Genomic DNA, 69,786 nt, shown 5'->3' on the forward strand with positions numbered 1-69,786 from the left:
AGCAGGGAACCCCGGAGCAGCATGCCCCGATTCCGCCCTGGAGCAGGGAACCCCGGAGCAGCGTGCCCTTATTCTACCCTGGAAGAACTATCGCCTGAGAGAGAAGGTGAGACAGTCCATATCCAGTCAATCTTAGGTTTGGTCACACACTGCTCCTTTAATGGACTAAGAAGAAGAGCCCAGCTCCCCAGTTTCCCACCTGGGAACCTTCCTAGGTGCAGGTCTTCTCTGACAATGCTACTGCTGGGGACCTCTTGCTGACCCAGGCATGCTGCGTGAATTGAAGCTGTGTGGAGCTTTGCAGAGCCAGAAGTCACATTTTCAGAGCCATGTTCTCTGTAGCCTCTGTACCTACACCTGCCGAGATTTCCCAGTGCAACTAGCTTGCACGCACAGAATGGGTCATTGTGTGTGCACAAACTGGTGTTTTGCACATGTACTTCCAGCCTTTGCACACGTGAATATAAGTTGTGTGTGTGTGTGCATAACAGAGTCCCTCCCAAATCATGCACCCTGGGGAAAGGAGGGCTGCCAAAAAACTAGCCCTTAATTCTCTTTCCTGGACAAGCCCTCCATCCCAAACTACTGGGAGTGCCGTGGGGTTGAACTAGGCAATGTTTGTGTTGCAGAGCCTAGACGGGCCCCTCCCTGTTCAGGGGAATTGCAGTTCTGGGATCCCTGTGTGTCCCACACTGAAGGGGTCCCCAAAAATCAAAAATGGAAAAAAGAAACCCATAAAACCAGGGCAGCAAACGCGCTTTCAGTCGGGCCTTGCGTTCCCACGTCTGCAGCGGGAGGGTGAATGTTCTGAAACACAAGATGTTAAATTAGAGATTTCAAGCGGCTTCTGGTTTCTGCATTCCCTCCATCTCTGGCGCGCGCGTTCCATAAATAAAGGGCTGGCTAGTGCTGAGCACGTGGGTCTCCTTTAGTCTGATGCCGAGACAGTGCCCCTGGGTTGCCAGTGGGGTGGGGCCCCCGCTGCACTGCATTTCAAAGCTGTTTTGCTATAGTCTCTGCCCACACTGTCGGAAGTTGCTGACAGTTCCCCCAAAACCTCAGCTCCCTCCTCCTGAGCTCCGTAAAAGCAGCCTCTGTGGGAAGATCCACTTGCACTTGGAGACAGGGGTTTGGCATCCTGGCACAGAAGTCAGTGGGCGTCCTATGAGCTCGCAATCCCCTGCATCAGGCTCGGGCTGGTTTGTGTGCACGAAGACGGCGGTTTTGCATCATGGCCCAAGTGCATTGCTGTGTACCCTTCTGTGCTTTGGAGTGTGAATCTTGGAGTGTGTAAATCTTGAGGGTGAATCTTGGTGCACGCACCTAGGGACTGGCAGTGGGAATTCTGACACGAGCACACTGGTGTGTTTACCCACGCACCAGTCCAGCTCAGGAGCGTGACCGCAGCTGGAAAGGAGATGAACAATACATTATCCCTTTTGAACCAACAGGGACATTTAGGGAGGTAACGTAATTGGGGGAGGCGGGGGTGGGATTTTGGCTAGGCTGATACTCTGGCTCTTTCAGCCAGGGCCAGGGGATTTTTACTGACCTTAGGGTCTCATCCAGTGGCCAAGCGGCCCCTCCCACAGTGCTGGGGACCCGGCATGATACTGACTCCAGTCATAGGTGCCAACGCCATGGGTGCTCTGGGGCTGGAGCACCCACAGGGAAAAATTGGTGGGTGCTCTGCACCCACCAGCAGCCAAGTTCCCTGCCCCCGCTCCAGCTCACTTCACCTCTGCCTCCCCCCAGAGCTTGCCGCGGCAAAACAGCTGTTTTGCGGTGCAGCAAGCTGGGGGAGGGAGGGGGGAGGGGCGGGAACACGGTCCACTCAGGGGAAGAAGCGAGGCCGGGGCGGGGATTTGGGGAAGGAGTCCAATAGGGTCAGGGAGGGGGCGGAGTTGGGGTGGGGACTTTGGGGAGGGGGTTGGAATGGGGGCGGGGCAGGGGTGGAGTCGGGGCGGGGCAGGGCTGGGGGAGGGGTCAAGCACCCACCGGCACCAGGAGAAGTTGGCACCTCTGACTCCCGTGGAAGGACACCTCATGCTGAGTGACTGACACCAGGTCCAGCACTGACCAGTCCAGGCTCTCTGCAGCATTGGCTTGGAGCATCCTGACCCTCGGAAGAGCAGATTGCTTCAGTGGTCTCTGCTTCCACTGTAGGACTCCGTCTCCTTTGCTTTCATACCCAAGTCACTTGGAGCCAGGTGGTAGGCTGCTCTTGTGGGGGTTGATATACTCAAAGCTTCTGGCTTACCAGGGTGGAATTTGTTTTCAGTGGGAGCAAGTCACTTTATGACCTTACCATCATGCCACAGAGCCTCTCTTTGCCCCTGCACTCCCCCAGCTTCCAGCCCCGGCTCTCCCTGCTTAGTAAAGCTGGTGACTGCTCTTCACTAGGGCTTCCACAAAGGCCGCTCATGGAGGCTTCCATTCAGGATGTCCCCCTGGCCTTTCCTGTCCCTCTACAGCAGTGGTTCTCAACTCGCGGGCCACTTGCAACCCCATCAGCCATAGGTTCCGACTCCGCGGGTGCTCAAGGGCTGGAGCACCCATGGAAAAAAATTAGCGGGTGCTTAGCACCCACCGGCAGCCAGCTCCCCTCCGCCGGCAGCCCCACTGATCACTTCTCCCCCACCCGCCCAGGACCTCACGCCTCAGGTGCCGGGAGGGAGGGGAAGGAGCGGGGACAGGGCACACTCTGGGGAGGAAAGAGATGGGTCAGGAAGAGGCGGGGTGGAGTGCGGCCTGGGGGGAAGAGGAGAAGGGGGGGGCGGGGGGAGGGGAAGAGCGAGGGCGGGAAGAGGTGGGGTGGGGGGCGAGGCCTGGGGCGGGGCACCCCCTGGGTAGAGAGGAAGTTGGTGCGGGTGCAATCATCACACAGCTGCGGCCCAGGTGGCATCCTCAGAGCCGTACCGGTAGGATGAATATTGTGTGGGGGCAGCCCACATAACACGGAGAGAGCTGCAGCTGGGGCCCACAATGGTAAACAGGTTGAGAGCCACTGTTCTACAGTGTCTGATTTCCAGCCCTTCCTGTCACTCTTGGATCAGGCCAAGGGTCCAGCCAGCAACGTAGAGATTAAAGGTTCCTTAGCCCATCACTAGTCACCTTCTTAATCCAACCATTACTACATCTTGATGGCAGATGATGCCCAAGAACCTGCATCAAGCTGCCTCTAGCCTGCCCGCAGTCCATCCTGCATAAGCAGTCGGTGCTGGCAATGACAGAGGAGTGGTGAGGTGAAGACAATCCAGCAAATCCCCTGGGCGTAGAGTCAGAGCCAGAGGGGTACGTGTGAGTGAGATGATGTCAGTGATCCGACTGCAGCAGCAAACGCTGCACTTGGGTCACCTTGGTAGCACTGCGCCTCGTAGCCCTCCAGGCGCTGATGCGTGAGGCTGGTTGTATTAAATACACATGGTGCAGGAGCTGGGGTCGAGTTTCCCCGACAGCCTTTGGGCGGGGCGGGGTTTGGAGCTCCCCAGGGTCCAGTACTGAAACCGGCCCTGCTCCCTGGGGCTGTCATTTCATCAAATCCCTCAGGAGCTGTGGTGGGGTGGACTAGGCCCAAAGGTCCCCTCCTGGAGGCCTCAGGGCCCTGCCACACTCATTCCACAGAGGAGTAGAAGAGACGTCCTCCAAGCGGCCTAGCGTGGTTGCGGGGTAGCAGGCAATGCGAGAGGTTGCAGGGAGCAGCCAATCAGGGCCATATAAAGAGAGCTGCAGACTAAAGCAACAGTCAGTTGCTGCCTGGAGCTGGAGGAGAGAGGGTCATGTTCCTGGCTGGCTGAAAGAAAGAGCAGCAGGACCATTGATAACTCAGTGTGGGCAAGGACTGCGAGAGCTAAGAAGGCGCTCCTGGCTGGCTGCTGGGACTGAGCCCAAGATGGTTGCCAGCAGGGAGCAAAGCAGGAGCTCATGGCTGGCTGCTGGGAGTGAGTAAGGACTGAGCTCAGGGAGGGCTCCAAGAAGACAGGGAGGAAGCCCTTGGGGGTATGGCCCCATATCAGGGCTGGGATGAGTTAAAGACTGTATACCCCAGAAGGGGTTTGCTCTGTTTCACATTCAGACACCGCATGTGACTCGGCTGGAGGCCTGAGTCACTGAAAAACCACCTGAGAAACCACTGATGGGTCACCATAAACTGAGACTGCAGACACACCTGACCAGAAGGGGGTGCTTGCGAGAGGTGGGTGCCACGCCCCTTCACAGAGGCTACGCTTGGTCAGTGTTGAATGGTGTGGCCTTCAGTAGAACCTATAGTGAAGTAGGAAGTTGTCTTGGTTTCTTGAGTGAGTAGGTAGCATGTTCCCCGAGTAGCCCTGAACCAGTAGTCCCATGTGGTGTAAGAGGGCTCTGGGGGTGACACCTTTCTGATGAGATGGATCCTAACCACTCGTGGCCACTGATGATCCTATGGTGTTTTTCTAGATCATGGGGTGTTTGCTCTGATGTTGTGGCCAAATTTCCACTCATGCAAACACCCATGAGCTTTCGGGGTGCCTGAAATCTGAAAAAAGGTCCAGATCTGAATTTAGCAAATGGCCCTTCTTTATAATGGGGATCACAATAGCAACTTCCTTTATCAAGTGCTTTGAGATCTACTGATGAAAGTAAGAGCTAGGTACTATTATTATTTATAAGGGATCAAACCCAAACTTGAGATTTGAGATGTGCGCACGCAAATACGCCTGCACAGAAAAACTTGGGAGTGGTCAGAATCTGAACATTTGCAACAAACCTCTCTGGGGTTTGCAGTCTTACTTGTGTGGGTTTTTGTGATTTATTGGCCTGGTTCAGTTCTGCTGTAGCAGGGGAATTGCTGCTGCTATCAGCCTGTTTTCTGTACTATCTGGCTCAGTGCAGAGCCCTTTGCTGATGTTCAGGGCTCGTCTGCACACCAGGAGGCTTGAGGAGAAAAGAGGAGACTGGCCAAAGACACACAGAGCAAACCTGGGGGCCTTGGATGGGTCTTTCTTTGGGGCTCCCATTCCTGGGCTTTGATGCTCACTAGTGTCTCGCACTCCCTGCTGCGAGTGTGAACAGGATGCAGTGCCAAGTCCAGCGCAGAGCCCCCTTTCCCCCGCTCCAGCAAGCAGAGGCTGAGAAGCTGATCCAAGCTTTGTGCGCCTGTTTCCATTCTCCTCCAGGACTGTTTTCCAAGTTAAGATCCCCCCCCCCCCTTTCCGACGCTCCCTGCTCTCCGACCCCCACTCACCCTGGGGGACTTCTCATGGCCCCAACACCGCGCGGGGAAAGGGGTGTGTAACTTGGGCCATTCCAGCTCCCCTCTCTGTCGGGGCTGTGCCAGTCTTTTCCCACTTCCCTTCCCCCAGCTCTGTAACCAGCTGGGAGGAGGAGGAGGAGGAGGAGACTAAGTTCTCTTATGCCTCTCTCCTAGGTCACCACCACCACAGCAATCGGATCTGTTTGGGCTGGCTGTGCAGACCCTGGTTCCTCCACAATTCGGCTTCCCGGCCAGCTCGGTCCCGCTGCAAAGGGGGGCGCGACACTCTGAAAGGAGGTGAGTGACGCTTGGGCTCAGTGGGAGCCTTTCAGGGCTTATTAGGTGGTCCCCCCCCCATGCCTCTTTGGGACAGGGACGGCTGCTTCCTATCTGTGGGTACAATACTGAGGACAATAGCTTCTGATCCCGGCTGGGGCCTCTGGGTGACACCCGCCCTAAAGCAGGGGTGCTGAGAGCCATTGAACCAAACTGTAAACCCTGGCTATGATGGGAACCCCTTCCAGCGGGGGCTGCAGCAGCCCCAAAGGCGGGGTCGGCGGGGCTGCCCCAGGGGATCAGCCCTTCGCCCGGGACAAGTTTCCCGGGCAGCCCCTGGGCTGGCCCGCAGCCTGGTGCAGGAGCTCCATGCGGTGCAGGGGCGGGGAAGGAGGGTGAAGGGCAAACTGGGAACTGGTCCCGGCTGCAGAGTTAAGCAGAACTTTCCCCCGGGGGCGGGCAGCAGCGTGGAGGGGGGCAGGAAGGGACCTGGTTGCAGGCAGCTGGAGGGAGGCTTTCCCCAGGGGTGGGGCCCGCGGGCTTCTCCTGCCACTTCGGGACGACCCAGTTCGGTGGGGGGGGCCCTGTGGTTACACTCGCCAGCGGGGGCTGGGGAAGGGGGGGGGGCTGCAGAGGAATTTGAAGCTCTCCCAGGGGGAGTCACCATGGTGATTTGAGGATTGGCGAGCCCGGCGGGCCAATGGGGAAGGGGCTGTGAGCGAACTGCGCGGAGAAGGGGCCCGGGCCAATGGGCGCAGCGCGGGGGCGGGCGGCGCGATGGGACGGGGTGGGGGGGCTCCGGCTCCGGCTCCCATTGACGGCGGCGGCGCGAGTCTCATTCACCCGGGCGGGGGCGAGCTCCGGGCTCGGGCAGCGCCGGGCTCGGAGAGGGGGCGCCCGGGCTCGATCTCGCACTCGCCCGGCGCAGCGGGGAGCTGGGGGGGGGCTGTGTGTGTGTGTCCGCCGCCAGCTGCTGCTTGGGGGCCCTTGGCTACGTGTTCACCAGCTGGGGGGGGGGGTGTGTGGTCTCCTTTGGGTCGCTGTGTTTAGCATGTGGGTTCTGGGGGGCGCCCCTGGCTTGTGCTACACCGGCCACCGGACTAGATCTGGGGGACCTCGGGTTGCCAGGCGGCCGGTTTACCACCCGAACGCCCCCTCGAAAAGGGACCCTGGCGGCTCCGGTCGGCACCGCCCCCCCGGGCCGTTAAAAGTCTGCTCCCTGCCCGCCCTAGCTCCGCGTGGCTCCCGGAAGTGGCTACCAGGTCCCTGTGGCCCCTCGGTGCATGGGCGGCCAAGGAGGCTCTGTGCGTTGGCCCCGCCCCGAGGGCTGGCTCCGCAGCTCCCATTGGCCGGGGACCGCGACCAATGGGAGCTGTGGGGGTGGCGTCTGTGGGCGCAAGGGCAGTGAGTGGGGGCGGGACCTCAGAGCAGGGGTGGGGCCTCGGGGCAGGGGTGTTCCGTTTTGTGCAATTAGAAAGTTGCCAACCCTAGGTGGACTCTTCTGGCCTTAACCCGAAAAAGATGTTTGAAGAACACAAACCGGCAGTTTTCCCCTCCCCGCCTCCTCAAAATGAACAAAATGTTGGTCACTGTTGAAGGAAAAAGTTAAAATTCAACTAAACCCCTGAATGTAGATCTTTTCAACTCCCGAAGAAAGAATGCGTGAGTGTGTTTATACTCGTAATTTATACTTTAATGTTGGGGGAATACCCACCTCTGTCTGTTCCATCCACACAGTGTCACGCTGTCTAGATGGTGGGGGGAGAGAGTGCCTCCATTTCCCCTTCTGGTAAAATGGGGATAATGATACTGACCTCCTCGGTAAAGCACTTTGAGATCTAGGGATGAAAACCACTGGTATAAGAGCTAGGCATTATTATGATAGATGAAAAAAGTAAATTGTAGGTGGAACAGGTAGCACTGCCTATAGTTAAGGTTGCCTGACACATTCCATTATAAGACCCTGTTTTCAGTCACACAAATTTTTCCTCAACTATAACCATTCAGGCTGAGATTTTCCATACCAGTTGCCTGCTTCGGACTGAATTTTTTTGGAAAGTTTCAACAAAAAAAATGCAGCTGTTTCTGAGAGTGAAGTTAGAGAAAAATACATGATTAACTAATGGCTAAACAATTATCGCTTTCCTTGAGAAGCCCTAAGTCCCTCCACCCCCCCCCCATGTTTTATGGCAAGAACTTGAAATTTGGCAGGGTGAGTTCACCCTCGTGCCAGGGATGTGCCTGTTGCTTTCCCTGTGAAAACTGGCCCAAATTTGGCCAAGTTATAAGCCTCTGAAAAATCTCAGTTCATGTACACCCAATGGAGACTTGGTAGTTTGGCAGCTAAATTCTCTGTGCATTCCATTTGCACTGAGCAGGCTCTAGCCCAGGGCCACTGGGGGTGAGCCGTCAGTGGCAATCGTGGCACCATACCTGTGTGTTCTTTCAAAGCTCCCATTGCTAGCTCCCAGACAGTGGGGAGGAGAAAGAGGAAGCTGCCTGGCTGGAATGCAGAGAACATAAAGAGAGACGAAGGGGGGTGAGGGTAGGGAGAAGTGGGGGGAAGAGGCATGCTGTGGTAGGGAGGGAGCAAGCAGAGAGGTTGTGGGGGTGGCTAGAGTAAGGGGGCAGAGATGGGTGGGTGGGGTATATGCTATGGGATGGCACAAGAATGTGGGACTAGGAAAGAAAGGTCTATAACCACTAGAGAACATTTCCCTCCAGAACCTGGAATTGAACCCTGGATTCCGAGGCTCACCATTCCTCTTCTATCAGCAAATAGCTGTGACACCCGGTGGCAAAAGCTGTGATTTTTCTCACCGCCCCTGCCCCCCCCCCCCGAGCGGCTGGTCCACTTAGAGAATAACAGCCTACTACTGCTACTGGTTCAAGTGGTAGCAGGCTGTGCTGTGGCTCTAAAGGTGTGACTCCTGCTGATAGTTCCACGTGAGGGAATTTGTTTTTTCAGTTTGCTTTTTTTTTTTTTAAACCTAGGAAATTACATGCACAAAACTACATTAACAGAACGTTAAGGTTGCAACGTCCAGCTAATTAATAATTAATTAAGAAATTAAGAATTCTGTCTTTAGTGCAGGGTATGGATGGTGTGCACTAAACAGGTCCTGCGGCCACTCTTAGAAGGATGATAAAAAGGAATATTGAATAGCTACCCCTACAGTGAGCATCATCCATTCTGGGCACTAAATGAAGCAGAGGTACTGTGGAAGAGTAGCATGAGATCCCGTAATTCAAAGCTGCAGCCTGATGCATGCACACAAGGCTCTGGGCAGCCTTAATTCTGTCATTTCCTAACTTTTGAGTGCTTGACTTTGCGACATGAATGTTCTTTTTGTATTGGGTTTGGTAGGTACTAGACATACTGGGATTAAATGGGAAGTTGAGCACGAGAGAACGTGTGTAAAGAATTTTTCATAAGAGTGAGATTCTGTGCTGTCCCGCCAAGAAGCACAGCAAAGAACTGACAGCCCAGTGAGAGAGGGGGCTAAGGTATCATTAACCCACCTTTGCACCATCCCAATTCTAGGCTACTTCAGGGGTTGAAAAGGGCCCCGGTTGAACTTCCCCTGGAATCTCTTCTGCATGTCTTTCACAAAGTACTCCTGGGGGAATTCTGCATCACTGCGGTTCTGCAGAATTCAAGGCCCTTGCAGATTTCTTTGCTTCCCTGCAGAAAAATGACTTCTGATGGGGAAGCAAAGGGAAGTTGTAAGAGCGGTCATGCACCCCCTCCCCGGCAGTGCAGGCAGGTTGGTTTGGGCACCCAGAGCAACCAGTAGAGACCACCTGAGGATGGGGGTGGAGGGCTGGCGAGTCATGCATGTGACAGAGGAGAGAGCCTCTGTCCCTCTCGCTTGCTATTGTGGCCCGCTTGGCGTGGAGGGGCAGGACTTTGGGGTGTTTCTGAGGAAGCAGGTGTGGGGCTGGCTCTGTTCCCTCAGGCAGAGCAGAATATGTAACAGCCTGCCTGATGAGTGAATTGTTCCCATTGTTCTTGCTGAATTCCCCCAGGAGTATAAAACAGGTGTAAAACATTTTAAGGCTCCTTACATTGCCAGATTGGTGTAAAGTATGGCCTTATAAAACTTATGGTGCTTTAGTGATTAGAACTGGTCTACATTTTTGGACTGAAAAGAATTCCTGTCAAAATTGCTCCGTGAACTGTTTGCTACTGACCTTTCCGGAGGTGGTCTGTAGCCAATATAAATTGTGAGTTTGAGTCCCCAGCCCTCACTTGCCCCTCAGTTGCCTATGATGCAACACAGCAGATGGCTGCATATATTTGACTATTAACTAGAAGTAAAGGGTCAATACTAGCTTCATTACTAGTAGACAAAGGGGGTCGGTGATTTCCTCCAATGCCCCCCACTCCCATTCGCCATCCATTGTATTGTAGTTTAAATAAATTACTAAAATAATTGAAACCAACTTGATGATATTGCATTATTTTGACAAAAAATACAGAATTTTAAAATATGGTGTGCAGAATTTTAAACTTTTTGGTGCAGAATTCCACCAGGAGTAACAAGGGGCTTGCAGGGGGTCCTTGGAAGACCACTTGACAGGTAACTTCCACAGTGGGAGAATCCTCCCCCTGTGCATTCAGCAGCCTTTTAGCCCACTTCAGCCCTTACATGTGGCATACAGAGTTCGGAGCAGGGCTGAGGATTTTGCCCTATGTCTGTCCCATCTCTGCCGCGCTTTCTGCCTGCATATTTCTATCACCATGTTAAATTCATCTAATCTATTTTTAGAGATGAGCTCAAACCAACACAGCACCCCCTGAAGATTAGGAAAATTTGGATCTTAACACTGAAAATGAGCCCCTAGATAATTCCCTCTTTGGGTCTCGTGCCGCATCTTCCTCTTGTCTTGGAAAGCACCCAGCAAATTGTGCGTTTTACTGCAATATGAATGATAAATGCTCCTGCTTGCAACGTCTAGTAACAGTGTGGAAAAACCTCTCATAAGCTCCTTATTTAATTAGAAAAGAAGAACGAAAGAAGGAAAGGGAAACATCTGGAAACATGTCATGTTTATAGCATCCTGAGTGGGCACAGAGGCAGGAAGTCAGAGCCAAGAATGGGCTCCATTTGGCAGTGAGTTGTACGGTATGCAGCGGTGTTTTGGAGCCAGATAGGTTGCTCAGAATGGCTCCAAGCTAGTCTTGGGGTTGCCAGGTGTGTGTCGTGCTCTGCACTCCATGCAAATCCCCGTGTGCGGAAACACACGGAGTAGGCCTGTGAAATGCACTCTCTGGGGGACCTGGGAGCCAGCCCTAGACATGTCCGCTCCTAAGCGGGGGGGAATGGCATTAAACGTGAGAGCCAGGTGGCTCTGCCAGCTCTTTTCTGTTTGCAAGCTACAGTGGTTGGTCTTTATCGATTTGCTGCAGGTAGTGGAAAAGGCTCCTTATTGAGTTTGTATTTTCCAGCCTCGGTTTGTCTAGCGGGGGGTTGCTAGTAGAATTTGGTACTTGGGCATAACGCTGGGCAGAACGAGACGTATTGTAGGAAGGCTGACCGTGAGCTTCCTCTTGGCACCTCTGCCAGCGCTCCTCAGATCTGACTGCAGCGCTCTCTACGTTACTAGGCTTTGAATCCTAGTCAGTTTTGCCAATGAACCTGAATCCAGACCCACAGCACCCCCAGCTATTCGAGGCCTTGATCCCCTTACTGCTCTGCCAATGCGCCTCAGCTCTGACCTGCTGCAGGCTCTGCATTACTCGGCTTGGAATATGTACATACATTAGTTGTTCCCACTCAAGAAAGAGCTTGGAGTCATTGTGGAGCGTTCTCTGAAAACATCCACTCAATGTGCAGCGGCCGTCAAAAAAGCGAACAGAACGTTGGGAATCATTAAGAAAGGGACAGATAATAAGACAGAAAATATCCTATTGTCTCTATATATAAATCCATGGTACGGCCACATCTTGAATACTGCGTGCAGATGTGGTTGCCCCGTCTCAAAAAAGATACACTGGAATTGGAAAAGGTTCAGAAAAGGGCAACAAAAACGCTGAGGGGTATGGAACAGCTCCCATATGAAGAGGGTTTAATAAGACTGGGACTTTTCAGCTTGGAAAAGAGACGACTAAGGGGAGATGATAGAGGTCTATAAAATCGTGACTGGTATGGAGAAGGTAAATAAGGAAGTGTTATTTACTCCTTCTCATAACACCAGAACTAGGGGTCACTAAATGAAATGAATAGGCAGCAGGCTTAAAACAAAAGGAAGTATTTCTTCACACAAGGCACAGTCAACCTCGGCTATTCAAGGTCTTGATCCTCACACCGCTCTGCCAATGCACCGTCGCTCTGATCTGCATTACCAGTCTTTGATTCCCGTACCGCTCTGCCAATGCACCTGAATTGTGACTTGCAGCCCTTCTCTCCCACCGCTATTCCAGTCCTAGAGCCCCAGACAGCTCTTCTGATGCACCTTTGCTCTGGCCTGCGTTGCCCCGGCTGTGGCAGCTCTCACATAGCTCTGTCAATGCACTCGGTCCTGACCCAAAGCACCGTTTTCCAGGCCAGTCACAGTTCTGCCAATTAACCTCAGCTCTGACCCACACCACCTCTTCCTGTTCCAATCTGGGACTGGCCTCACATAGGGTTGTATTTTGCCCTTCTAGAGAACTTACTTCTTCGAAGCACTATGCAGCGAGTAACCAGTTAATTGCCACAGCAGATCTGAGAAGTATTATCCCCCCATTTTACAGATGGGCAAACTGAGGGGCCTGGAGGTAAAGTGACTTGCCAAAGGTGACACAGGGAGTGATGCCAGAGCTAGATTTGGAGCTCTCGGGTACATGGTTCCATGCTGCAACCACTAAACGCTATCAGCTTCTTGTGGCCAACCCTGCTCTGAGTGAAGGAGAGTTTGTGATGTGAACAGATGGGAGCTGGGCTGGGCTGAGCCCTACCAAACTCCATCCACTTGCATCTCTTATGGATGTCCCTGAGCTTCCATGACATTTAGGGGTGTTAGGACTAGAACCAAGATCCAACATAGGATCTCCGTCCAGCTGTCCAGAGGTGGCAGGCTAGTGCACCAACCCACTATACCAAATCATCTAATTTCATGCTGCAGGGAGTAAACTAATGCCCCGGGCCAGAGAGTCCTGAAGGAAAATTTCCTCCTGGGTTCAGCATTGCACAATTGGTTGGGTGCGTTATGCTGTAGGATGTTTTATCAGCTTCCTCTTCCTAACTCTAGCCCTTCTCCCAGCCCCTGCTGGAGGAAGGGTACCGGACTGTGTGGACCAGTGGTCTGACTTGGTACCCCCAGTCGTACGGTACCAGCACTTCATTCACACAGAACAAGTGGCTGAGATGTCTGGGAGCAGTCTCCCAACTCCTCAGTGAGGATCCTCTGACCCCTCATGTGCCATATGCCTGGAGACCCGGTACCAATCCTGATTTCTCTCCCGTGGGGGTGGGGTTGTTGTCCTAATGGGGTGTGCCTGTTTCCTTTCAGTAACCCGACTAGGATCCTGTTCTTCTTCATTCTCTGCCCCTGCAGACACAAGGATTCAGGAAACAAAGGGTTAATGACCTTGGACACCGACAGAATCTGAGGCTGTAAATGGAGCTGGATGCGGATGATTCTTGCTCGCGTGCACAGAACTAAACTGATCAGCGGGGACTAGACATACTGAATAGCCCCTTACTCCACAGGTTGCCCCATTGAAACCAATGAGACCCCTTACATGAGTAAGTGCTCGCCAATGTCAGCAAGGGCTCCACAGACTGGCCCCGGCTATGCAGCCAGACGGGAATTCTCCCCTCCTTGGGCTGAGTGGCAGAACCCGTATTGGAGAGACCGGCTGGGGCACTGGGCAGGGTGGACCAGCGTTCTGCGGGGTTGCAGAGAATCCTTTCTCACACGCCTACCTAGTGTGTCTTGCTCAGGGTAAACCAGCCATCCAAGGGGGGGTCGGGAAGGAATTTTTTCCCAGCTCAGATTGGCAGGGACTGTGGGGGATGGAGTCACCTTCCTCTGCGGCATGGGGCACGATTCTCCTGCTGGGATCATCCGGGCATAGCCGACTTAATCAATCCCCTGCTGACGCAGGGGCCTTGGGTATTGCTGGCACCTTGGTCCTGCCTGCTCTCTGCTTGTGGCCCACTGCAGTTTAGTCTCCTGAGGTCTGAAATGCTTTCGTCTAACCAAAGTCCTTGGGCTCAGTCTGGGGGTGTCTGGGTGAAACTCAATGGCCTGTGATGTGCAGGTCAGACTAGGTGATCCCTTCTGGCCTTAAACTCTATGCAACGCTGTGTGTCCTTCAGGCCCGTCGCCAGCCATTCTGGGCCCCGGGACCAGGGCTGTTCTTTTGGGGTGGGGTGGGGTCCAGGGCGGAAGTGACAAATCCGTCACTTCTGGGACAGACCCATCACTTCCGGGACCAACCCCGCTGGCCAATCGCACCGGCCCAGGGGTCCCCCAAAGCATGGGGCCCAGAGCGGTCGCACGCACCTAGGAGCCCTGCGCCCTGCCCAGGTGATTTAAAAGGGCCTGGGGCTCCCGGCTGCTCTGGGCCCTTTTAAATCGCCTAGGCCCCTGGGCACTTGCCCCCTTTGCCCACCCCATGGGCAGGCCTGGTCTCCTTCTGTAGGGTGGAGCAGGGCCCTCTAGCAGGTGCAGGCTGGTGTTTATTGGGGGATGAGCATAGCTAGATCTCAATGCCCTATCCCCTCATCTGGCATTCGTATGGAGGACTGAGACCTGTAGCTGGCTGCTGTGTCCATCTGCTTCTGGGCTGCCCTGTGCAGTTAAGCAGCTTTAAGTGATTAGGGACTGTGACAGCTGTGGGCTGACTGTCCTCGGGACCCTGTACTTATCCAATTAAGACTCTCCAGCACCCTCCCATTGAGGTTTCCTGAAGCGGTTTACCAGCTTAGCAGAGCCACCGGCCACAGTGCTGTGGTCACAGGTTCTTGGACTGAGAAGTCCGTTCAGCTCCTGGGGCAGCAGGCATCCGCCCTGAAGTGGCACAGTCAGGCTCTGAAGGAAGGCTTTGGCGCAGCAGGGCAGACTGTGCAGAACGGGCAAGGACAGCGGGGGGTGGAGGCATTGAAGGGGTCGGCGCTGTCGGAGCGTTCTTGCAGGGGTCGCTGCCCATGGCAGGTGACCTGTCTTCTGGCTCAGCTCTGGGATGGCAGAGCCAGTGTGCATGGCTTTTTCTATTTTGGTAGTCTTCCCCCTATGCTGCAAAAGTAGTCCCTCAAAATGGGGACAAAAATACAGTGTTAAAGTGCTTTCTTTACTTTGCCCTTGTGCTTTTGGGTCAGGCACTCTACCCACAGTGGCAAGCTCTGCCCGTGATACCAGCGTAGCTGGATGTTTCTTCAGCATTGGCAGGGAGATCGGTTAGAGCAGTGGTTCTCAAACTAGGGCCTCCGCTTGTGCAGGGAAAGCCTGTGGCGGGCCAGGCCGGTTTGTTTACCTGCCGCGTCCGCGGGTTTGGCTGATCATGGCTCCCCCTGGCTGCAGTTCGCCGCTCCAGGCCAATGGGGGCTGCGGGAAGGGCGGCCAGCACATCCCTCGGCCCGCGCCACTTCCTGCCGCCCCCATTGGCCTGGAGCGGCGAACCACGGCCAGCGGGAACCGCGATCGGCCGAACCCGCAGCCCAGCCCGCCAGGGGCTTTTCCTGAACAAGTGCCGGACCGGCTTTGAGAACCACTGGGTTAGAGGACTGATGGTTAGGTTGTGCTGGGACGGTTTCAGGGATACACCTCAATGGGCCAATCGCACCTCTCAGAGCTGTTGTTTCACGCTGCCTGTCTGCAGACTCAGGCAAACGGGGCTCGGTCAGGCCACAGTTGGAAGCTTTCCTCTGTGTCCATAAAAGCTAGGAATGTGATAATGCTTTTTAAAGAACGAACACGCCAGTTCTGCAGAAAGTGGTGGGGCCCACAGGGCCGTGCTGGTGGGAGTAAGCACTGCGTGCCTACTCTGTCTCCTCTCTGCTTCCGCTCCGTTCAGAAGAGGGCTCTCGCACGCCTGCAGGGCGAAAGGAAAAGGAATGGGATCTCCCTCTTCCTGCGGTTTGCGTTCACAGGGGAAAGAGGAGGATCAGGCCAGGGGATGCCATCCCACTCTTGTACTGTCTCTGTATCTAACCCATCACTTCTCTTCTGCATGGGGGATGCTGGCTGGCTACAGGAGGCCACGCTTCAGGAAGACAAACCAGACCAAAGGATTCATTCTTCATGTCCATTGGGCCTTGAGCTTCCTCCATCTCCCCAGTCCACCAGGGAGCCAGATTCTCAGCTAGTGTAAAGCTTTTCGAGTCTGTGGAGCTACACAGCTCCTATGCCAGCTGAGCACTTTGCTCTGTGATCTAAGTGCAGAGGATGGGACAAGCTTCCTGCTCTGTAGCTCGGAAGTTGTCTTTGGCGATCAGCCTTTGGGAGTGATGGGGAGCACCTGTGTGCGCGCTGGGGAATCACAGAATCTCAGGGTTGGAAGGGACCTCAGATGGTCATCTAGTCCAACCCCCTGCTCAAAGCAGGGCCAATCCCCAATTTTTGCCCCAGATCCCTAAATGGCCCCCACAAGGATTGAACTCACACCCCTATGGTTAGCAGGCCAATGCTCAAACCACTGAGCTATCCCTCCCCCCCAGCTGTGCTGGGTTGGGGAAAGAGTGTAAAGAGGGCTTTATAGCGGGGAGGAAGGAGAGAGCAACAGCAGACCTCTGTTCTCTCCTCTTCCCTTCCCTCTGGGTGGGAGCGGTGGGGGGCTTGTGTTGTGTTGTGGCACTTGGCTGAAGCAATGTGGAAATGTCAGAAGAGCCCAGTGGAAAATTGGCACAACCCCCTTTCCCTCCCAGGCCAGGCGCCCCCCTCCTCCATGTCTGCATGCTGTCTGGCTGCTCGTGGCAATGTCCTTTCATGTGGGCAAAACTACTTGGAAATGGGCAGATCTGCAACTAATTAGTGTGAATTGCGGGTAGCTCGCTTCCCCCTCCGCGCAGGGATGGAGCCCAGAGCCAGGAGGAAGAGCCAGAGCCAGCCAGACTGCCCGCCCTCCTCCCCCCAGCCCCACTCCAGCTTTAGTGATGGGATTAACGGCTCTAGTGGAAACATTGGGAGAGCGCCCTTGCCTCTTCCCCAAGTCGAGTATCAAGGAGGAAACTATGTTGTGGTTTTGGGCTTTGATCCACTGCAGAACCATTCCAAGAGAGGCTTCCAATGGGCTTCCTCCCCCCCCCCCAATTCATCCCCTTGTATACACACATGTGTGCCCCACACACACACATCTTCTGCCTCTCTCCCCTCCCTTCTCTCCCCAGGGTTGTACATTGTTACTGCAGTGCAACAGAGAAGCTGCCCCATTCCGGGGCTTTCCATCTCATCCCTTTATGTTTTTTTCCGCAACCATGAGAGCTAGAACCTTTCTCTCTTTTTTTATAAATGGAAAGCTGAGATTCCCAAGGACTCCAGAAGCTGGGGCTTTAAAAATTAGCTCCCCGAGAGTTGGCAACAGCAATGTATCCTGCCAGGGGACGTTGTGAATTATTGCTATTTATTATGGTTGTGCCTGTAGGCTTCAAGCAGGGATCCAGGGCCCGTGGAACTAGGCCCTTTCCCGACATATAATGAAGTGACAGTCCCTGCCCCAAAGAGCTTCCAATCTAAATAGGCCCTGACTATACAGTAAGTGCACCGTCGGTGTTAATTTCCAGCTGTGAAGTGAAGCTTGCAGGTGTTAGAACATCTGGCTTGCTCTCTGTTGTGGGAATCCCAGCTCCTCTGATGGTCCTGCTAATCTTTGCTGTAACCCTCTCTAGTAGCTTCAGCTTGTTCCAACATGCTCATCTCTTTTTCTTGTCCACCAAGCCAAAAAGTGGTTCACCACCTACTGTACGGCACCGGCAGATTTCCCAGAGAGAGTCGCTTTCTTCCAGGACGGAACAAGTTGCTCTGTTAGAATCAGGAAAATTGTGTTGGGGAGATATTCAGTGGCCCCAATGGAACATAGGTGCCTAATGCCCATTGACTTTCAATAGGAATAAGGTGCCTAACTACCTTTGGAAATCTTTCCCATTATCCCTAAAACTCCGCTGTCTCCCAGTCTCAGCTTCACTGCAGAGCTTCTACCTCGAACCTTCTCCAGCTCCCTCTCCCGCCTGGCTTCCTCCTGGAGTACTCGTCTGCTCCCCTCCGCCATGCAACGCATGCTCACTTACATGCCCTCATGAGACAGGTTGCGTTGTCTCGGGGGGATTCACGAGACCTGGGTTCTTTTCCTGACCCTGCCACTGACTCCCTGCCTCACCCTGGGCCCGTTTTTTTGCCTTTCTCTGCCTCAGTTTCCCCCACTGTACAATTAGGATAATATGCCATAGACACACGCATGTTCCTCCTGCGCCCTCCATTGTTTGACTACAGTCCTAAGCATTAATCTACAGCAGACGCTCATCCCTTCATAGGGCATTACCACAAACTCCCATCTGCTGCTGGCATGTTGGATTTAGTTAGCGAGCTGAATGTTTGCGCTGACGTGGGGCAGGAAACGGGATGTTTGATTTAAACCCCGTGTCCTCTCCCTGCACAAGCTGCACGGTATCTTCACGTCACCCTCGGCTGTCATTTCCCCCCTTCTGTGCCTCTATTTCCTCCCCATTACGATAGGGATCATAATGCCCAATGCATCAGCGGGTAGGGAAACGTGGTTCCTTATCATCTGTAATGGGCTTTGCGCTCCTCAGGGTGGGATGAGGCTGTACATGTTTCCGAGATCATTATTTCCCGCTTCGTCATCAATCACAGAGCAGGCCCCAAGAGACCGAACTCCTGGGTTCTCTTCCTAGTTTGGGGGATGTGTGAGGCTCTTGGCCTACATTCTGTGAGATGCACTCAGACGCTGCAGTGACAGGTGCCATATGTGCTGGCTCTCCTGGCTCTGCCACTCACCTGCTGGGTTGTCCAGGGCAAATCATCCTCACCCTCTGCTTCCCCAGCTGTAGAATAGGGATAAAGATGTAGCATCAACTTGTGTGAGCTATCTGGGCAACACCAAGGATGATGGGGCAATCCAGAGATCCGATAATTAGGACGCACTAGGCAGATAATCTCCCTAGACCTTGTGGGGCTTGGTGACCTTAGCTGTCCCTCAGGGGATGTGCAAAGCGCTTTGAGATCCTTGAATGACAAGGCAAGAGCCAGGCAATGTACCTGTTATAAATAAGGAAAAGCCTTATCCTTGTGCCCTTGCCTTTGGGCTTTCATCCCGTTCTCCCACTGAAGGCAGAAGCCCCATTGATCTCAGGGGGAGCAGGACAGGACCTTGGGGGAGAAGCTGAGCAGAGAACCCCCAAGCTCATTGCACGAGTCATAGGTGAGGGCATAGAGTTAGTTTGGGGATGGTTGCTGTGGGAGTGGCCAGATGCCCGGCTTTAATGGGGTGGGGAGAGCGGGGGTCAGAGGTTAGGAGAGTTTATCTGGGTTTGTTCTTTGGACAAAGGCAGACCGTGCTGTGACAGCTGTTCTGGAGAGCTGGGGAGAGGGAGGAGTTAATGAATTAATTAGTAACTTACTGAAGCGTTTGAAGTGGGTGAGAAGGGGAGAGGGGGTAGGCTGGAGCAGAGCTCCTGCAGGTAAGTTGCGGGTTCCTCTCCCTGGACGAGGCACTGTGGCCAGCATTTGGGGTGTCCTGCAGGTGGTGTCTCACCCCTCAAACAGCTCGCCAGCCCCCAGCCCGGGACTGGGACCGGCTCTGCGGTGTGAGCACAGTCAGGTGCTCGGTGTGCCTGGCCGCTGGGCTGGCAGGGGAGTGCAGCCCACTCTGCCTAGGGATGACAGAGATCAGAGGGCCTGCCAGGGGCAGCGAGGGAGGGAGGTGGAGACAGATGAACCTTTGGCTGTTCTGAGCATTACTGTGTAACCGCCAGCTAGAGCAGCTTGGGGCATGTCAGCAATAGCCTGGTTTGTAAATGCTTGGTGAGGGATCCACACTGGAGCACCGGTATCCAGATGCTGTGAGCAGGCGTATCCATCCCCTGGGCCACTAGTGGCAGGATTTGCACTCAGCCCCCGAGTCTGGATCTAGCGTCTGGATCCGTGTGCCCAACATCTGAGTGTCGAAGATCCACTCGTGCCAGAAGTCGCTCTCCCAGCCTCTGAACCCACAGGCTAGTAAGCCCAGATTGGCTCCCCTCAGCATTCCCTGCGTGAGTGCCCTGGCGAGCCACGTTCCCTGCTCTGAGGAGATCCCTGGCTTTGATGTTCCTCGGGCACATTCCTGTTAGGGAGAATATGGCTTCATTTTTATTGCAATTCCCTCCGCAGCCATCTGCTGCCATCTCCACTCTCTGAATGAGGCCTATTCGCCCTCCGGCTGCCCCTTCCTTGCTCTATTACCTCTAGTGATTTATGCCCTCAGACTTAACAAGGGCACCCTTCCCTAGCAGCCCCTCCCATGGCATCCTGGGGGCGGTGGAAGACGGGGAGGGGGAGAGAGGGAGCGGGGGGCAGGGTGAAAGCCACATACAAGAGCCTGGTTCAGCTGAACTCTGTAAAAGAACTTTATGGCCAAGGCGTGAGCAAAGAGATGGTGAAAGTAGAAAGGGGCGGGGAAGGGGGCTCAGATGCCATGGTGATGGGGCAGTATGCAGAATAGAAGGGGGTGAGAGAGGGGAATAGAGGGGAAGAGCAAACTGGGGAGAAAGGCAGGGAGGTAAAGGAAAGAAGATGCTGGGGAAAGCCGATGGTCATTAGTCATCTGGCGCCGGAACTGGATGCTGCAGGTAAGGGAGCACAGACGTACAGCACAGACCATCGGCATCGACCCTCAGGTGGTGTGAACCTGTTGACTTCGCTTCCCTCTGTAGACTTCACTGGGGCCAATCCAATTTACACTGGCTGAGGATCTGGCCTGTTCCTGCTGGCCTTGGGATGGAGGCACGAAGTCAAGCATGGGAGAAGGAGACGCTGGGAGCAGCGAGGAGAGGGGCGCAGCTGGGACCTGGGGCGTGGGAGGTGACAAAGGGGGACCTGAGAGAAGAGCCCTGACGGCTTTCCAAAGCGCAGGAAGAGGAAGGGAAGCCAGTGCAGAGATTCCGCGGGCTGACCTGGGGAAAGCGGATCTGGTCAGCCGTGGTTTGGACAGATCGCCGGGAGCCAGGGCGGGCGGAGGGGAAGAAGCGGTTGTGTTGGAGGTGAGGTGCTGCCAGGGCATGGAAACAAGTTGTAGAGGTGGGGCTAGCAAAGGAGTGAGTTAGTGTTGAGGGAAATGCCATGGACGCCCATTGCAGTCAATGGCAAGATTCCCACCGACTCCCCTGGGGCCAGGATTTGGCCCAGAAGATGCTGTAGGACAAGCTGAGGGCATGTGCGCAGCCAGCCTCCTGTGACCAGAGGGACCCTGGCGGATGGAGCCGGGCTGCGATGCTCTGACTCTGCCTGTCCTCGTGTTGCCGCAGCAATGGCCCGGTGGCCTGTGCCGCGAGCTACGGGGAGGGATGAGGAGCCAGGGACTCTGCAGCAAACTCCAGCGTGTTGGTCTCCGGGCCTGGCTGTAAACGCGAAGCAAGATTCCTGCAGGCAGCGGGAAGCAGCTGTGGTTTTCTCAGTAAGTAGGGGTGAGGAGCCCGTGGAAGTGGCTTCAAGGATCAGAGAGGGGTCATGTGCCCGGAGCTGCAGCCAAGTTCGGCGGCGATTGTCTCTGGCTGGCTAGGAGCCTGGAACTGCTCCTTGCTTCTGTCTGGCACCTGGAGACTAGGCCCCGGTCATGTGCTCTGCCTGGGGATGTGCCTTGAAGCCACTCGAGCTAGTGCAGAGCGCCGCTGCCCACGTGGGAAGCACTGTCCTGCTGCAAGTATGTAGACCAGTGCTCTGTGACCTGCTCTGGCTGTTGGCTTCTGGGTGGCTTCAAGATGTTGGCTCCGACCTGTAGAGCGCTGAGAGGCTTAGGTCTCCCTGCTTGAGAGGCTGCCCGTTACCCCAGCACGCTGAGATCAGCTGGGGTGCCGACACTAGGATTCTCCATGAAGACCCCTTCCCTTTGGAACGCTCTCCCCTCCCCTGTTCCGGTCTGGAAGAGCTCGGTCCTGGTGGCCTGGAGGGTCTTTGGGTCACAAAGTGCTGTCCAGGGAGGGCAAGGAGCTTCCTCTGCTCCCTTCAGCTGCCCTTACGGTGTGTGGGGTTGCTGCTGGATTTCCTCAATGGCATGTGTAACTGGCGGCTGGGGGGGGCCTGGAATATAAGGGAGGCTGCCCTGGGGGTTTGAGAGAGCTACATAAATACTACATCTCTCTCAGTGCCCAGGGCGGGTGAGCCTGGATCCCTCCCCTCGCCTGAATGGCACAGAAGCTTGCTCCTGGCCATCTCTTCTCAGCCAGGGGGATGGTTGTGCTGGACTGGGGCCTAGAGGGGCAGCGGTGGTGGTTACGGGAAGAGCAGAGAGCGTGTGGCCCCGGGGGCTCTGAGGACTCTGCTCCCTATAAAGGGTGGGCCAGGGCTGGGATGCTGTGGAGATGGAGCGCTCCGGCCTAAGGGCACTGTGGTGGGGGGCAGCACTTGGCATTGCTGAACAGTGACTTCCTTGGGGTCCCGTCCTGTGCTGTTCGGCGGGCACATTGGGGCGGGGGACATAGTAAGGGGATCAAATATGGCTAATGGGTGGCATCCTCAGGGCTTGGCCAAGGACTCAGTGGGATGGGTGGCCATCCCACATGGACCACACATCTTGGGCTTTGCTGGGGAGTCGCACAGAGTGGAGAACTGGGCGTGAGGAGCAGCATAAGGGTACACTCGTTGCAGGAAGGGCAGGTTTGCGCAACAGCTGTGCCCCCCATGAGGAATCTGGGTGGGGGCAGCGCACTGCGATGGAGCCATGAGGAGAGACCCAAGTTCTCTGGAGCAGGCTGCTGGGTTTTCCCATGGCATCCCCAGCTTTTCAGTGGGTGAGCTGGGTGGAGCGGTCCGGGTGAAGGGCACTTATTGGCTGGGGATGAGCAGGCCGAGCAGGGGTGAGGCCCATTGACTGTTGTAGTGGGAATTAGCATCCTTGTTTCCCTTCATAGCGGGCTCACAAAGCCACCACAATCCCCATCACTTACCCCTAGGTTTGCAGTGCAGAAATGGCCCCCTCGGGCGGGTGAGGATGACCTGCACGAGAGCAGTCGCTCAGCGCACAGGTGGCTTCTCCCCAGGCAGACCCCAGCCTCCCCATCGCAGCAGGACACCCCCCTAAGGAGACACCCTTCCACAACCCTCCGGTGGGCGCAAACCTGTGATCACGCTCCGGTGACCTTCCTGCTGCACCGGCGCGCTGCAAAGGGATCGTGGCACCCTGCGCGGTCGCTGTATGGCCCTGGGGTGGGACCGTTTATGGCCTCTGGGCCCTTTGAAGCCATGAGCTTTTCAACTTACACCTGGGCAGCCACCAGAGATGGGGAGCAGGAGACACGGCATCTTGGTAAAGGGGTGCAGGCCTACGTCAGGGGGTTGGCGCGGAGAGCTCCTGTCCCTGCGGTGCCAGGGAAAAGGGGGCTGCTTTCATCCGTGGCCCGGTCACAGTGAAACAGAGCAATGCCAGACTATGGCTGGGGTCGGCTGGGAGAGGTGAAGAGGGAGGGAAGGCAAGAGAGTTCATGATCAGCGCCCTGGCTGAGCCCCACCGACCCCTGCCCTGCCTCACTCATGCATGTTGAACTGCGTCCCCCCACACCAGGTCAGGGGAGATTCCGGCATTTGGCTGGAGTGATGCTTCCAAACTGGCCGTGAATCCAGCCTCCCTCCCCCACTTCCATTTCCAAAGGCCCCTCCGTTCGCTGCGGTTAGCCTGTCCCCCTTCCCCATCACACATGCATACACGCACCGGTCCTGGGGCCCAGCCACAGAGAGAGAGAGAAGCACAGATCTCTGCTTGGTGGGGGCCCCCTGCAGCAATCCACTTTCCAGCATGTTAGCTAGGCTTTCGCCCCCAGATGGGCTAGGCTACCCAACCCTCCAGAGACACGTCACGGCCAGCCAGCTGCAGCCCACCTTGCCTTAAAGAGCAAGGTCTCTGTCCCTGCCTCACCCCTGCCAGCAGAGATGCTGTAAGGCTGCCTCTAATGACAGGCTTGCTAGACCCAAACTGCACCTTGGTGTTGCCAATTCCTCCTGTACATGTGTGCTTCTCTCGCTTGCTCTATTTATATCCGTCTGCCTTCACTCGCCCAGCCCGCTGTGTGCGCGCGTGTGCACGCCCTGAGAATTCTTCGCCGAAGTGCTCCTTTCCCTGCGCCCCCTGGAGCTCGATCCAGCTCCCGGCCTGGGCCCCCAGTCCTGGCTGCACAGTGGAATGTAGTACGACTCCACTTGAACACACGTGCCGCTGGAAGCTCTGCGAAGGCGTTTCTAAGAAACTTTTGCAGCTCGGTGGCCAAGCTCTGGCAGATGGGTGCAAACTGTGAGATTCCAGCTAGGGTCAGAAAAGGGACTGTGCAGAAAAGACACCTCTTTACGCAGCAGCTTAACAAGAAGGAGGCCAAGAGGCGACTTGATGGTGATCTATAAAAATCCATGATATTAGGGAGCAGATAAAGGCAAAACACGATCCCACGGCTGGAAGAGAGACAAATTCAAATTGGAAATCTTTTGCAATGTAGTGAGAGAGCTCGCCAAGGTGTGGGGCAGATGCTCCATCACTTGAGTCTTTAAATCAAGGTGGGATGCTTTTCGACAAGACATGTTCTAGCTTAACCACAAGTTGCTGGAGAGAAGAATAATTCCCTCCATTGCAGGAATCGCTGGGGGAAATTCTCTGGCCTGTGTAATGCAGGAGGTCAGACTAGAATAGATCATCAAAATGATCCCTTCCCGCCTTGAAATCTACGACTGATCATCTCCCTTTGTGTCTACTCTATTGACATAAACTTTTACTCTTCTTAGCCTGGGAAGGTGAGTAAGGTTCTATTCTGGTTTGCACATCAGTAGAATTGCAGGCTCAGTTCTGACTGGAGAATCTTTACTGTTGATGGTGGAAGGGGTAGAAAGGAGACAGCTGGGTGTCTAGATTCCAGGCAGAGTGGGCAGGGTTGGCACATTTTAACGTGTACACCGGAAATTACTGAGAGAGCAAATGTTAATACTGTCACGTTGTCCTGTATAGAATCATAGAAACATAGGGTGAAGAGCCTTCAAGAGGTCATCTAGGCCAGCCCTGGGGCTGAAGCAGCATAAAGTTTACCTAGACCGTGGTATCATCCCTATGGAAATTGCTGCAGGAGACCTTTGGGGTGAAGAGTGTGAGACAAAACCAAATTCCATTCCATACTATTAGAACCCCAGGAGAGTTTAGATCAACGCGTTCACCAGGGGGCTCCCAATTTGGGGGGCCTCTCTTCGGTGTCCAGCTGGAGACCCCTGGGGGCTGGTGTTCAGCGGAGCTGAGTCCCCACAACTCCCACTGGCTTCCACCAGAGTTGTGGTTGCTCAGAACCTCCTCGCAATGATGCCCTAGTTATCTCATTTTGGATATCCAAATTTAGTAGCCGCTTGAAAATGTGGTTTTCAAATATGACCAGCAATCAGGAATGCCCTGTTTGAGATTCCCAAAAGGGGCATAATTTCAGAAAGGGCCGAGCACCCACCCTCTGGAAATCAGCCTCCTTCAAGATGTCTCAAGTTGGGGCTCCAAAAACCTGAGGCAACCAGAATCACCAGTTACTTCTGGCCTGGGGTCTTAGTGAACAGCTAGCCGGGATCAGACCCGAAGCAGTGACTAGCTGCTGATTTAGTTGGGGATGGGTCCTGCTCTGAGCCGGGGGTTGGACTAGATGCCTCCTGAGGTCCCTTCCAACCCTAATAATACAGAAGCAGCAAAGCACCAGTGTGTCCCTTCCCAGTTGTCCTCTCTTCCATGATGCCCAGTTTGGTGCTAGGTGGCGTCTTGCCCTTCCCCTCAATAGGCCCCCGTTTCAGTCAATCCAAAGCTAGGCATTGGGGATGTTGCTTCCGGAGCTTGAGGTGTGAGATGAGAAGTGCAGAGTCCTGGGTTGGGTTGAGGAACAAGCAGCTGTTTGTACGTCTCATCTTTCTCCTCCTCCTTTCAGGGCTCCAGGATCATCTCGTCGCCTGAGAAACTAGCCCAGCAAGAAAAGTGTCTCCCACGCAAGAAAGCAAGCTCATGACGGGCCTCAGCTGCCTCTCAGTGAGGAGATAGCAGGCCGTTTCCCTTCCGCTGGGGTGCCGTCTGCTGTGCCTCTCAGGGGCTAGGCAGCAGAGGCTGGATCATGTCTGCCCTTCTTCGTCTGAGGCACCTTTTGGAGGGGGTCTGGCTGCTCAGCCCGTCATGCCTGGCCTGTTTCTGACCTGGGATAGATAGGGCTCCCCTTGATCCAACGCTGTAACTGCTCCCCATTGCATGTCTGTGCACAGCGAGTCTGGGTCCCCACCGCTTGCCCAGCGGCAGTAGATGAGAGAGAATTTGCTGTAACCCAAAATCTGAGAGGTGGGCTTGCCCTTAGGCCGCCATGAGTCAAAGCACCAGCTCGCGCCTGGCAGACTCCCCTCAGCTCTCCAGGGCCAGCCTCCTCAACATCCTCGGCAGCCCCCAGCCCGAGACGATGAGCCTGCCGGACTCCATGCCCCCCACCCCGAAGAGTGGCACGCCCTCGCCGGGGCCGCCCCAGCTCCCCCTGCTGGGCGCCGTGTGTCTGGACGGGGACTGGGAGAGCCGGGAGGAGCTCCGGCTGCGGGAGCTGGAAGAGGCGCGGGCCCGGGCGGCCCAGATGGAGAAGACCATGCGCTGGTGGTCGGACTGCACCGCCAACTGGCGGGAGAAGTGGAGCAAGGTGCGGGCGGAGCGCAACAAGGCCCGGGAGGAGGTGCGCCAGCTGCGGCAGAAGCTGGAGACCCTGACCAAGGAGCTGACCAGCCTCAAGCGGGAGCGGCAGGAGGTGCTGAACGAGAACGAGCAGCTCGGCAAGGAGGTGGCGCGGCTGAAAGGGGAGGGCGAGGAGGAGCGGGAGAAGGAGCTGGACAACAGGGTGGCCTCAGAGAAGGAGAACGAGGGCTCCCAGGAACAGGAACCCGTGCGGGATGTGGGCTCCGATAAGCTGAGTAAAAACAAGGTGAGGGGGGAGAAGGGAACAGGTTTCCATCACCCCCCAACGCATGCAGGGCACCTTCATGTGCAAATGGATGCGCTCGCAGGTTGACCCAGCATGATCCAGTGGACAAGGCACTGGACTGGGAACCAGAGCTCTGTTGTGGGCTCAGGCCCTGGCCAGCTGGGTGGTCTTGGACAAGTCCGTGCCATACTCCGTGCCTCAGTTTCCCCATCTGTGACTAGGAGGGTCTGTATGATCAGCTTGTGGGTAAAGCACCCTGAGATCTGTGGACAGAGCCGTGTACAAGCTTTGCCTTGCCAGCGATGGGGGTGTGGAACACAGCATCACCAGTTAGTTAACCAGCCCCTTCTCCTTGGCTACTAACCCCCCGCCCCCCAAACAGCTTCCACAGGCCTTCAGAGTGACGTTCGCTCTCAGAACTGGGCATGTTTGTTTTCAAAGCAGGCTAGACTCATGCGCGCCCTGGTGGTTCTGTCCCCTGTTTCCCCTCCCAGTCTCCCCCTTGCTCAGCCCTGTGCTAGGACCCTCTCCTCCCTGGCTAGCTGGGGGGCTCTGGGGTGGGACCAGCAGGGATTTTACAAGCTGTAACATTTCCAGTCGAGGAACAAATGTATTTTCATTGTGGTCATCAGGGACCAGCCCTGTCCCTGCTAGAGGAGCTGGTGGTTTGATGTCTGTGCCCCACGTCTACGCTAAGAAGACCCACCTGAGATTCTCCTCTCTACCCAGCTGGCCAGAGAGACCAAATTCAGGATCCTCACCGGCTGGGGATTATCCTGAGTCCACTCACACGTGGCGAGGAAATCTGTGTTGGACTAGGTCTCCTAATGGTTTTACCCGGAGCCTGCTCCAGGTTCGTCTGCACCATGGCAGGTGCACCTAGCATTTTTCATAGCACCTGGCACCGTGCTGTCTCAGCCCTGAAACATAAACCCTATTCCAGGTGGGGGTAGAAATGAAGTTCTCCCAGAGGCAATGCTGTGCCCCGAGTCCCTTCCGAAATGAGCAAGACCTCCAGTCCGGGTTTTCCTTCTGCCAGGGGCTGTATCGCTGAGCCCGTCCCCGGGGGTGGGGGGCAGACACCTGATCCAAACTATCCCCCTTCATCCACATAACCCACTCGCCCATAAGGGAGGCCACTCCAAGCTGGAGGCTGACACAAACGGCCACAGTATCTTGAGATCTGGAAGGGCAGCCAGAGGAGAAACCCCAGGCTGGAGTTTTGTGCCTCTGCAAAACAGATCCTGGCTGTTCTTCTCTTCCACCCTTGGGCAGACAGAGAGCACGTGGCCAGTTAGGGGTAGGACAGCTCAGCATGCTCCCTTGCTTTGAGTTTAGATTAATCCCACCATCCTGCTTAGTCTACCAGACACCCCCGCCTCCCCGCCCACCCCGGTTCCTTCCTCCTCCAGAGACCAGGGAGGGATCTACAAAAATGGATCAGGTCAGCTGTCCAGCTGTGTGTCCTGCTTGTCAGATTGCTGTCTCCTCTTTTGTGCTGCAGCCTCGGGCTGTGATACTGATAGCGGATGGCAAATCTCCAGTTGCTGTCCCCTGCCAGGAATGCGTGGGTTGCCGGGTTTCATCTGCCAACGTTTGGAAGCTATTCATAGTGGTATCCGGGGTAAAAAACAAAATCATTACCACTCCTCTGAAATGCACTCAGTTGGGATTGTTTCCTGCTGAAGCAGAGTGAAAAATAATAGATATTTTGCTCAAGAAAATTAATAGGGATTGTCCCTCTTCAAAGGGCCAGATGGCCTGGATCAAAAGAGATGCACTTGCAGGGTGCTGTGAATTAGACGCAAAGGCCTGTTTGAATGGATCGTTGAGCTGATGATTGCACAGCCGCAAAAATCAACATTCAACGATACAGTTCCCACAGCAACTGTAACTTGCCCCGGCGTTCCCCCTCCAATTCTGTATGGGGTGGGGTGTTCATTTGAATGCCTTTCTGGATCTGAGTGATGTGACAAGAGATGCAAAGGGTGTGGCGACCGTAACTTAGAATCGCCTGACACCTGGGTATGTAAAATCTCAAGCGTGACGTGTGGTTAACGTAGGTTTTTGCATTTAATTTCCTTATGTTCAAACAGTGTGAAGCCAATACGTTGATTGGACTCTGTACAGTCAAACAGTGCAGGATCCAAAAATATGCATTTTAGGCAATGTGGCCTAGTGCAGTGGTTTTCAAACTGCGGGTCGTGACCCAGAACTGGGTCACAGAATGGAAGGCACTGGGTCACGGCGGCTCTGGTCAGCAACACCGACCGGGCCATTAAAAGTCCCGTCGGCAGTGCTGCCTGGCGAAGGCAGGCTAGTCCCTGCCTGTTCTGACACCACGCTGCGCCCTGGAAGTGGCCAGCAGCCGGTCCGGCTCCTAGGTGGTGGGGCCAGAGGGCTCCGCGCGCTGCCCCCGCCCTGAGCACCGGCTCTGCGCTCCTAGGAGCTGGGAGGTGGGCAGATGCAGTGCCTGCGGGCGAGAGCCACACAGAGCCGCTTGCGTGCCTCCGCCTAGGAGCCAGACCTGCTGCTGGCCGCTTCCAGGGCGCAGAGCGGTCCGCGGTGCCAGGACAGGTGGGAAGCCTGCCTCTGCTCCCCAGCTGCGCCGCTGACTGGGAGCCACCAGAGGTAACCTCATGCCCCCAACCCTGTGCCCCAATCCCCTGCCCCAGACCTGAGACCCTCCCCTCAAATCCAGAGCCCCTTCCTGCACCCGAAACCCCTCATCCCCAGCCCCACCCCAGAGCCTGCATGCCCAGCCCAGAGCCCTGACCCCCTTCCGCACCCTGACCCCCGGCCCCAGCTCCACTGGGTCGCGGGCATCAACAATTTTCTTCAACTGGGTCGCCAGAAATTTTTTTTGAAAACTACTAGCCCTAGGGGTTAGAGCACTGGGCTGGGACTCAGGAGACCAGGGTTCTACTCTCTGCTTGGCCACTTCGGGCAAGTCATTTCCCCTTCCTGTGCCCCAGTTTTCCCAGCTGTAAAATGGGGATAATGAAGCTAACCTCCTTTGTAAAGCGCTTGGAGCTCTACAGACGGGCTTAGGCAGGGCTGGCGTCGTTAAAGAAATGCCCGTGTTTGGGCACTTTCCATTCAGGTTTCCCAGGCGCTGGGGCTGTGAGCTCAAGGAGCAGGGGTGCTCCATAGAGTGTGCAGGGCTGGAGGCCAGCGGAGTGGCTGCCAGAGCTGCTTGGGTGTCTATCATGCCCCCGGGAAAGGAATGGATGGTGCCTGCAGCCTGGGGCCCTTACGATGCCATTATTAAGATGGGTTGAGGCGAGATTCAAGGGGGACTTTAGAATAGGGGCAGCTTGCGAGGAGAAGCTGGTACAAGAGCTCAGACTAGATGATCATAAACAGTCCCTTCTGAGGCTGGGGACAGGAGAATGTGGGGCCAGAAGGGAAGCTCGGGGTGCAGGGAAGCGGGGGAGGTAGGGGGTGGGGTGCGAAGGCAAGGCTGAGCAGGATGTGGGGGGCCGGAAGGGAGGTTGGGGGGGTTGCGGAGGATTGGGGTGGGAGATGGAGGAGATAAGATGGCCACTCCCCCAGGCTGGGGGGAGCAGTGGGGAAAAGGCGTCCCTTCGAGCAGCCCAGGGGAAGACAGTGTTCCAGGATTACAAGTGCTCAAAATATAAATGTTGAGAGTTTGGTGCCCTGCAGCGGGAGCTGTTGTGAAGGCACAAGAAGCTCCTCTGATTTTCAGGGCTTGGGGCAGAGGACACAGACCTGCCCTGCAGCTGAGCCCAGTCTTCATGCATGACCCCAAAGCAAAGAGAGGGTCCTGGGGCAGCAGGAGGCAGTCGAGGGAGGCATGGGGGGAAAAGTTGCTGCTGGGTCCAGCAGCCTGGTTCCCGTCACAACACGTCCCTGGCTCCCGCTGCCTTGGGACGTCTCGACTCGGGATCTGGGCAGAGGAGAAGCCTGGGGGGCAGGAGAGAGGGGGAGACAGGGAGTTGGTGCTGCTGGGTCTGGGGAAGGGGACAAGCCATGGGGGAGTCAGGACAGTAATAGGAAACGGATGGCAGTTCCCCTAGCTTGGGTGAGGAGAGGGTAAATGAGCAGGCAGGGAGAGGTGTGAATTGTGCGTTGACTTCTCAGTCTGATATTACCTGACACACGTAGCCGGCGGAGTAGAGGGGAATTAAACAGTCAAAAGACAGCCTGAAGAAACATGGTTTGATGATAATATAAAAGTCTAATGATTTGTGGGGCCAATCTCATGATTCGTGGGGATCTGACTCCTGGGTTTTGTTCCCTTGAGATTGGCAACACCGTGTACGGTGTTCGTAACTTATTACAGAGCAGCTCCACATCCGACCCAGCCTGCTCTCTTAAACGCACCCTGTGGAGTTTGTTCCCGTGATAAACCAATAGAAGCCAGAAGGTTCAAGCTGACATCGGCATGTCCACACACACAGCTGCCCCGTTTTAACAACATATAAAATCACCCCTTGGGTATCTCGGGACAGCTTTGTGCATAGACCAGGCCTTTGCCCCTTAGCTGAAGGCTACATGCGTGCCACGTCTGAAGTATTCGTTCCAAACCTTGCGGGTTACCCGAGCACAGAAAATGCTTCTGAGATGTTTCTTGATTGCTGAAGAACTCTCGTGTTTCATGGTCAGATACTTTAAAAACTGTTTTTTTAACCTTTCTAAGAAGAAAAGAAGTCCATCTCTTGGCAGGGGAAGCATGACAAAATGTCAGCCCAAAAGATTTGGGGGGAGGTGGGGGGGAAAGGGTTATAGGCCACTACGTATAGCAGGCAAGGATGAAAGTGTTTCCTCGTGGTGTGGCCCAGTTGCTGGAGTGTAGGAGCAGGAACTCCTGAGTGCTGACCCCCTCCTTGGACACTTGACTCCCTCACTGGCCTTGGGTAAGTCCCAGAGGTGACATCTGTGGACCCCAGCTGTAAACCAGGGATGGGACTTACCTGGCCCGGGTGGTTGGGAGGATTCATGCGATCACTGGTGCTTTGAAGAAATGGAGCCAGATCCTCAGCTGGTGTAAACTGATGTCGCTCAACTGACTTCAGTGGAGCCGCCCCCATTTCCACCTGCTGAGGATCTGGCCCCCAAAGCACTATTTATATCCCTGGTATTAGCACAGCCCACATGTCCCCCTGCAGCCTGGTGCCCATATTCCTTTGGCCTTGGGTTTCCTACACTGCAGGAGGCATTGACCCAGTTGAGCAAGGACCTTGGTGGGCCAATTCTTTCAGAAAAGGGGCTTGCCAGGGCCAGACCGGTAGGAGCTGGGCTAAGGTGGCCCGAGGAGACAGACTATTGGGGAGGTGGGAAGGAAGTGCCTGGGTGGCTGTGTCTATCGCAGGATCTATCCTGGATGTTTGAAAACCCGAACGGCTCGGGAGCGTGGTCGTGCTGTTGACGATCCTCCTTCTCCCTCCGCATCGTTCCAGGAGTTCGAGCTGATGGAAAACCTCCTGAAGAGCAAACAGGACGGGCCCGAGTGCTGGGACCAGCGGAGCTCAGTCAGCATCCGGACGTCCTTCACCCGCCCGGAGAGGAACCGGCTGCTCTGGGAGGACATGAGCGTCATTGAGGAAGATGCCACCAAAGTGACTGCACTGAAGCTGAGGCTGGATGAGTCCCAGAAAGTGTTGCTCAAGGAGCGGGAGTGAGTGCTCCTCTTACATCACTTCCTGCCCGTTCACCCAGGGCACGCCGGGGGGGCTCATATTTAGCCTTGGCAGCTAAGCACTGGACTTGGAACCTGCCTCAGGTTCCCTACAGTTTGTGAACCTCTTGAGAGGATCTGAGTCAAGCTTCAAACCATCCCCACGTGGCCCGGCTGCCCAGTCCATGGTCTCAGCCTGAGATCAGGGGACGCTTGGTGCTTTCCAGAGTCTTGCTTTGAACTGGGGCAGCCATTTGCACCCAAAACGCAAAGGGTGTGAATCCACATGGATCAACCCAAAGGGCAGGTTTGTGCAAACCAAACCCAGCATCGAAGCAGGCATCTGGGAAAAATATTAACCCCGTCACCTGGACTGCAGTGCACTCAGTATGAGAGCGGTGGAAGCTCCCTAAAAGTGGGGCGGTCACCAGCGCCAGAACCGTGGCCCTGCCTGTCACCCTTTCTCCCCAAGGTCCCGCCCCCGCGCCACCCCTTCCCTTCACCCGAGGTCCCACCACTGCACCGTCCCTTCCCTTCTCTTCTCCCCGAGGTCCCACCCACGCACCGTCCCTTCCCTTCCCCACGAGGCCCCGCCCCTGTGTCATCTCTTCCCCCGAAGCCTTGCTCCCGCCCCACCTCTTCCCTCCAAGACTCTGTCCCCTGCTCTCTCCTCTCTGCGTAAACACCCCTCCCCTCCCCGGTCACTCGTCCTCATGGCCCTCCCACCTGTCCGATGCCCCAGCTCAGTTTCAGAACACAGGTCCTCAGCTGCTCTCAAGCCACCTAGCTCCACTGAAATCAATGGAGTTTGGCTGACTTATGCCAGCTGAGGATCTTACCTGAATGCTTTAAGAGCCAAAGGATTTCTCCAGCACTCAGCCCATGTAGCTGAAAGCTTTCTGGGGCCTGTGGGAGAAAATAGTCTCTCCCCCCCAAGTCACTGAGCAGAGGTGGTGGAAAGTGCAGCCTTTCGTGGCCACCAGAGGCCAGAGCTGTGGTTTTAAGGTGTCCTCCAAAAGATGCCTCCCCTCCCCTCCAGGAATGGACTGGACACTCCCGCGGCTGGAGCCTGTCCTTGCCTGAGCCCTGCTAGAGCCCGCTCCCTGTTGTCTCTTCCAGGGACAAGCTGTCGCTCAGCAAGAACATCGAGAAGCTGGAGGGCGAGCTCAGCCAGTGGAAGATCAAGTACGAGGAGCTGAACAAAAACAAGCAGGAAGTGCTGAAGCAGGTGGGCGAGCTCGGCTCTGTGACCCTGGAGAGGAGCGGGGGGCCCCTTACGCCCCAAAGGGCGCTCGTGTGTAGCGATCGCGCACAGGCCCGCCCCGTCGACACGGCCGAAAACTCAGCCCGGGCTGCGAGGTGGTGGGGGGCTGTTTCCATCACACCCTTCATTCCGTCTTGCGTGCCCTGCGACCGTTAGTACTTGATATCCACTAGGGGGAGCCCCTGCTCCAGGAAAACCTCCTCGTGCTGCAAGGATGCTCTGCCCTAGTGAATTCTCACCATCAATCTGGCCAGGCATGTAGCCGGCCATGCCCATAGTATCTGAGCCGCAAGGCACGGGGCGGGACAGACGGGGTTAGTGCAGTGGACGTTCCTGGCTGCCATGTGCAGTGACTCTGAGCCCAGTCTGAGGTGCCAATGACCAGCATACGCTATTTGCGCAAGGCCATGGCAGATGTGCGGGAGAGGGAGGGTTGCCAGCACGGGTTGTCGCATCACAGGTGGGTCCCGTTGAGAAGTGGATTTGAATGCCCTTGGGTACAACTAACCCCTTGCCCCCTTCTGGGTCTAAATCAGTCCCAAGCTGCTTCCTGTTTCCTGCTCTGTGTGAGCCCACCACTTGGTGCCAGCTTGGTTCACAGCCCCGGGGCTGTGGTGACCGCTCTGCGTCTGTCTCCCCACAGCTAAACATCCTGAAGGAGCTCCACCAGGATGAACTAGGGCGGATTTCGGAGGACCTGGAGGACGAGCTGGGGGCTCGCTCAAGCATGGACAAGAAGCTGGCGGAGCTGCGCACGGAGGTGAGAGCGAGCGGGGTGTGCGGGAGGAATGCAGCCTCTCCCGGATATGGCTGAGATTTTCAAAGCTTCCGGAAGATCTCTGGAAGCCCAGTTTGCAGGAAGATGAATGAGAATTGGGCATTGTGACGGGGTACCCGTGGCTCCCGTCTTCTTGGCTCTGCACAGAGCGCTCTGAGATCTTTCCTCATGCAGATACCACTGTGTCGTCTGTTTACACCAGGGGTGGCCAGTCTGTGGTTCCGAAGCCACATGCGGCTCCTCAGTGGTTAAGATGCGGCTCCTTGGATAGGCACCAGCTCCAGGGTGCTCACTGCTCAACCCCTAGCTCTGCCCCAGGCCCAGCCCCACTCCTTCCCCCAAGGCCCCCGCCCCTTCCCCTGAGTCTGCTGCGCCCTTGCTCCTCTTCCTACCCCTCCCCATCCCCGCGAGCCTCCTCCACACCACAAAACAGCTGATTGCAGTGGGCAGGAAGGTTAGGGCTGATCAGCGGCGCTGCTGGCAGGTGGGAGACACTGGGGGTGGGGGTGGGGGTAGCTGCTGGGGGGCTGCTGATGTATTACTGTGGCTCTTTGGCAATGTACATTGGTAAATTCTGGCTCCTTCTCAGGCTCCGGTTGGCCACCCCTGATTTACAGGGTCACACTCCACCACCTTGTACACACTAGTGCTGTCACAGTGTTATCTGGCTTTATTACCCCTTCTGAAAAGGTGTCTCTTCCCAGAGAACTCCCTTTTTTCAGGCCCTCCTAGCCATTCCCTCTCTTGTGCTTCTCCCCACTTGCACTTTCCTCCTGTGCTCTTTTTATCCAGTCTCCTTGTTAAGGGGCTAATTAGCTCACTAGCTACCTAGCCGCAATTTGATCTGGTAATCAGGAACTCCTCTCCTTAATCTTTCCCTCCCGAAATCCTCATTGGTTAAACAGTGGCATGAGTGCTGGTTCAGTTGCTGATTCCCAGCACTTTGTCACAGGCAGCCACATCCCTTAGGCGGCTGTGATGGGTTCCCCCCCTGGGTGCCACCTGGAAATGGGGTACCACTGAGCCCCCCCGACCCACCAGCCTGGGCTCCCTATACACTGTACTGCGGTGGCAAACCTGCCAAGCCCTTTCCCAGGCTTCAGACTGCACTTTACCAGCACACATGCAGGTAGGAACACATCAGTTGCAGCCACACACACAGATGCTGAGATCCGCTCTGTATGGGAAGGTTCAGCTAAAGAACTGCCCAGTTACCCAAGTGCACACCCCCCTTTGAAAGGTAAACCCAAAATTATACTGTCTTGTGCTGCAGAGAGAACTGGACAGCGCAAGCTCATGAAATTCACCCCCTCAGTGTGGAGAGGGATATACACAGCTTTCTGCTCCAAGTTATGATTTCCACACACTGGTTTTAGACAAAATAAAAACAAATTTATTAACTATAAAAGATCAGTGTTAAGTGATTATAAGGGATAGCAAACAGATCAAAGCAGATTACCTAGCAAATAAAACAAAAACACAATCTAAGATTGACATACTCAAGAAATTGAATATGAATAGCAAATTCTCACCCTAATTGTTCATTTAGGCAGTTTGCAGAGATTCTTGAGGGCAAGCTTCACTTGCTTGCTCTTAAAACCCCAGGTATTCCTTTCACAGACTAGAATTCCCTCTAGCCTGGGTTCAGCACTTCTCCCCCAGTTCAGTCCTTGTTTCTCAGGTTTTTCCAGCAGTCATCTTGGACAGGGAGTCAGTGAAGGAGAACAACAATGATGTCACTCCCCTGCCTAAAATAGCTTTTGCATATGGCGGGAATCCTTTGTCTCTACTTTAGTTCCCATGCCTTTCAGTGGAAATTCTATGATGGAGTCCAGTACCAGGTCACATGTCTCTGTAGGGCTGTAGCAGCCATGAGTCAGAGGCTGTTTGGAGCAACCTCGGGAACGCTCCCCAGGAAGGTTTCCTGGTGGGAGATTAGCATCTTCTAAGACCTATTGTTCTCCCTAATCATAGGTGCCAACTCCTTGGGTGCTCCGGGGCTGGAGCACCCACAGGGAAATATTAGTGGGAGCTCTGCACCCACTGGCAGCCAAGCTCCTCGCCCCGCTCCGCCCCACCTCACATCACCTCCTCCTCCGCCTCCTCCCCTGAGCGTGCCGTGTCCCCGCTCCTGCCAGAGCTTGCCGCTGCCAAACAGCTGTGGCAAGCTCTAGGAGGGAGTGGGGAGGAGTGGGAACGTGGCGCGCACAGGGGAGGAGGCGGGGAAGAGGCGGGGGCGGGGCGGGGATTTGGGGAAGGAGTCGGAATAGGGGCAGGGAGGGGGTGGAGTTGGGGCGGGGACTTTGAGGAAGGGGTTGGAATGGGGGCGGAGGGGGCGGGGCAGGAGTGGAGTCAGGGCAGGGCCGGGGGCAGACAGGGGTCGAGCACCCACCAGCCCCAGTAGAAGCTGGCACCTATGTCCCTAATGGCCCTTCCCAGCCAGCCATCTAGACTGATTGCATTCTGCCTAGTGGGTGTTCCCCAGGTGTAAACACATTTGTAATAGATGCAGAGACAATATTCCTAACTTCAGATGCCAGAACGATACATGCATACAAACTGGATAACCATATTCAGCAAATCATAACCTTTTCAATGACCTTTCACATGCCTTATCTCTCATAAAATACATCATCGTTCTGCCATTTTTTACATTGTTTGGCTGCTCAATTGACCAATTATTTTGGGACCAGTCAAATGCCCAAATACTTATACAGCCCTCCACTGTCTGAGCACCCCAAGGCATTTAATGTAGGGCCGGGCTCTTACCCCATTGTACAGACAGACTAAGAGACGCAAGAAGTCTATGGCAGAGCAGGGTCTTGAACTTGGATCACCTGAGTGCCCGCTTGGTGCCCAGCCACTGGGACATCCTTTCTTTCTGCTTTGGGTCTCTTCCTACCAATCATTTTTAGAGCCTCCTATATGTGTCGGGCAGTAGCAGATCAGTGCCAGTTATTAGAATCTCAGGATTGGAAGGGACCTCACGAGGTCATCTAGTCCAACCCCCTGTTCAAAGCAGGACCAATCCCCAATTTTTGCCCCGGATCCCTAAATGGCCCCCTCAAGGATTGCACTCACAACCCTGGGTTTAGCAGGCTAATGCTCAAACCCCTGAGGTATCCCTCCCCCCAGGTCCCCACCCCAACGGCTGCATGATGTAAAGGCACCAATGAACACCAACAGGACGAGACAAGGGCAAGCTGCTCAGAGCAGGATCTCTCCAGTGGGGTTTGAATGCTTTGATAGTTTCTTGGAAGAGACAGGGCGTGCTTGGCGTATGGCAGAAAGGATTCCAGGCATTTGAGGAGTGTGGAGAAAGGCACAGAGCTGAGGGAGGGAGACACATAGTGCAGTGAGGTGCGAAGCTTGGCTGAATTTACGGAACAAAAGGAGCTGATCCCCACCCTAGTCTGCACATCACAAAGCCACCACTGAATAGATTAGTTGGCCGTATCTTCCTGAAAGAGGCAGAGCACTGGGCCAGCAGGAGGCGCTGCAGGTCAAGACTGAGATGCATTGGCAACCCCATGGGGGTTGGTGTAGCCAGGACTCAGGTGCTGGCAGAGTAATGTGCGGGCCCAAGGCTGGAACAGTAGGGGGAGCTGCAGGTCAGGACTGGATCCATCAGCAGAGCTGCGTTGGAGCCACCAGGCTGGGCTAGCAGAGAGGGCTGTGGGTCAGCATGGAGGGGCTTTGGTAGAGCTGGGTGCAGAGGCTTAGACCCGCAGTGATTGAGGCAAGTCAGGAGTGAGGACCCCTGGTGGAGCTGTATGGAGGGGCCCGGCACTGGGAGAAAGGGGGCTTTGCTTTGGTGTTGGTTCTGATTGGGACTGCCCTGTGTGCTGCGGCGTAGCAGGGTGGAGACGAGGAGCTTCATCCGTGTCAGTGTCCAAACTGAGATGTCTTGAGTCCCGTCCACCCTTTGGGTACTGACACCAGTACCCAGGGGACCAGCAGCCGGCTGGGTCTACTCACTCTCGCCCATACACCCAGTTCAATGGGGAACCCCTGGTGAGTTTCCCCGAGGCCAGCTCTGACTGGAGTTGTGCTACTCCATGCGGGATGTTACGTTAACCACTGACTAAGAGGTGTGGGCATATCTCCCTCTACCGGCTGGCCCACAGAGAAAAGAGTCTACTACTGCCACCAGCCAAGGGAATCAGGCCTCTGCCACTTCAGCTAAGGAGTGCATTGCAGACCCTGGATTCTAGCCTTGCTGATGAGCCGTGGTGGCATGGGGGACATCACCCTCAGACAGGGGATAGCTGTGGGCTCCCCACGATGCCCTTTGGTACCTGACACACGGCAATCGCCTGGTTTGACATGGTGTGTGTGTCCCCACCCCATCACCCAGATGGAGCGGCTGCAAGCGGAGAACGCGGCGGAGTGGGGGAAGCGCGAGCGTCTGGAGACAGAGAAGCTTAACCTGGAGCGGGAGAACAAGAAGCTGCGGGCGCAGATTGAGGACCTGGAGGAGGTGCTAGCCCGGAAGCGCCGGCAGACGGCCAGCGCGCTGGACACTGACCTCAAAACCATCCAGGCCGAGCTCTTTGAGAAGAACAAGGTGAGGCTGATGGGCAGAGCGTCAGTAACAGTGGGGGCCCAGCAAGCAACCGTGGTGGGAAAGCCTTGGAGGGAAATTCCTGCCTCGGGAAACCCCATTGATCAGGGATGAATTGGGCTCTTTGATATTCGAGAGCATCTGGGGCCAGGAATGCTCCCAGTCACACCCCAGTTGGCTCTAGGCTGCTGGCCATTAAAACCCGTCTCCATGCTCCATCCCAACCTCCGTGTCCTCCTTAGAGACCTCAGGGCAGGGTGCCCAGGTTCTAGGTCAAGCTCAGGAGGCCAGACGGTGTTTGTGGGCTTCTCCGCTTCTTTGGGATCTCACCAAGAGGACAACGGGGAGAGGTGGGAAGGGGATCAGAGGAACCTAGCCACCTGCATCCAGTGAGAGACACCGTGACACCTCCGGTCGTTGCCCAGAGTCAGGCTAGGTGTAGACACAGTGATCATGGGGGGTTTCTGGGCATTGCTTTACGTGCGTCTTGGGCTTGGGCACCCAGTGTCATTGCTGGGGGAGGGAGGAAAGGAGGCTGCTACCTTGGATGTAAAACCTACATGGTTTTAGGGATGGAAGAACTAGATCCAAGTAAATAAAAATCCACCCTGGCTTTTGCTGCTGTGAAGTGTGAGACAGCTCCATTAACCTTTCCCCCATTAGTGGTCAAGGTCCATGTGTTTCTGCATGACCTGGTCCTGGCTGCCTCTGGAGAGGAGCTGCTGAAATACAAGACGATCGAGTCCTGAGGTTTCCAGCCAGAGAGGTTTATAAGCAGCAACTCAGATAAGCTCTGGATGCACCTTTCGGGGTGCATGACTGAAGCAAAATCCCCTGTTGTCTGAGGTTCACCCATCATCGTGTGCCTCCTCACCTGGAGAGTCAGTCATATTTCCAGCCCTGTGGGTGGGCAGATGGGAAAGGAACGAAGGTGGCTTTGTCCAGGTGTAGCTGTGACCCCCACTAGCAATTCCCCTGGAACGACCATTCTCCCAAACCTTTCTGGTGAAGATAAGGGACTGGACATCAGCATTTTCTGGCTTCAGCTGGGTGGAAATCCTGGAGTTTATGTTACGTTGGTATTTGGAGAGCAATTGGGAAATGCAGAGACACGAGGGCTTGTGGGAGGGGAAGTCTCCTGAACATAGGAATCTCAAAAATCAATGTTTGAGTTTGGTTTGAGATGCGGGTGAAGGTTCAGTCTAACCCCTCAGTGACAAGTCTGGCAGTGTAAAACAGTAGTAGGTCGATCACCCGCAGTAGCACCGTTGGGAGCTCTGCTCACTCCTATCTGTACCCTTTACTAGAGAACATTGGGTTTGGGCCTCTTCCAGACAGAGTTTTGGGGTGCCCCTCTCCTCTAGCCATAAAGAAAGCCCTTATATTAATGATTCTCTGCCCCTCTCTAATAACCTCTCTCCCTAGTGCTTGCGACCCGCTGAAACCTGTTCACGCCCCCCAACTTGGAGAGTCCTGGGGTAATACGTTTTTCAGAGGAAGTATGGAGGAGGGGCAGTGGTTCAGGTAGGGGACTGTGACTCAGGACTCCTGGGTTCTATTCCCTGCTGTGTGACCCTGAGTAAGTCACTTCCCCTCTCTCTGCCTCACTTCCCCCATCTGTAAAAGAGGGGAGACGATACTTGACCCTCTAGCAGGGCTGATAGGAGCCTTAAGGCACTAGTGTTGGTTCCGTGCTTTCAGCTCCTTGGCTAAAGAGGCCAGAGCAGGGCGGATTATTAATATACTGGCTGGCTAGCCCACCCTGAATGACCTGTGCCCCAGCCTGCCCGTACCCTAACTCCCTCCCACGACCCTTCCAGGAGCTGGCCGACCTGAAGCACATCCACAGCAAGCTGAAGAAGCAGTGCCAGGAGAAGGCGGCCGAGCTGGCGCATGCCAACCGCCGGGTGGAGCAGCACGAGGGGGAGGTGAAGAAGCTGCGTCTGCGGGTGGAGGAGCTGAAGAAGGAGTTGGGCCAGGCTGAGGATGAGGCAAGTCTGGGGCACACACACACACACACCCCCGGCCCGTCCACTCCCTGGCCTCCAGGACAAGGGGAGGGTTTTTAGCGCCCAGCCCAAAATCGGAGGAGGGCAGCCGTTGAAATGTCACCATCGACCAGCGGATGCTGCAGGGGGCTCCTTGCTCTGAGCAGAGGGAAATGGAGCAGTAGCCCAGGTAATATGGCGAGGCCGTTGCTGGCATGCGGCGACTCTGTCGTGGCAACGGCACAAAGGCACTGAGCTGGGACTCAGGAGAGACGTCGTTTCAGAGAGGTTAAGGAAGGACTATCAGACCATCTCCTCAGACCTGTGTCTCACAAGCCATTCAGTTTCACTTAGCTTACCCCTGTGTGGAGCCCAGCAACTTGCGCATGGCTAAAGCATCTCTCCCAGAAAGGCAGCCAGTCTGGAGATGCGGAATCGCCGCTTCCCTGGGGGAGAGCTGGGTTCCTGGGTCACCTTGAGCACGGCACTTAATTTCTTGCATCCCCCGACCAGTGATGGGGATATTGATAGTCGGTCACAGCCCAGAGGGGCTGGGAGGGTAAAATTCATAGAATCCTAGAATCCTAGAATATCAGGGTTGGAAGGGACATCAGGAGGTCATCTAGTCCAACCCCCTGCTCAAAGCAGGACCAATCCCCAATTAAAATCCCCAATCAAGCCTGACCTTAAAAACTTCTAAGGAAGGAGATTCTACCACCTCCCTAGGTAACGCATTCCAGTGTTTCACCACCCTCTTAGTGAAAAAGTTTTTCCTAATATCCAACCTAAACCTCTCCCACTGCAACTTGAGACCATTACTTCTTGTCCTGTCATCTTCATAAATTTATAATGTCTGCGATGCCACAGTGAGAGGGTTTTATGAAACGACAGGTAGGCAGCCTAACACCTAGCTGTTATCAAGCACTTTTCATGAGTCGTGCTCAAAGCGCTTTACAAGGAAGGTCAGGATCATTATCTCCATTTTACAGATGGGGAAACTGAGGCACGGAGACTTGCCCAACATCACCCAGCAGGCCCGGGGCAGACCTGGGGATAGAATCCCAGGTCTCCTGAATCCCAGTCTAGTGCTTTATCCACTAGGCCACACTGCCTCCCACAGAGAGACATATAGATGCCCAACGATCAGAACCTCTCAAACTATCAGCATTTCCTTTTCCCAATGAGAGGAACCCATTCCCATAGCACTGTCACAGCAGCTCCCCTGCAAGTAAGATCAGGGACATCTAAACACACCGCAGGGAGGTCCTGGCCTACTGAAAGGGCAGGCCAAGCACTTAGTCATGTCCCTGGCAACGTTTCAAAGGTGCTAAGATGGAACCAGAAAAGACGATTAAGTATTAATGTGATGGACTGAGTGGCTCAGGAGATAGGCTAACGAGGTAAAGAGCCTTTCCCACCTCTGGTGCCAGCTCATCTCCTGCCTAGGTCGGAAGTGACTGCAAGTTACTATCGGATGGATGATGGCCTTGTGTGAAACAAGTTTGATGGAGCTCAGCCCAGTTCCTAGTGAGTCACTCAGTGTCCATGTCGCTACCTGCCTCTCCTGCTAGCAAGGGTTGGTATAAAGAATGAATTGCCTGCTCACCCCCAGAGCAGTCCCCCATTGTGTATCCATTGCCACTGGCCATACTGGCCTGTTCTGTGAATGAACAGCCAGTGCACCACAGTGCTGGCCTGGTGCGGCCACTTCTAGGGGTGAGAGGGTAGCTTGGCTTTGCTGCTGACGTGGTATAGGCAAAGTTTGTCACATGGGCCTGTCACCGGCCGCCATCAAAGAGTAATGGCTTTGAGTCTGGGTCAGATTTGAACCAATGATCTAGAGATGGTCTGTGCTCACGGCCAGTCTCGTGTCAGCACCGCCATAACAGTCAGGCGGGAATGGCAGAAAAGACACATATGTTCAGACACCAACCCACAGAATCCAGGAAATGCAGAGCTGCCTCCATCCTGTTCAGTTATGCCCTACATCTGATCCTCTCGTCTCAGATCACTGGGCTGTCCTACAAACCCTGGGGGTGGCAGTGACCGGGGACGATGGGTACTGCACACGGCGAAGACAGCTGTGTTTCTGTTGGCCTTGCAGCTTGATGAAGCCCATAACCAGGCACGGAAACTGCAGAGGTCCCTGGATGAGCAAACAGAACAAAGCGAGAATCTCCAAGTGCAGCTGGAGCACCTGCAATCCAGGTGAGGAGAAGCAGGGCTGGGGAGGACGGAGTCCCTGTTGACAAGACCTGAGGAGGGACAGAGATTGGAACGTGGGAGGACAGGAAGGACAGAAATAAAGATGGGCAAGATGAAGTTGGAAGCTGGGGTGGAAAGACTGAAAGGTGAAGCTGTCAAGCTGACCTGGAGTGGCTCAAGAGCGCGGTTACTAACCTCACGGCAGACTGTTAGGAAGCAGGGCACAAATCCCGAATTAACTGAGTTTTATACTTAGAGTTCACCAACTAATTCTCAAGTGTAAACTCCTCAAGCACTGTAACAGCCGTAACATGGAGTCCGACAGTCCTCGTGGGGGCTCCGATCTGTCTGGCTGCCCAGCTCAGTTTGTCTTTGTGATAGGTGGTCCCTTGCACCAAAAATCACAGTAATATTCAGGTTGATCCCCGTCCCAAAGGGCCAGTCACTTACCCCAAGTTGACTGCACCTTAGATCTCACACCAAAGACAACACTTGTAGCCAATTCTATGATAAACCATCTGAAGATTTATTAACTAGGAGAAGGAAATAAGAGAGTTATTTCCAAGGTTAATGCAAGTAAACACACACACACACACACACAGAGTTCCAATTTTAAGTTTCCAAAAGGACTAGAAGCTTCTATAATAAGCAAGCTCTATATGTCCTTTAGGGCTAACCCAGGCCAAACACAGGGAATCTTTTGCTTATTCTTAGCAATCCCTGCCCTCAGAGTCCAAGCAGCATGAAAGATACAGTTCCTCCTTGTTAGGGCTTTTTGTTCCTTCCCCGGTTTCTGCTTCGAGTTGCAAATTCAGCTGTGGGGAGCAGTTCACTTGCTCATCTCCTCTTCATGGGGTGGAGGTGGGAGGGAATCAACAAAGTCTTTTGTCCTCTGATGTTCCACAAGAGTTGGTCTGATGTTCATGGGCCTCCTTTGTTGGGCAGAAGACATCTCCTGTTGGAAGCTAGTATTTCACACCTGGTAATGCTTCTCTCCTCTGGTGATTTACAGTTACAGAGCAAACACTTAAATATTACTTTCTCACGTGGGCTACAGATGTTATAAGTGAGATTGATACATGAGGCAGTTTACAGGCATTTCATAAAGTCTAATCACTAAACACAGTTTTATAATTCTAATTCCTATTTTCACGATACTAATCCATGGAGGAGCCAGACTGGTTCCCACTGTGTATTTGTCAGTGCTCAGTTGAGACCTAGTGGCCTTGGCATGAGCTGGCACCTGGTTTGCCAGCATCACAAAGGTATGAAGTGGGTGGACGAAGGGAAGTAGCAGAAAGGAAGGAAGGAGAAGAGAGGATGAGCGGGAAGGGAGGATAGGCCAGGGTACTGGCCTATGGTGAGGGAGCAGGAGTTGGGATTCCCAGTGATTAGTCTAAATGGCAGACTCAGGGGTGGTCTACTCACAGACTTGCACCGGTTTAGTTAGGGCTCTGTTTACATACAAATATGCCCCAGGTTAGTTAAACCTCTCTGTGGACACTCTTGTTTCAGTTTAAGAGGGGCTTATTTCGGTTCAGCATAACTCTGTTCCTAATCGATTTAAACCAAACCGAAATAAGAGCATCCACACCGCCTTTTGCACCAGTTTAACTACACTGGAATAAAATCACCCCTCCCATTAAATCGGTGCCACACTGCAGCTAATCAGTAGTAGAAAGGCAGCTACCCTTTCGTAAGGGATGCCACTGAGAAACAGGGTTGGTTTGGGTTTCCTTTCACCCCACCGTCGCTGGCTGTGATCCTGCACCTAGGATAGCAAGTGTGAAAAATCAGGACGACTGATTAAGCAGGACGACTAGTCACCGTACTTGCATTGTCAGAAATCCCAAACTGGGAGGCACTCAGGTTTGCCCAGCTAAACTGTGTTATGCAGAAGGGATGGAGGCTCAGGCGAACAGCTGCCAAGCCAGGGCTTCTGCCTCTTTGTTTTCCATGGTGCTTGGCCGGAGCGTTCATCCCACCTACCTCACGTTCCCCATAGTCACTTAAGGTGGCGTCTAGACCACAGATGGGCACAGACGCTATAACTAAGTGCTGCTAAGGGAGGGTTAATTGGGACTCTGGACAAATCTCCCTGGACTAATGCTGGTCTGAGCCCGTGTGCTGGAAATGGTGGGGGACAAGGAGGAGGATTTTACCGAAGAAGGGCAGGGTGCATAGATGGGGGCGGAATCTGCCCTGAATTATTTATCAAGTGGAGCAGGAGAGAATTCTCCTGCCAGTGATAAATTGCTTTCCAAAGTGGGCTAATCCATTTAGTGTCCCCCCAGGGGATGCCTGTCAGCTCCTGATGGGAGGAGAGGGGAGGGTCATGATGGGAATGCAGGGCCAGTGCCGGTGTGTAGTGACGGATCTGCAAGGGTAGTGCTCTCTCCCTCTCTCTGTCACGTTCATTCAAGAAAGGCCTGGAAGCTAAAACCAGAGGAAGCCTCCCTCAGTCCTGGCAGCTTGGAAAGCCAAGGGCAGCAACACCCACACCTTCCGGCGTCTTCCTGCTGCCCTGGCAGTGTCAGACCACGCGGCTGGGTCTGCAGCTGCACTGTCCTCTGCAGAGACTGTCCCAGGGTTTTACAAATCATTTGACTTCCTATTTTTATACTAGGAACAGGACCCTCCCCACTCTCCCTCTGCTGGGGGACCTTGGCCCAAATCTCTGGAGGACCCCAATAATGATGTCCCATGTGGCTGAGCTTCACCTCTACCTACCCACATCTGAATGTCCAAGGAGCTCAGGGGCCAGGCAGAAGGGTCCCGCGGGCCGCATGTGGCCTGCAGGCCACAGTTTGCCCACCTCTGCATTAGATGGGTCTGGCGCAGTTCACACAGGCCAGATGACACCTGGTCACAATGTGGATGGGTCTGCACTGTATGTAACCTGGTAGCTGCTAGGTTATAGCTGTGAGCTGGGGAGGGGGAGAAGCACATGCAGGGGAGGGTCCTTGCTCACTTGCTTCAGGATTCCCGTAGCTGCAGAGGTGAAGACACATGAGACGAGTTGGCGAGGTGAAAAGGCATGAACCCTGCAGCTGTATTGAGTAGGGCCAGGCCAGTGAAAGGTGGGGGGAAGGCACATCCCCCTGTGGCTCCCCACTGCCCCCGTGGCTGCATGTGTCCGGCACCATCAGGAGCAGCATTTGACCTGAAGTTGGGGCCAGCAAGGTGGGTGTGACACTTCCACTCGATTCTGGCTGCTGTTCCTCTGCCAAGCCCCTCAGGGTGCTGTAGCAGGTTGAGTCTAACCCCACAGGCTGGGTCATGGAATCCAGACACCAGCACCCTCTCTCTGCTGCCACCGCCAGTGGGCTGAATGCAGGTAGCAGCCGAAGGAAGTGTTAGCCAACACCACCTAGCCCGGGCCCAGGCCTTGTGTGCATAGCCTTGATTCGGCTGCCCCAGGCCTGACCCCTGAGTGTAGGTGAGGCTCCAGTTGTATTCAGTCTGGCTTTGGTTCCCAGCCCCCAGATTCCCTTCTCTCTGAAAGGCACTAATAAGTCCTCAGCTACCAGTGCCTGGAGTTTGGTACCAGCTTCCCGAAGGGAAAGGATGTCTCTGTTCATCGCTGGAGGAGGTGCTGGGGACGGCCATCCTGTCACAAGGGTTTTCCGAAGCAGGATCCAATTCTCCCCTCCACCAGGCAGGTTTTCTAGGCAAGATCTAGCTCTCCTCTTGGCTTCACAAGAGCCGCCACCTGGGACACCCTGAGCAGACTCTCCATTGTGCTCTTGGGAGCAAGCTCCACTGAATAGCACAAGCCAAGGAGAGAAAAGAGTCTCTTGCATAAACCCCTAGAACTACCCATGTGGTCTACAACTGAATCCACCTGGCTTGTGATCCCATCAGCACCCCCAAGTTCAGCAGGGTCCAAATGGGCTGGGAGACTTCCAAGGAGCACCCTGGTGTGACAGGAAGTAGTGCTGGGGCTTCAGTAGGGGGACGCTCTTCCCTCTGAACCCGGCTGCTGCTGGAGATGCTGTCTTATGGACAACATGTCAAAATGAGGCCTTGCTAATGAGTAGTCGAGAGAGATTCCCGAGCTGCTAGCCCCAGTGTCCTGGCCAAAGTCACTTGGGGGAGTTAGACTTAGCCTAAATTTCCCCTACTGCTTCCATTGGTCCGTTTGCTCCTCGTTTCCTGCCCTGAGCCATTGGGTAGGGTGCTGTGCACTTTTCAGCAGCTGCATCTTTGCACCCAGGAGAGGCAGGGTTGCAATGGCAGGTCTTGGATTTTAGGCCGCGCAGTGGTTTTGGAGGATGTTGTCTCTAACCCATCACTGGCATTTGGAAGGCACCAGTCAACAGAGGGTTTGGCCTGACGGAAATGCAAGTGATTATGATATAAAGCACATGGGTACTTCCTCCATTGATCCGGCATTCCTGGGATAGACCTGCAGTGCCCGAGGAGGAAGTGTAATGAGCGAGGCTGATCCATGTTCCCTGAGAAGCAATCTTCCCCGTTGCCATAACCTGCAAGGGGTCACTTCTAGGGGTCGAGCGAGTCATTCATTATTTACTTGGTTGTCTCTGTTCTCCTGGAGTACCTCCTCAGTTTGACGCCTGGATGGAACACGGCAGGGACGAGCACTGATACTCATCTACACCTGTCTCTTGGCCCAGGCGTAGGGCCGAGGGCAGGCCATGCTGGGGTCAGGCTAGCTCTTATGGGGAGCTGGGGAATGGGAGACCACAGCAGGTGTGTTGACCAGCCTGTAGTATGAGCTCCATCAGGTGAGCGATCCATGAAACTGCACTAATTTTCTGCATGGAAAGGCCTATGATTAGTAACAGGAGCGAGACATTGGACGATGGGAATTGCACAGGAGGATGGTAATTCAGTGGAAGTGATGGGCCTGATTCTCACCCATTCTTGCACCATAAAGGGGCCTTCAAAGGGGAATAAACTATTATTTGCACCTACTCTAAGACCCCTTTACGCAACTTGAGCTATGTAAATGAGGATCGGCCCAGAGGAGGGTTTCACAAATGGCTCCTGTCCTTACACTGGCCCAAATCAGAACCATGGATCCAACGTGTCCCCGGCTTTGGGCTGTTCAGCTCCGGGGTTCGGGCTTGGCCCATGGGGAAGATTGTGCGTTGTTCAGATCTGGGTTCAGATTTCAAACCCCTCCGAGGCCAGAGGGCTGCGGGGCACCTAGAAAGTCCCTGCTTAGGGCCTGTAGGGAGTGAAGCTTTCAAGCTCTGGAGCCGTGTTGAGCCAGCAGAGGCAGACCTGGGGAGAGGGCACGTGTGATGTGAGGGCCTGGGCACGAAGCCAGGAGTCAAGGCGTTTAGCCAACATCAACAGAAATGGCTAGTGCTTTTGGGTGCCTCAGCTATCGGTGCCCAACGTGAGACACGTTAAAGGAGCATGATTTTCAGAAAGCGCCAAGCACCTGCCCTCTGGAAGCTAGACTCCGTTATAGCGGGTCAGGCCCCCAAAATCGCTGGTCCTGGTGGAAAATCGTGGCCTTGGCTCCGCTCTGCTCTTTGAGGCATGACTCTCTGTTCATCTTTCCCCGTCTGAAGAATGAGGATAATTATACTGACCCTGCTGTGCAAATCAGGGTGAGATCTATGGCTGCACTAGGCAATGGAAGTGCTCAGAATTATTATTTTAACCTGATTATAATCTGCCAAGCCTGGGACAGCTGGAAGAACCTTCACTAGCCCGCGACATTAGCTCGCAGCACGGAAGGATGTTCCGGTCTAGAGAGCAACTCTTACTAGGCTGGCTTAAAAGGGTCCATCTAGCAGTACCCATCCCATCCTGTGCCCAGCCAGGCAACCAGCTCCCAGGTTCTTGGACCCTTCACCCTCCCTCCATGCAATTTGGAGTCCCCCCAGACTGTGCTGCGGAGAGAGGATTCCACACGAAGGCACAGGAGCACGCAGCAGAAAACAAACCAAGCTCCTGATGAGCAGGGGATCTCGACAGAGAGACAGAGCGTGCTGTGTGTGATATGACTGAAGGACTGAAAGGGGTGGGGGGACGACACAGGGCCAGAGAAATGCATTGTCCTCTTAAAGATGCTCTGGTTTTATTGCTCTTAAAAAGTTTTTTTTTTTTTTTTGGGACAGCGGGGGAGGGGAGGTGGGCGGGGGGTACATTCCTCCAGCAATAAAACACTGAAATGGACGCATGACAAATCGATTCTGCACCATCCAAAGTGCCTCTGAGAGGCAGCTTGGCCTTTTTTTAATCTGATTTTATTTTCCTGGGACATCTCCATTAAATCATACAGGAATAATGGAGGCTTCAGCTCTTCCCGCCTCCCCAGCCCCCTCTTTAAATAATTCATGCTTTCCAGTAAAAGGCAGCAAAGTCGTGCTTTTCGCCCGGAGGATGATGGGAGAGCTGCTTCCATCACGTTCTCGGGGCTTGGACTTGGAATTTGACTCATAAATTTAGCTGATGAAGGAGAATGCTCCGGAGAGTGAGTTGATACGAATACAAAGAGATTCCCATTGACAAGGAGAACACGGGCCCAATCCAAAGCCCCCTGATGCCAATGGACAGCCTCCCTTTGACCTCAGTGGGCATTGAAGCCATCTCTGAGGAGCAGTGCTGGGTACAGGCCCCCTTGGTCCTGTCTCCTGGAGAGAGTCACCAGTGAGAGCAGTCATGGGCTTCCCACCCACTGTTCTACTATCCGTCCCTTGCTCTTACCCAGGGCTTTTCATCAGTAGATCTCAAGGCACTTTACAAAGGAGGTCAGGAGCATTATCCCCATTTTGCAGATGGGGAAACTGAGGCACGGAGCAGTAATATAATCCTGCTGGCAGAACTGGGATATCATGCAGATCTCCAGCGTCCCAGTCCAGTGCTCTGTCTACTAGGCCATACTGTGGGAGGCCACACAATGAGACTGTGTTCTCCATGTCCAGTCAGCTCTGGGCCTCCCTCCTATCGCTCCAATAACAGACCTCGGCCCTTACCCTCCTCCCCGCTCCAGCTGCCGCACTCCCTCAGTCAAGGGTGTGCTCCATTCTCCCCTGTGGATGCGCTGAGGTGGTTCAGAAGGCATCATCGCCCTCTACACGCTTCTCTGAAGCCTCTCCCAGTAGAGCTGATTTATTTCCCTGCTAAAAAACAGCCAGTTTCGGATAAAACCTATTTTTGTCAGGGGAAAACCGGTTCTTGTCGAAATAATTCCAGCACTTTGAACCTCTAGCTTCCTTGGGCTGCCTTGTGGGGAACATTCGACCCCTCCCCTCCCCGCCTTCGATCCCCTGTGCCATCACGGCGGTGACGAAGGGTTGTCTTCACTGCAGAGTTAACCCAGACTCTTACCTGGCGTTGCCCCTAGCCACTCTCCCATTCTCACACAAAACCCTCTCACCTGAGTTTGATGGTGCTTTCAACCCAGACTCACGGGCCCAGCTGGGGATAGAGGCTGGATCCCGGGTTCAACTGTCCCTTGGGCTGGTAACCCACCTGCTCTGCAGTGAGGACACAGGACAAAGCTCTTGAGCGCGGATAGTCCTCTAGTGCCCTCCTACATTCCCCCCACCGTGTGCCCTGAAAGGGAGAGAAGTTCTCCCACAGTTCACTGGGAAAGACTCACAGAGTGGCTCAGCACATTGCAGCATAAAGACCCATGGGATGTGCCCCCAGAAATCCCAGTGCCACACACGGGTGGGTGCAGCACCCGTGAGGATCCAGTAACCCAGGCAGGGTTCTGCAGTGTGGCTGCTGACACTTGGGCTAGCCTAACCCAGGCACCGATCCCCTGGGCTAACTCCGCAGGAAGACATGCCCTAAGTGGTGCTGCCCACGCAGGGATATTTTATTGCCACCCAGGGAGGGGTTAGAAACCTCTTGGGAGACCACGTACTGCTGCCCAGGGCACATTGGAAACTTCTAGGGGGCAGTCCTGGGAGATCCAGTTTGGGATGGGGCTCAGTCGCTGGCTCCCGAGGCTGAGAGGGCATCGGGGGAGGAATGGCAGGGACCACCTGGCCTCACTGCCTGATTTGAAGCAGCTTTCCAGGGCTCGCCCTGACGTCTGACCTGGGGGGGGGGGGGGGGGCGGGGAATCCAAGGGATTCCCCTCCTTCAGAAAGTCTCTGTTTTTAATATTAATGGGCCATGTGATGCTGCTGTGATCAGCTCTGCTCAGGCAGCTCAAAGGGGTGTAAAGCACCCAGATCTCCCCAGCCAGGGATTCCCCAGGCCTAGGAGAACACGGGGTGGTGAGTCAATGTATATCACTTCCCCGTCTAGGACCAGGGAGAGGAGACAGCTGCAATCCCCAGCCAGTGGGGGGCGATATGAGTTGCTCTCTATGCTGGGGCTGGAGCCTGCAGAGAACTGGCCCTAGAATCAGCCGAAGCTGGAGGCTGCTGAGAAGTTGACGCACTGTGATTGCGGGGATTGGTTTTGTTTGTTACCAAACAAACAAAAATCTCAGAAAATAGCCAAACTCTGACTGCTCTGGGTGCAACTTTAACTAACACGCAGCGCTGCCAAACCAATGTCAGAACCAAATGCAAAGCCACCCCCAATGAGCCGGAATCGTGGCCTAGAGATGGGCCCTGGGCTTGTGGAATTGGGAGCTGGATCTGAGCTTCCCCTGGGACTGGCAGGGGCTGGGGTCCAGCGATCCAACTCGGGAGCTGTAACGAGACATCCCAGTTGATCAGGGAAGTGCTGGGAGACCCTTCTTCCCAGCAGTGTCAATGCAGGCTCCATTTCGGTCTTAGTTACACCCAGACCTCTGTGCTGCCCAGGCTGGATGATGATAATCAGGTGGAGGCAGGCGGAGGTCATGACAGCTTTGAGCCCTCACTCCCCTCCCCTCTGCCCTCTGATAAATGGCTCCAGACAATAATGTGCTGCTGTTAAGTACCCGGGATCTGAAAAAGGCTTTAAGTGAACTTGGTTGCTTTAATCAAAAGTCCATTAAGTGTTGCTTGGAGCCATTGTGGGAAAGGCTGTTCGGATTTGGCTTTATCAGCAAGTAACACCCACTTAGCGGGGAGAGAAGACAGCTCTGTGTTCTTCTCCCAGGCCCAGCCCTCCCTGGGAATGGCCAGGTTCCAGCTGTTTGTAACAGCTATCTGCAGACCCTGGACCCCCGGGGGTGGATCGCAGGATCAAACTGCAGGCACTGAAATCCAGTGCCAGGTCTTCCCCCAGGGGCTGTGCCTTGGCATCCATTCTGGATGGGCACTGACCTCTAGTGCCAGTGATTCTTCCCAGGTTTCACTCCGTTGCCAGATTCCGGGGCTGCCAGGGGAATCTGGCCAGGAAAGGTGGGGCCGAGAGCGGGTCTGTAGAAGGGTGGCTCTGGCAGGTCTTTGTGGGACTGGGGGAGGTTGGGTCTATAATGAGGGCGAGGCCAAAGGGACTTGCCTGTCCAGTGCCTCTCCCGTCAGCCCCATGTCTGCCCCACACCAACCGCTTGGTGCCTGGCTTTCACCCTGGCCTGGGAGAAACAGCAAAGCGCAGACGAGGTTGCACACAGCAGCACCCACCCTAGAGCGGCAGGGCACAGCCCGCAGCATTTAGATTGTCACATGCTGTTCCCCTGGGGCCCTGCCTTGCACTGGGGCCCCGGCAGGCGTGAGGGGTATGGAGAGGGGAAAATAGAAAGGTCTGGGGGCAGGGGGAGTGGACCCCAATGCCGTGTTGATGGATGTCGTACAAGAGCCTAACCAGACAGAGAGGGAAAGGGGAACGTGTGGCGATAGGTGTATAGAGAGGTCTACATCTGGGGCTAGATAGAGACAGCGCGGCAGGGAGCTCGCGGGCGTCTCTGGGTCCCCCTCTCTGCTATGTTTGCCTTTGCTCTGGTTTTTCTCGGCCCAGGCTCCGCAGACAGCAGAACGCGCCACTCTTTGGGAAGATCCGGAGCTCCCGGTTTGGCCCCGACGACCCTGACGACGGGACCAGTGACCTGGATGAAGACGAAGATCTACAGATCCAGGTTCCTTAGTGCCTGGCGCGCAGGGCCAATGAGACTGTGGCTGGAGGAGAAGGAAGTGGCAGGCTGGACGCTTGGGGAGGATAATACTGGCAGGAGCCTGCTCCATGGGCCGCACACGCTCCCTGTCCCAGGCCTCAGCATCGGCAGTCAGACAAGCCAAGAGCCGGCAGAGGATGCGTGCGGATAGAGCCTCTGGCCCTGCTGGCCTGTGTCACCACCAGTCATGGGGGGTGCTAGGGGGAAACCCCGTGGCCAAGGGCCCATCCCAGGGGGCAGGATTGGTTCTACCCCAGTGGGTTTCGTACACACAGGGAGCTAAAGCGCCAAAGAGTGGGATGAAGAGAAATCCCCAGGTGGCTGTTACCAGACGATAACGAGAGGAGGGGGGAGGGGCGAGGGGCCAGGCTGCGGAGCCTGAATTAGCCACCCTGGCAGAACAATGGCATTGGGGCCAATTCTGTATAAATGATGCCAACAGCTGAGGGGTCGTGAAGGCCAGTGCACTGGATGGTACGCAGGGCAGTCGCTGCCCCTTCCGCCCCGCCTCGCCATGCCTGCCCTGAATGCCCTCTGCAATTCCAGCCTCCTGCACACGCCCTGCAGTTGGCCTGCCCAGTCCCTCCCTCCCCAGCTCTCTCCTGGCACATGGCTTTCGCCTGACAGGCCCCATCTCGGATGCCTTCCTCGGTTCCAGCCTAACCTGGGAACAGTTTGCACCTCAGCATCACACATGAATGAACTGAGCCTCGCAACCAATGACCTCCCTTTTACTGATGGGGAAACCGAGGCACAGAGCAGGGCAGTGACTTACCCAGGATCATGGACCTCCAAGGCCTGCACCTCTGGCACTAGGTCTTGCTTCCTCCCCATGTGTCCTGTCCACCAACAGCCCCTCTCCCTCACCCCTGTTTGGTGGGAGGGATAGCTCAGTGGTTTGAGTATTGGCCTGCTAAACCCAGGGTTGAGAGTTCAGTCCTTGAGGGGGCCATTTAGGGATCTGGGGCAAAAATTGGGGATTGGTCCTGCTTTGAGCAGGGGGGTACACTAGATGGCCTCCTGAGGTCCCTTCTAACCTTGATATTCTATGAACACATGCACCTCACAGCATAACCAGACATTGCAACAATACACCGGAGAGCATCCAAGGCTTAGCTAACCCAGATGAGCCCGGCCCCTGGAGCACTGACAGCAGAAGCCAAGTACACAGGAGCAAACCCTTCTATTTTGTATACGGATTTTATATATATGTATGTATTTGTATATGGTTTATATTATAAACATAGAGCTATGGGCCCAGGCGATCCCTGTGGTTGGTATGGTGCAGTCCTTCCCCCCACACCTAACCCCTTTGGTGTTAATGCTCTGCTCTATTCTGTACTGCGCCCCGTCTGCTGGGGCTGGGCTGGTTGTCCCTGGCCAGTCAATCTGTTGCTGTGCCGGCCGGTGGTGTGGAAACAGAGGCTGGTGGAGACAGGAGATCAGGAAGCAGGTGGCTTCTTGGGCAGGGAACGTTTACAGACCGTCTGACCGCTGGTGGGGGGAGGATTGTAATCACCTGAATTTATGATAAACCCAAGTGTGTGTCTAGAGGTGTTATATGCTGGGATGCCCAGAGGCGAGGCTTGCCTCGGTGGGAAGTATAAACTCCACACTGGGGTTAATGGGTGCCTGAGAGCCCATGGGCATGTCAGGCTCAATTGAGGAGCAGGCCCAGCTGGGGCAGTTTCCATAAGTCAGGGCGGGGGAGTTGGGTGGTCAGGCAGAAGACCAACCCAGCCATAAGCAGAAGAGAGATGAAGCTGCAGGAGCCAGGTTTCACTCCTCTGGTGGCTCCCAGGGAGGGGTGAGGAATTGAGGGACATGGCCCTGTGGGTCAGTGTCCTGACGGGAGGGCAGAGGGGAATGGGAAGAGAGAAGAGGAATGAGAGGAGAGACTGGTATCTCAGAGTCGTAGGAGGGGGAGCAAGGTGGTGGCTTTGTTTGATGCTACTTGCTGAAAAGCCTGGCCCTGAAGTGAGAGGCTGGGTGGGGCAGAAGACCTCTTGGCTTGCTCTTAGTACGGGTGGGATGCTAGAGGGATATGACTGGAGGGCTGAGGGCCACTCCGCCGTGTCTTGTGGTGGGTGACATCGCTGTTAACAGGCCCTGGTGGGGGCCATGTTGTTTTCCTTTTGGATCAGCCCATGAATAAACTACTGCTCTCACCATTCCCATGACACCCAGAGTCTGCAGGGCAGCTGAAAAGGGCCTTGGCTTGGGGCCTAAAACGCTAGTAAAAAAAACCCTAAACAGTAATGGCCTGTGATAACAATTTTATAGGGAGCCTGGGGTTTATTTCCCCCATAACAGAGTGTGATGTAACGGCAAGGAGCTCACTTCCTCCAGAGTCGGCTGCTTCCAGGAATCCCGGGAGGGAATGTTGCACGAGCACCCAGAGCGGGGCAACTCCCAGCTTCTCCCAGCAGGGGGTGCTCTGGGAGTGGGGCAGCAGCTCTGGTTTGGGGGCGCTCCTTAAAACTCTCCCCCCGATTGTTTTCAAAGGGGAAGTTGAAACTGGAGAAAAGACAACTCCAGCTGCCTTTTGCGGGTTGCCCCAGGTTTTCTCCCTCCCCTCCAGGACATGCTAAACCCACTGAATCTGATCCCAGTCCCTCCAGGATTAATCTAGCCCATAATCTTCAAAGCCCCTGCACCACCATCCTGCATTCAGGCAACTCCCCTCCCCAGCCCGGCCCTTCTCAGACACACAGCAGACATAGTCAGAATGCAAGGGTATTTTGCTCCAGACTCATTGGCACCGAAAACAAGATAGCGTCTGTGCAAGCAGGGTAATTACAGCGCTTGGGTCTTCCTGCGGCCCCTGTTTGCAGAGGGCCAGCTCAGCGCTGAGGAATCCCGCTTGTCACCTGGAGATGGGAGAGCAGAGGAAGGGAGGAGAGAGACGCTGTTTAGGGAGAAGGGTGTGAGTGGGTCTGAGGAAGCCAAATTACTCCTAAGGGAAGGGATGGCAGAGTTCAGTCTGAGACTCCATTGCCCTTTTGAAACAATAGGGGAAATCCCTACATGTCATGATCTCGGAGAATCGTAGAAGGCGAAGGCTGGAAGGGACGGGAGAGGTCAGCTCGTCCAGCCCCCTGTACGCAGCCAAAACCAGCGATGCACCCCGAGGCCATCCCTGACAGGGGTTTTTTCCAACCTGTTCTTAGAAACTTCTGATGATGGGCATTCCTTCCACCAGCTCTGGGAATCCTATTAACTGTCCGATAGTTAGAAAGCTTTTTCTAATCCCTAGCCGAAATGTCCCTTGCTGCCGGTTAGGCCGCTGACCTGCTGTCCTACCTTCAGTGGCCATGGAGAGCAGTGTGTTCCTGTCTTCTTTGTAACCCGCTAACATCTCTGAAGCCTGTTCGCAGGAATGTACAACTCAGATTCCCCCATCAACCTTAACTCTGCCCCCTCCCTCGTCCTCCTTCCCTCCAGGGTGGGAACCCTCAGTGGGTGCATCCGCCCCACCCCCTCTTCCCCCCAAATATTCCAGCACCATGGTGCTTGGCTGAGTGAGGATAGATCCAGCCTCCGCCCTCACAGCTTCAGAGCGGGCGGGTGTTTGTGCTGCTCTGGGGAGGGCCCCCTGGATTAGTCAGGAGTCTGTGCATGCTGGAGGCTGGGTCTTGCTGCAGGTCAACGAGACGGCTGCAGAATGAACAAGCCGAGGACCAACAGAATCCTTGGCTACATCATACTTCACCCCCCAGGACCTGCTGGGACTGGCGCAGCCGTGAGCTCCACACAGCCCATCAGCACTCAGCCCCGGCTCCCTACAGCGCCTCCTTCTGGGAGAGGCTGAGGGTAGAGGTGTGAGGAGCAGCCCCACTCATTGCAGCAGCAGCCGGGGCCTAGAGCATGAAATCCCACAGGAAGAAAGCCAGGGGTCCAGGCAAATTCATCTCTTTGCTCCCCATCCTGTGGAGCAGGGAAAGTCTGGCTCAGGCGAGCAGGTGGGCACCGTGCCTGGCTGGGGCGCTGTGTATTTCTCAGACCACCTGGGTGAACAACAGTAGCGATTAGCTAAGGTTGACCCAGCTTGGTTTAAATATGAATCCGCCCCCTCGACCACTGTGAACCTTGCCCCACCCCTCCGCTGGAGCCAGAGCTCAGCCCTCCCCTTTCCTTGAATGCACAAAGGCCGCTTCCCTTGTAAAGGGCTGGGTCACTGGGCCACCAGGTCACCCCGGACTAGAAGGGAGCCGAGTGGCTCTACGGGGTGGGGATCAGCCAGAGCAGCTGGCTGAAGCTGAGCTGGCAAGTAGCAGGCTGCTGCAGGAGCAGGGCCTGGCCATGGGGCCTGGGGACAGAGCAGGCCTCAAGGTGGTTTTGGACACGGGTGTGAACTCTCAGATGCTTCCAAAGCAAAGAGCAACGGGCAAACATTCTGGGGTTCTTCTAGCATCACTGGGGTCAGTCATCCCATTGGGGAGGGGGGGGTGCTGCCACACTGCCTCCATCCCCACCAGCTCCTCCTCACGTCTTCTGCCCCATCCCCGTGGCCTTCCCTTCTTCCCCATCTGGGCCTGAGCCCCTCTGGCTTCAGTGTAGATGCTACCTACGCCAACAGGAGGGATTCAGGATTTTAAGTCACTCTCATGATGTTGAGGGGCTGACTTGTGGTTTTTGAATGCGTGGGTTGGCCATACGGGAGTATAAGGGGAACTAGGATCTGAGCTACTTATGTTTCAGGATTGGCCCAACTAGTCTTAGCCCTTAAAGCACACACTCCTCTCTTACCCATCCCAAGTTATCATCTGTGTTGTAGACAGCTAGGTATTGTTATGACCTTGTTTTCTGTGCCCTGCACCTTGACATTTCAAGGTCTCTGATGGAGGCTGCCATTTTGTGGGCATAGCTAATGCAGCATTGTCACAGGAGGGGCACACTGCACTCTCTCATAGGAATTTACTTATGTTCTTCCTTGCTTTGTTGTTTCCCTGCATGTAAACTCCAAGCCCCTCAGATTGTTTTCCATCCAGATACTTTCAATCTGGTTAAACACCAGGTTTCAGGGGACTAGGAATAATCCGCCTCAATCTTTAAAAAACAACACGAGCATTCTCTTTCTTTTTAAAGCCACAGAGGGTGAGAATTAGGGTGGAGAGGATGCTGAGAAGTTATTTATCCAGAGGGCGCCCGAGTTGAAGGGGAAGTTTTGAACTATATATGGAACATTTATCACAAAATTCTGAAAAAAAAGCTCATTTTGGGGGCGAAAATTTTGCAACTGTTGAAAAGCAGGAGTTGTGCTGAGCCATGTATATCATAGGCCAGAGACCCTCACCGTTACCGAGGCACTGAGCCCGATGTTTTGTGTCTGGCTGACCCATATCTTCCAGAAAGGCAGCCCGCCTGGATTTGAGCACATCTCGAGAGAGAGAGTGTACCTGTTCCCTTGGTTAATCACCCTCACTGTGGGGTGCTAGTGAAAATGCCAGGCCTGGCTGAAACCCGACTTCACCTGGCATCAGAGTCGCTGTCCTGTCTGTGTCGCAGGGCGCATATTTAGAGAGAGCACGACAGAGCAGAAAAGTTTAGAAGGACTCAGAGACGCAATGTTATTAAAAATTGATATTTCAATGAGCTAATCCCTTTCTCTCTGGCTTTTAATTGATTGTCTAAGAAGCATTACCTCTCCCTTTTTTTTTTATTTGCGGGGAACATTAATTTTTTCATGGCCAAACAAATCCGACTGTAGTGGCAGAGGTCTTCACCCAGCAATTTCGGCAGCCCTAAGCAACTGGGTTAGCTGCAGACGTCTGGGGCAAGGTCATTGGATGGCAGAGGCAGGAGGTCTGAAATGATTCTCCCTGGAAGGCTGGCATGGCAGGACACCTGAGTTAGGTTGCCTAGTGATTCACCCTGACTTCTGAAGGGACACGCCTGGGTTTGACAGTGCAAGAAGAGCTGACATAATTTTAAGAGCCCAATCCTGCCAGGTGCTGAGCACTGGCCTTGATCCAAAACCCGAAAGCCTGAACTGTACAGGCAAAAAGCAACCTGAAAAAAACTTTCCAGGCCAAAACAAGGTCATCATCCAGCTATGCTGCGGTAACAGCAGTGTCGTTCAGTGCATAGAGCACTGGACGGGGACATGGGAGACCGGGGTTCTATTCCCAACTCATCCATTGGGGGACTTTGGGCAAGTCAAGTCACCGCCATGTGCCTCAGTTTCCCCATCTGTGAAATGGGGATAATGCTGCTGACCTCCTTTGTAAAGCGCTTTGAGCTCTACAGATGAGAAGTGCTGTATAAGAGCTGGTGATTAGTATTTGTCCAGTGCTATGACACAAAGACACTGAGGTGTGTTGGGTGCTGGTTACGTCATGATGACTGACATGGGGTGTACCAGGCCTTTGTGGCCTCCCTGTTGGAGGCCTCTGCCCCAGGGAACAGTTATCTGTGAAGAAAGAGCAGCCGATTTGGAAACCAGCAAGATCGGCCCTGCAGCAGCCGGAAGGGCTGGGGACCAATAAATAGCCTGTTAAGGCCCTGTAGGGTCACGGCTCACCACAACCTGCCCCTGCAGCTGGTCTCCAGCCTTTCTCCATGATCGTCCTTGAACGTGGGCACGGCCTGTTTTCAGGGGCAGGCTCGGAGCTCTGCCTTGAATGCCAGCCTTTGGAGTTGGTGGCCATGTGTTGGCAAAAGGGCTTGCGTCCCTCAGCTCCGGACGCAGAGCTGTCCTCCCTCCGCTGGTGTGGGTCGCTTGGCATGGCATGGGCATGGCTGAGTGCACAGGGGAGTATCAGCTGAGCCCACCGGAACCAGGCAGACGTGAAGCAGGAGATCCTCAGAGTAGGTTAATGCACAGGGGTCCTCTGCAGTCAGGGGCTGGAGCTCTCCCTGTCCTGGACCCTGCACAGAGAGGGTAGAGTCCCTCTCTTCCCGAGGCACTAGGAGGAGGCCCAGCTCTGAGGGAATGAAGGGGCTGGCTCCCTTCTCCCAGCAGGAGGAGATGGGTTTTCCCAGTGGCACGGCGTGGGGAACTCCAGGATTTGATCTGATCACTGGCCGCGGGTAGGCAGAGCCCCCATGTCTGCCCCCTGCCTCGCTGCAGGGCTACAGCACGCACAGGGTTAAGGAGAGGAATGCTAGGCAGGGCTCTTTGCATTGCTGCTGCAGGCCTGCTCAGAGAAAGAGCCGATGTCTGTTTCTTGTCTCTCTGCCGCCTCATCCATCTCTATTCCAGTGACAGGCGGGCGAAACACAGGCTCCCGTGGAGGCTGACACAGCACCTCCCAGATGGGCCCGGGCTGGGGGGAGCCCAGGCAGGCCTGCTCTCTGTGTAACCTCTGACTCAGCCCCCGTCCATCTCTGCAGCCTGTCCCCTGGGCTTTCCCCTCCTCTGTCTCCCGTTCTCTGGGAGATGGGGAGCTGGCAGCAGCGGGAGGACCGACCGGACCGGTGGCATCCTCCCAGCAGGACGGGCTCAGCCCCACACACCTGGCAGGAAGCAGAGCCCTGATCTGGGCCCGCCTGGGCTTCAGGTGTTGGACACTCAAACGCTCTACAGCTAGGGGGTTCCCAACTCTTTGCCCCTTGCGCCCCATGAAACCTGCCCCAGTATGTGCCCGGCTGGGGAAAGATCCTGGGCCCCAATTACTGCCCCAGTATGTGCCCGGCTGGGGACAGATCTTTACTGGAGAGTAAAGGAAACTGAGTCGGGTTTATGCGGAGCCAGGCTCGTCTAGCAGGGGGGTGCTACAGGGCAGGCGTACCCTTTGACAGGTTGGCATGGGGGATCAGGCTGGATGGCCATCAGGGAAGCAGGATTCCAGTCAGGGCCTGGCGTATCCTTAGCACATTGATGAGGCCTTTCTGAGTGGTGCCCAGAGATGAGGGGAGAGAAAAGGCCTGGCGAGTCCCATCTACTAATAGGGAAGTGCCCAGCTAATGGAGGCGTGGCCAGTTAATAGGATGTTGGGGGTGATGGCATTGCTGCTGTCACAGAACGGGGTTTGTGGGGCAACAGAATTGCTCAGTAGTCCGGAGGCTACTGGAATTGGCCTAGAGCTTGCCCAGCCCAGCTTGCTGGCAGGGAAGGGAGCTGCCTCGGCAGGGAGTTGGCACTGCCTGGTTCTGGGCACTGAAGGAGAAGAGCGAGAGGATGGCAGCTTGGAGACTGGAGGGGGGAGGGAGCGGGGCGCCTCGTTCGGCAGTGTGTGGCCCATTGATGCCAATTCTGTGGAGGCGAGACTGGCGGAGTTTGGCCAAGCTGTGCCAGCCGCACGCAAGCTACGTTCCGTGGTCTGCAGGCACCGTGCCCTGTGCTCTCCAAGTGAGGGTGGTGGGGTGGGATCCAGGCGCCTCCAGGCCTCCCTCCCTTTTCCTTGCCCACCAGACGGAGCCCAGCCCAGCCCAGCCCACGCCTGGGATGGTGGGGAATCGATCTCCCTGGGGGAGTTACAGTGCCAGGACTTTCCCCAGTCTTTGCCCCAGGGGAGTGAGGTGTCAGGGGGGAGCCACCACACGGCTTGGGTCATTTCAGACTTTAGGGTCAAGTTCAATCCTGGTGTAAGAAGGCAGCGCATCGTCCACTGCCAGAAACGTTCTTGTGTCAAAAAAAGAACAGGAGGACTTGTGGCACCTTAGAGACTAACCAATTTATTTGAGCGTAAGCTTTCGTGAGCTTTCGTGAGCTTATGCTCAAATGAATTGGTTAGTCTCTAAGGTGCCACAAGTCCTCCTTTTCTTTTTGCGAATACAGACTAACACGGCTGTTACTCTGGAACCTGTTCTTGTGTCAGTGGTTCTCCACCTATTTACCGTTGTGGGCCGTATCCAATACTACCGGTGTGGCCCTGAGGCTGTCACATGGGCCGCAGGCTGAGAACCACTGCTGTAGATGGAGGTTGACTCTCCTGGAATTTGGACCAGCTGCTGCAGGTTGTTATTTGTATCACAGCTGAGACGTGAAATCCCAAGCAAGTCGCACTGCGCCAGGCCCTGTACCAACCTAAAGTGAGTGAGAGCCCCTGCCCCAAAGGGCTTCCACTCCTAATGGACAAGTCAGCTAAAGGGGAAATGGGCCCAGGCAGGTCAAGTGATTTGCCCGAGGTCAGTCAACATGGCAGTGGCATAGCCAGAAATAAAACCCAGCTGTCCTGAGTCCCAACCCCAGTGCATGCCGCACAAGCTCTCACTGAAGCGGCAGCCTGCGGAGGTGCTAATTAAGGCAAAGCTAAAGGGCATTTGACTTCATGGATTAGCTTAACGGGCATTTTAAGCAACCCTAAATCAATCGCACACAAAACTAAAGAAAGATCTTCGGCCAATTATACATTTGTTTTACGGAAACTCCCCGCTATGGTGCGTTATGTATCACTGGCCAGATCCTCAGCTGCTGGAAACCAGCGTAACGCTGCTGAAGTCAAAGGCGTGATGTCGAGTGGTTCGCACTGGCTGAGGATCTGGCCCAGGGTTTAAATAAAACCCATCGAGAGGGTGAAACACAAATGCATCCCTCCTCCACCCTTCTTGTCTCCTTCCCCCTCTCCCCCACAACAAAATCATTTCAAACGTCTCATCTCTGAAGTATTTGTACATCCAGTAATTCCCGTGATGCTGTTGGTGTTAAATGTGTATGCAGAAGAAACTGTGTGTTGTTAAACAGAGCCCCCTACAAACTGAGTTTCAGCCTGGAGTTGATTGTTGTATGTGCATTATAGCATTGTAATAAAACAGGGGCCGCATGCTCAGCGTGTTTACATCAGCAGAGTGCCACATGTCAATGGAGCAATTGAGGACCTGGCCCACGGTTCGTAAAGTCAATTTGGACAAAGCCCCAGTGAGAGGAAGGATGTTCCAGTGGTTGCAGCACTAGCCTAGGACTCCAGAAACCCGCAGGCAATTTCCTGCTCTGCCACTGATTTCCTGTGTGGTCTTGGGCAAGTCACTTAGCCTGTGCCTCAGTTTCCCCTCAACTGTAAAATGGAGATAATAGCACTGTCCTACATCAGAGGCGGGTGAGGGTAAATGTATTACATATTAGGAGGGGGCACAGGTAATGGGTGACCTAGAAGTACCTGAAATGGATAGACACAACAGTTGCCCTACTGGACCAGACCAAAGCTTCATCTCATGAGCTCTCCTGTGTGACAGGGGCCAATACCTGATGCTGAAGGTATAAACCTACCTGACCACGCAGCTAGGGAGCACTTTCCACCCTAAAGCATGCATGGCAGTTGTTTGAGCTGGTGAATCTCCTTATAGTTGGTGTATCTGCAGCTGCTCTTCTAATTCATGTAAATCTCCCCTCTGGTTTTAAAATGCACTAAATTGAGGTTAATCAGCTCGCCGCTACCCTGTTCTTCCACAGCTCAGTTTAACCAGTGGCTGGTGGAATTATTTGAAATCTGCCTTTTGGTTGAGTATTATGGGATGGGAGAAAGCAGAGGAATTGATACTGCGTCTCACTTACTATGCAGTATAATCATTATAAATAAATAATGACAGGTTTCAGAGTAGCAGCCCTGTTAGTCTGTATTCGCAAAAAGAAAAGGAGGACTTGTGGCACAATGTTACCTTTCCCCTTTGACCTGAGGATCTCAAAATGCTTAACACTAGCTGCCTAAACCTCACAGCACTGCTTTGACAGATGGGGAAACTGAGGCACAGAGCGGGGAAGGGGGCTTGTGTAAGGTCACCCAGTGAAACAGTTCTTAGGTGCCCACAAATCCTGGGGGTCCAGTGGGAGCTACTCCTGCTCCGTGGGGAAGTCACCCCACAAGGTAAGGAGTGAGGTGAAGAGAACAGACACTTTCCAGGCTATGGCACTAGACTGGGACTCAGGAGATTAACTGTAAGCTCCTCGGGTGGGGACTGTAGTACAGCACCTAACCCAATGGGGCCCAGATCTCACTTGGGCTCTCTGGGAGCTGCCTGGAATAGAGAGAATAGTTAATGATCTGGGTTCGGTTCCTGGCTCTGATGCAGACTCATTTAATCGCTCCAGGCCTCAGTTTCCCCTCTGTAAAATGGGGCGGGATAACACCCCTTCCTTTCTGTCTAGACGGAGAGCTCGTGGGGGCACGGGTTGGCTCAGTCTGTATCGTCCTGTACAGGGCCTGGCCCCACAGGGCCCCCACCCTAGAATCCTCCCGAGGAGAGGCAGCTCCCCCAGCAAGGGGGCGGAAAGGGGCGGGGTCAGGCTGGAGCCCACCCTTTGCATGGAGCTGGGGGCGCCCCCGAGCCCGCTGGAGCCGGGGAAGTGTGGGCTGCCCCTCTCCTCGGAGGAATACGGCGGCGGAGGGGCCGGGCTGGGCTGTGCCCGGGACCGAGCGGAGCCCGCGGGGAAGCCGGGGCCAGGGCGCTGCGCTCGGCCCATAGCGCCGCCGCCCCAGCTCCCCGCCCCAGCCCCGGGCGGCGCGGCCCGGCCACGGGCGTCCATGGAGCCGGGGCGCAGCGGGCTCGGGAGACGGGCCGCCGGGAGCGCCGGGGCCGGGCAGGTAGGAGCCGCCGCCGCCGCCGCGCTGGGGGGCACCGAGCCCGCAGGAGCCGGGCGCTCGGGAGTCCCCGGGGGAGCGCCAAGGATGGGACCCGCATCAGGGCACCCCCTGGGGGACCCACCGCCCCTGCCCCTGGGGACCCGCATCAGGGCACCCCCTGGGGGACCCACCGCCCCTGCCCCTGGGGACCCGCATCAGGGCACCCCCTGGGGGACCCACCGCCCCTGCCCCTGGGGACCCGCATCAGGGCACCCCCTGGGGGACCCACCGCCCCTGCCCCTGGGGACCCGCATCAGGGCACCCCCTGGGGGACCCACCGCCCCTGCCCCTGGGGACCCGCATCAGGGCACCCCCTGGGGGACCCACCGCCCCTGCCCCTGGGGACCCGCATCAGGGCACCCCCTGGGGGACCCACCGCCCCTGCCCCTGGGGACCCGCATCAGGGCACCCCCTGGGGGACCCACCGCCCCTGCCCCTGGGGACCCGCATCAGGGCACCCCCTGGGGTACCCTCCGCCCCTGCTATAGGGATCCCCAACAGGGCACCCCCTGGGGTACCTACTGCCCCTTCCCCTGCTATTGGGGACCTGCATCAGGGCACCCCCCTGGGGGTACCCACCGCCCCATCCCCTGCTATAGGGGATCCGCATCAGGATGCTCTTTTCCATCCCAGCAGCCGGGTGTAGAGGCCATGGGGCTGTTTCTTTTTAAAGGAGCCCAGAGCTGGAGGAACAGTCCTGAACACCCCTTCTAGTGGCCCCCCGGACCTTTCCCCTCTGTCTAACACCCTGGGCCTGACGAAGTTCTCTCCTCCTTAGGGGTCTGTCGGCTCACACCCGGGGGTTGGCCTGTCTCCTCTTTCTAAAGTAGCCCCAGGAAAGAAACCCCTCTCCCTGGGGAGCTCTGTATTTCACGCCTCGCTAAAGCTTTCCTGGGTTGGAGCAGTCCTTCCACCCCAACTTCAGAGTGGTGGGAAAAGTTCCTCCAGAAGGGTGCTCCAGATGGGGGGATTCCTCTGTGACCCCTTGGCGATCCCATCACGGATTGGTTCCTAATTCACTTAGCCCACCGTCCGATTCCCTCCTGTTTTGCTGTGTGTCAAAGAGGATCTTTTCGGGTGCTGAGTTTATTGGGCGCCTGCTCTTGTGCGGTGCTCAGTGGAGTCCGGCCAGGAGCCTGAATCTCTTCAACTCCCCCGGTCTCAGCAAAGACCAGCCAGCCCAGAGAGGGACCAGGTGAGGAGACTGGCAGTGATGCTCTGTCTCTCCATAGCATCGTCCATCCTAGGCTCTCAAAGCACTTCGGACTCGGGAACGAATTCAGACGCGCAACACCTCTGGGTGGTATTATCCCCATTGTGCAAACAGAGAAACTGAGGCACAGAGAAGTTAGTGATTTGCCCAAGGTCACAAAGTGAGGCAGAGCCCGTGAGTGGGCAGGAAGGAATCGGGCAGAAGTTGATCTGTGCTTTTCCTGGAGGCAGTGACGCAGCCGGGGGATGAAGGCACATTTCCCAGGACCTCTGGGAGCCTGCATTGCAACTTTCCCCATGGCTGCGGACGTGTGAGCTGCGTCCCACCTGGGGTTGTTCGATCTGGCTTGCTTGAGAGATGGGGTCCCACATCACAGAGAGCTGCATGGTCACAGACTGAGCCCCCCCCTTCCCCCTCCCCAGGGCATGCACTTAAGAAACCTGTAACTCCTCTTGTACTGCCCCCCATCACACCCTGATAAGGTCACGTTGCTTTAGGATGTGACTCTGCAGTGGAGACAATAAGGGTGTGGTCAGCACATAGTTTTCACAAACCCTGCTGAAGGTCCCTGACTGGTGATAGGACAGAACCCGGGGAGCAGACAGCTGGATGTGTGGCTCTTACTTTCCTAGGGCAGGAGAAACCCTGATAAGATCAATGTGCTGGGGGTAGGGGGCCCACAGCAGAGACAGCGGGAGCCCTGCCTAGCCATTTCCAAAGGCCTCTGATAAGATAAGATCACCCTGCTGCGAGCTCTTTTCTCTCCCAAGGTTATTTGTTAACCTGCTGGATTCCTTGGCAATAGTGTTTGTTTAGAAAACAATCCACCCAGGAAGAGCCCGGGTACAGGATTCTCTGGGGGCTGGTGAGGAACCTAGCCCTACTGCAGGGGGCCAGTGTTCGGTCTAGGCTGGGAGCCTGTCTCTGAAGGTGTCAGAACCCTGCAGTGGCCATGACCCGTAGGCTCCTTCCTAAGCTCCATCAGTTAGTGGCTGGAAGGCAGGTGATGGGGAAAGGTCCCACCATCTGCCGTCTGATACCTCTCCAGGGTTAGGATGGTGAAGGGGAGTGCTTGCTGCTTCCAACAACAGCCCCTTGTGTCTCTTCCAAGGACACCCCTGTCAGCAGAGGGGGTGTCTCCGGGGGTGACCCACCAGACGGCTGCAGCTGCTAGAATGGAGGCTTTAGAGAGTGCTTGAGATTCTGCCACAGTGTAGGCTGACCCGGACTGGAGGCCTGTAAGAGACTAACCCTGTGAAACATAGAGACAGGAGAGACCCATTATTGTCCAGTTCTCCAGTACAGGATTGTTCTCTGTGGGAGAGTCCTTAGTGCTTTGTGGTGTCTAGCTTTAAAAATCCTCTGTACCAGGGCCACCATCCCTCCCATGGCAGACTGCCGCCCGTGCTCGTTGCAGCCCGTGACCCAGGATTCGTCCTGATGGCCCGGCTGCATTTGCCCTTCCCGCATGGAAGAAGAGAAGTTTTCGATCCCCTGGTCTGACCACGCCCTCTCTCCAGACCACTTCTGGAATTCCAGAGCAGGCAGAATGTTCTGGAAATTCGAGAGCTCCTCGCTGAGCGATTTCCATAGAACCTAGTTAGCTTGATCCCCATTGAATCCAACCGTGTTCAGTGAGGGTTCATAATTCCATCCTCTGAGCCCCAGTCATGCCCCGGCATCATATTAGATAATTTCCCCTCCTCTTCTGAAACCCTAGGCTTGAGTGGAAGTGTAGGAAGGCTAAGACCCAGAGGCCTGCTGAATGGAGACTTTGTAGGCAAGCAGGAACCGCGTCGTCCTCCTCACAGTCCTGACGCTTTGGTCTCCAAAGGGGTTCTGGCTCTTGGAGGTGTTCCACATAGTGCCCGTCTTTGGTACAGAGAGGCCCAGGGGACTGTTAGCTCACTGTATTGAGCTGCCCATGCAAGGCGTCCAACCAAGCTGAGGTATATGGGCACCGTCGAAATTCTGTGCTCGTTGCCTGTAACAAAACCTGCTGCACATCGGTGAAGTGTGAGCTACACAACCGGAGAAGTTGACTTTGGAGTCGTAGAGTTTCAGGCCAGACTGGACAACCAGATCTTCCAGGCTGACCTCCTGTACGTCACAGGCCACCAGCACCCGCACGCCAAACCCAACGACCAGCAAATGAGCCGGCTTCGGGTGGGAGGCCCCTGTTTCCCATGTCCCAGCTGGACAGGCTCTTCTCCTGGTTTGGCGACACCCTGCCTAATCGTTTCGTCAAATTACCCCCAGTTCCCTCTTACTCCATGAACAAGCTGTAGGGGGAAAATACCCCCTTCCCTATACCCCCGCATCAGCAGCACTGTGATGGTGTCCTGTGCAACAAGGGGAAATCACTTGTGTGTCGGGCCGGGGGACAGTGCCTGGGGACTGCTGTACCCTCCCGTTCTGGGTGTTCTCGACATCAGTAGCCGGTTACAAGTCACCCAGGTGTAGAAGACAGGACCAGGGCCCTGCCAGAAGATGTTTACAATCTAAAGCCCGCTCTGGCAGGTGTTGCTCTCACGAGCTCGGACTGGCTGCGTGTGTGCCGTGGGCATTAAGGTCTTGCTTTTTGGAAGCTACTGGTCTCCACTTGGAGAGGTGCCGCTGCGCGGGTTTTCGCTCTGAGTTGTCGCTCGCGTGCTCCTTCTGCTGTTGTGACTCCAGTTATGCGCTTGTGTAAGTCTGGGGCCGAACCCTCCCGGCTGCCCGCGAGCAGGAGCAGGCCCTAACCGGGAGCTGTGAAATCAAGGGGCTGATGGATTTGCCTGCACGCCGGTATAGGGGGCCCGACAAGTGCTGTGCAAAATTCCCTTACACAGCTCCGCCGGTGCCCCTCAATCCTGCCCTGCAGCCCCCCTGCTATCCCAGCCCTGGGGCCTCCCCCAGGTCTGCCGGTGCCCCTCAATCCTGCCCTGCAGCCCCCCTGCTATCCCAGCCCCAGGCTTCCCTCCCTTACCCCTGCAGATGCCCCTCAGTTCAGACGGGGCCCCACACAGTGCCATCTGCTCTCGCACAGGTGGATCTCACACGCTGAGCACCTGTCGGGTGGTTTAATGCTTTGCACAAATAGGGAGTGGATGAGATTCAGAAGCTCGGTTTCTCTGAGGCCCCCCAGACCACAGGTTGTGATGAGAGGTGCTCGCCAGCCACACTAGCCCGACCTCTAGAGCTTAGGGGTGCTGTACTCTCCATTTCCCAGCCGATCGTCCCCCCTTTCCCTCAGATACAGCGTCCTCGTGTTCTCTGCCTCCTTCCGCCCCATGCCGCTGTCTGCACAGCCCCTCCACACCTGCCTCTCTTCTGGCTGCCCCGAGCTCAGACCGGTCCCCGGCTGCTCCAGTTGCTGCGGCAGTGGGTTAGATAACTCCTTATCTCAGCGCAGCCCTGGCCCAGTGGAGTCGGCCCCCTTGCTCAGCCCCTGCTCTGGCTCCTTGCATCCGGAGCCGAGATTGCGGGTCGGCTTTTCCGGCTCCCCTCCCTTCAGAGCAGCGGCTGCCGGGGATGCTGGGGCTTGCGGGAGAATGAATCCGGACAGGTGGCCTCACTCTGCCTTCCCAGCTCCCCTGCTGTTCTCATGATGACCTGGTTTTGCGGTGGGAAGCTATTCCATGCCTTCCTGTCCAGCGCTGGGAGGGGCAGCTTTTCGGTGTCTCAGCTGTGCTCATTGCTGGGGGGAGGGGGGGGGGGCTTCCTGAGGAGAGGCTGCTGGCCACGTTGTTTATCCCTCTCCTTCCCCTGCTGCTGGATGATGACATGTGCCCCTAGGGAAAGAAAGGGTAGGTCGCATGCAGTGTCAGGGCCAAAATGCAGGGGCCTTGCTGGGCAGAGAAGTCAAGGCCAACTTCTAGCAGGGGAATAGACATGACTAAGGCTGTTTGAATCCTGATCCAGAGCCCGGGAAGGAAATCCAGCTAGCAGGCTCACCTCCGGGCTTTGTCTCCTGCTCCTCTCTGGGTGGAGTGAGAGAGGTTTGTACTGAGCCGCCCCCCCCCGCCCCCTCTAGTCTCCCCTCACCTCCCAATGCAGATGAGCACCTG

General features: G+C 55.3%; 1 protein-coding gene across 1 annotated transcript; it reads left to right on the top strand.

Moving 5' to 3' along the window:
• The first annotated feature begins 4,176 nt into the window (after positions 1-4,176).
• On the top strand, positions 4,177-54,288 carry CCDC102A (coiled-coil domain containing 102A). The gene is made up of 10 exons (XM_084644879.1): positions 4,177-4,195; positions 5,408-5,530; positions 25,579-26,598; positions 32,022-32,239; positions 33,359-33,467; positions 34,147-34,263; positions 38,639-38,848; positions 40,666-40,836; positions 42,938-43,041; positions 52,870-54,288. Exons 3-10 carry the CDS (start codon positions 25,999-26,001, stop codon positions 52,994-52,996), a joined length of 1,656 nt encoding a protein of 551 aa, XP_084501005.1. The 5' UTR covers positions 4,177-4,195; positions 5,408-5,530; positions 25,579-25,998; the 3' UTR covers positions 52,997-54,288.
• Positions 54,289-69,786: the final 15,498 nt, after the last annotated feature.

This window comes from Lepidochelys olivacea, assembly GCF_965140295.1.
Source record: "Lepidochelys olivacea isolate rLepOli2 genome assembly, chromosome: 12".
In the NCBI taxonomy this organism is placed as follows: Eukaryota; Metazoa; Chordata; order Testudines; family Cheloniidae; genus Lepidochelys; species Lepidochelys olivacea.

What these genes read in the sequence shown, in the direction of transcription:
- CCDC102A (XM_084644879.1), top strand. Translation starts at nt 25,999, where the DNA reads ATGAGTCAAAGCACCAGCTCGCGCCTGGCAGACTCCCCTCAGCTCTCC. An exon ending in AGCAGGAAGTGCTGAAGCAG is followed by an intron (nt 33,468 to 34,146) that starts GTGGGCGAGCTC and finishes GTCTCCCCACAG; the next exon opens with CTAAACATCCTGAAGGAGCT. An exon ending in TGGGCCAGGCTGAGGATGAG is followed by an intron (nt 40,837 to 42,937) that starts GCAAGTCTGGGG and finishes TTGGCCTTGCAG; the next exon opens with CTTGATGAAGCCCATAACCA.